General features: G+C 34.9%; 3 protein-coding genes, 2 long non-coding RNA genes, 2 other non-coding genes and 1 pseudogene across 15 annotated transcripts in view; 5 read left to right on the top strand and 3 right to left on the bottom strand.

Annotated features, from left to right (window-relative positions):
* The first annotated feature begins 13284 nt into the window (after nt 1-13284).
* TRNAI-UAU (transfer RNA isoleucine (anticodon UAU)) lies at nt 13285-13358 on the top strand. Its single transcript has one exon. It is a non-coding gene; the product is annotated as a tRNA-Ile (tRNA).
* Nucleotides 13359-13401: 43 nt separating this feature from the next.
* LOC127120252 (vacuolar sorting protein 39) lies at nt 13402-20226 on the top strand. The gene is made up of 12 exons (XM_051050664.1): nt 13402-13915; nt 14165-14376; nt 14520-14651; nt 14740-14883; nt 15101-15213; nt 16288-16684; nt 17013-17336; nt 17991-18212; nt 18454-18696; nt 18856-19296; nt 19460-19558; nt 19714-20226. The coding sequence occupies exons 1-12, from the start codon at nt 13516-13518 to the stop codon at nt 19918-19920; spliced, it is 2934 nt and encodes a 977-aa protein (XP_050906621.1). The 5' UTR covers nt 13402-13515; the 3' UTR covers nt 19921-20226.
* Nucleotides 20227-28713: 8487 nt separating this feature from the next.
* Nucleotides 28714-28785, top strand: TRNAQ-CUG (transfer RNA glutamine (anticodon CUG)). Its single transcript has one exon. It is a non-coding gene; the product is annotated as a tRNA-Gln (tRNA).
* Nucleotides 28786-32594: 3809 nt separating this feature from the next.
* Nucleotides 32595-34776, bottom strand: LOC127120251 (uncharacterized). 5 transcript variants are annotated; one of them, XR_007803163.1, is made up of 5 exons: nt 34637-34776; nt 34163-34349; nt 33797-33929; nt 32955-33207; nt 32641-32844 (listed from the first exon to the last, which is right to left on the bottom strand). It is a non-coding gene; the product is annotated as an uncharacterized LOC127120251 (long non-coding RNA). The 5 variants fall into 5 exon arrangements; XR_007803164.1 differs by lacking the exon at nt 32955-33207 and having other exon boundaries at nt 32595-32844; nt 34637-34771; XR_007803162.1 differs by lacking the exon at nt 32641-32844 and having other exon boundaries at nt 32910-33207; nt 34637-34771.
* On the top strand, nt 34766-47804 carry LOC127120250 (uncharacterized). 5 transcript variants are annotated; one of them, XM_051050663.1, is made up of 18 exons: nt 34766-34930; nt 35216-35315; nt 35457-35625; nt 35785-35883; nt 36421-36565; nt 36656-36782; nt 37711-37804; nt 37909-38049; nt 38956-39056; nt 40394-40507; nt 45384-45616; nt 45763-45821; nt 45914-46099; nt 46184-46307; nt 46415-46473; nt 46716-46858; nt 46933-47100; nt 47185-47804. In XM_051050663.1, exons 3-18 carry the CDS (start codon nt 35583-35585, stop codon nt 47485-47487), a joined length of 2139 nt encoding a protein of 712 aa, XP_050906620.1. In that variant the 5' UTR covers nt 34766-34930; nt 35216-35315; nt 35457-35582; the 3' UTR covers nt 47488-47804. The 5 variants fall into 5 exon arrangements, with proteins under 5 accessions (XP_050906620.1, XP_050906619.1, XP_050906618.1 ...); XM_051050662.1 differs by having other exon boundaries at nt 36415-36565; XM_051050661.1 differs by lacking the exon at nt 35457-35625 and having other exon boundaries at nt 34772-34930; nt 35795-35883.
* A 5696-nt stretch (nt 47805-53500) lies between these two features.
* LOC127123665 (oligopeptide transporter 3-like) lies at nt 53501-56491 on the bottom strand (annotated as a pseudogene).
* Nucleotides 56492-61040: 4549 nt separating this feature from the next.
* LOC127120249 (uncharacterized) lies at nt 61041-69095 on the bottom strand. The gene is made up of 26 exons (XM_051050657.1): nt 68677-69095; nt 68423-68584; nt 67753-67918; nt 67543-67659; nt 67321-67451; nt 67069-67219; nt 66536-66603; nt 66351-66449; nt 66137-66252; nt 65618-65792; nt 65412-65522; nt 65239-65317; nt 64961-65104; nt 64759-64872; nt 64404-64525; nt 64240-64322; nt 64033-64154; nt 63824-63944; nt 63607-63744; nt 63226-63322; nt 62963-63073; nt 62380-62472; nt 62167-62272; nt 61741-61883; nt 61550-61639; nt 61041-61428 (listed from the first exon to the last, which is right to left on the bottom strand). The coding sequence occupies exons 1-26, from the start codon at nt 68812-68814 to the stop codon at nt 61297-61299; spliced, it is 3129 nt and encodes a 1042-aa protein (XP_050906614.1). The 5' UTR covers nt 68815-69095; the 3' UTR covers nt 61041-61296.
* A 2780-nt stretch (nt 69096-71875) lies between these two features.
* LOC127120248 (uncharacterized) overlaps nt 71876-72089 on the top strand; it is a 1778-nt gene continuing 1564 nt past the window's right edge. The window contains exon 1 of the long non-coding RNA XR_007803159.1: nt 71876-72089. This exon is cut by the window's right edge and continues 211 nt beyond it. This is a non-coding gene — a long non-coding RNA (uncharacterized LOC127120248).

Raw genomic sequence — 72089 nt, 5'->3', positions numbered from 1 at the left:
GATGTTGGGTTACAGATTGAGGGATAAAAACCAGAGGTGTGATGGAAGGATGGTTAGTGGATGAAAGACACAACCCGAACTCACGCTCCCGAGGCACCCTGGAAATTTATGCAGTCGAAGAAAAACTATTGTTGGACACAGTGGGATGAAAACTGGATTGAGATAGAAGTATGGTACACCTGAACCAAAAAGAAGCTACATTACACAGAGAGTGCTTTGGAACCTGCAAGTTTACCCACATGGTGAGATTACAAAAACGCCAAATACTAAGAGATCATCATGAGAGTTAATCCAGGTATGACTCTATCGCTCTGGTTTTGCGTACGTTCTACTGACATAGCACTGCATTATGACACACACTGAGGCACATTTTTGTTGTTTAACCTTGAGCCTTTCCAGCCACCCTTGTACGTTTTATCCGTTGTGAACCCCTTTGAGCCTTTAACCATTTTGTTTGTTTGTAAACCGCTTATGTTACCCTATGGCCAGAAAAAGAAAAAAAATATAATAATCTCTTCTACCCTTGCTCGGCATAAATGTTGTGGATTTTGGAAACTGTGTGAATTCTAAGTTTGGGGTGGTAAATCTAATACAATAGGGGCAAGTGTGCGAAAAATCGTTACAAGAAAAGAGAAAAGAAAAATTGGAGGCTCTTTGAATGCTCCGGAAAAAGAAAAAAGAAAAAAAAGAGAAAAGAAAAATAGAACTAATCAAAACGCACTTGTCCCAATTAAACGACTTGATTACATTTGAAATACTCAATCAGTTGAGTAAAGTTAAATAGTCGATGTCAAACCCCTGTATATCAAAATAAGCACAGGTACAAGAAACATAACAGGAGTGCCGAGCCCAAAAACCCCTTGTGTATCCGTTTGTTGTTTATCCCACCTGTCCTAAGCCCCATTACAACCCTAAGTCCTCCTAAAAGTGTGTGAATTATGTTTGTGCAATAGAAGTAGAATTTATTCAAAAACTAAGAGTCGATATTGCATATACTGAGTCTTTAGTGCTAACCCTGAGAGATTGTGTGAGATGTATGAAAAGCTTGCAGGTAAAGAGGTGCTGGACTGTGAGGTGTAGCGGATAGTTCGGATCGGGTGGCCAACGTCTTGACCATGAAGGTAGGAAACTCGGTGCGAATAACATCGGCTGTATAGTGGTGAAAAGGAATTTTGGGGTGACCTCTGTTTGTTGTCTCTTGCATCACTTGAGGACAAGCAATGAGATAAGTTTGGGGTTGTGATCGGTCACCATTTTACTTGATTTTCATCATGTTCTCGGCCAAAATTCATCAATGTGGTAACCTTTTATTTTGAGTTTTAGTGTTTGAATTTTAAGTATTTCATAGTTGAGTAAGTTTTATGCTTATTTTGCTTTTGGTGTTAATTTAAGTTTTTAGATGCGTTTGATGTCGTTTCCATGGTATTGTGCATGTTTCAGAAGTAGTTGAAGAGTCGGAAGTGCCAAGGCAACAATGGAAGAGTGAAAGAAAAAGAAATAAAATATAGAAGGAAATTCCTGGAGCCAAACACGGCCCGTGTCCCCTGACACGGCCCGTGCTGCAAGAAGACCTTCTTCCCATACAAAAACCAGGGGGCTGACACGGCCGACCGTGTTGCTTGGCACGGCCCGTGTCAGCAAGTCTGAAGGAAAATCAAAAATAAAATAATTGAAGAGCCAACACGGCCGGCCGTGTTGCTTGGCACGACCCGTGTTGGCTAGCACGCTGAATTTTTCTGATTTTCTATTTTCACTCATGAAGTGATCCCGAAGGGCAATTTTGACTTTCTGACTTGGCTGTAATGTGTACTACACTATTTAGACCTAATGGAAAGACGAACCAGAGGACGGAAAGAAAGAGAACGAGAGAATCAAGATTTTTGGAGAACGGAGATCATCAAGCGCGGAAGCAATTGAAGATCGAAGCTATCTAATCTCTTGTAATGTCTAATCTTATATTTGTACCTTCTTTGAATACGATAATGAGCTAAACCCCCCAATGCTAGGGGGGTGTCCCTGAATTGCTTTTGTAATGAACCTTTTTCCTACAATGTTATGAATGTCTATGTTTTTATGAAATCAATTTGTTATATCACGAGTGTAATGCTTGCCGTATTGGAAAATTAGGTATTGATTTGGAGGTAAAGGAGGTCTGACAAATCCCTTTATCACTATGTGTATAACAACATCGCTAATTTCTCTTAGGAATGAGGATCTAATAGTGATGATGGGATATTCTTGATATTCATACATGGGATTAATATTCTTTTGAATGGCTAAGGAATTGGGATTTAAAATTGAATGTTAAGGGTTTCTGGCTAAGGAATTAGGGGAAACTACTCTTGAGAACCATATTGAATCATTCGAACATAGATATCATAAAATAAGGATTAAGTTTATTTCAGAGCAATTCATACACCCTTGATCTAGCATGTTTAACTTTTCGGCATTCAAAAATTTCTATTTTGCCTTTATATTTTACAAAGCAAATTCACTCTTCACTTACCAACCCAAGGTTATTTTGTTTAATTGAATCATTATCAACACTGATAGTTCCTACGCAGTCCTCGAGATCGATACTCAGGATAATTCCTTTTATTACTACATCGGTAAAATAGTACACTTGCTATTTTCCCAATCAGTAACCCACTAGGGGAGAAACAACTAGATGTCAACGGACAACTAGGAAAAACTCGACGTTTATCGAAACCAACGGAGAGGTAACCCACTGGGGACCAAGGTCACGACAGGGAGCAGACAGGAAGGAACACCAAGGATACCGGGTTGTAGGCATAAAACAGGTGGCCGACCAAAGCGTGAATTGGTTTGTACTCCAAAGCACTCATCATCCTGAAGAGGGCTAGAAAAGCAATCTTGTTAAAGGATGGACATTCGATTCCACGAGGAATACGAATCTTACTCAGTTGGGGAAACAAACAAAGGGCTCAACCAAAGAGCGCATGAGATATATTATCTATAGCCGTCAAAACGTAGATAATATACTCGCATGGAAGATTATCCATAACCGGGTTGTAGGTTGTTAAAGGATAAATCAACCGAAAACGTGAATTGGTGTGTGTTCCAAAACACTCATCATCCTGAAGAGAGCGAAAGCAAACTTGTTAAAGGATGGACTTTCGATTCCACAAGGAATACGAATCTTACTCGACTGGGAAGGACAAGACTTCGACCAAAGAGCGCATGAGATATATTATCTATAGTCGTCAAAACGTAGATAATATACTCGCATGGAAGATTATCCATAACCGGCTTGTAGGTTGTTAAATGGATAAATCGACCGAAAAGAAAGGCATCAGGATACCAGGACTAGGTAGGTAAGGATGACCGATCACAAGGGTAAACAACAAACATTATCGGCAAACGGTGAATGGAAGAGGAATATCAATACCAAAAACTGGATAATGATAACCAAAAGAGGGGATTACATCTACCGGTTAGTAGGTAGAAAACCACGGAAAAGTAACCGTCATCGACTAGGATGAGCACAAGGGTTGACTCCACAAAGGGGAGAAAAGAGGACTCACATCTACCGGTTAGTAGGTAGAAGACCACAAAGATAGGACTTACAACTACCGGTTAGTAGGCGGAGGCCAACAAATTCCGCTGAGGATAAAATGAATGAGTGCCGGTTAGTGAGCAACTATTCATTTATACCACAGGGAAGCACAAGAGACAGTCCAAGGAAGCCAATTTAGGGTCGATCCAAAAAGGCAAACTGAATCAAGACTCATCCTAATGAGGAAAGAACTCAATAGGGAAAACCCATCCCATTATATGGGTGTAGGGAGGGAACGAAACCAACCGTCATCCACGAGGATATAACTCAGTGGGGAGCGCAAAAGGAAATGACAGACACTTTCTGCTTAAGGGGTCGACTCTATATGGAGAGATCAGACACACCCACATCTGCTAGGGGAGGATCTACTGGGGAGATCTGCTCAACTAAGGAGTCACTTAATGGGAAAACACCAACCTCTCAACCATGTTGGGGAACCCAATTCTGAAATCGATCCAATGGGGATGCTAAACTCTTTCCAACAACCTATTCTCGGATGGTTACCACGGCCTAGGGCTAATGGATATGTTTGCAATGCTGATGCATGAGTTTTTTTTAGCGCAATGCCCCATGATCATGGAAATGCTACGCACTAATGATGCAATATGCTATGCTTATCTAAATGATGAATGCATAAAAACACATCCCCTCCATAGACAACACCGAGGAGCTCCCAGAACTATGCGGAGGATTTCAATTCCACGTCAATTTCCACCCTGCTGGGGAAAGACAAACCTTGCTGGGGATGACCTCCATCGAACTCGAACTGTTTGGGGATTACCCTGCTAGGGGAAAACATCAATGTTTATCTCTACTGGGGACAATTTCACTGAACCTGACCCGCTTGGGGACCCTGCTAGGGGAAAACCATCAACACAAACCCTCTGCTATGGAAATCCACTAGGGGAAAACGCTCCACACCCTGATGGGGAAATGCATAACTCTGTTGGAGAAAGGCCTATACCACTCGGCTGAGGAAGTAATATACTAGGCCACACTGGAAAGACATCCACAACCCTGCCGGGGACAAGCGTTCACGACCACGCTAGGGATACATCCTCAACCCTTAGGAACAAATCTACCCATCAACGCTTCCACTGGGGTATGGCCACCTTCAGGCTTGCTGAGGAGACACCGATCTCAAATCTGCTAGGGAGATAACACTCTCAAACCCACTGGGGGAGATACGACTTATTTGACATGGAACACCCGTCGACTCGTCGAACGCTGGTGTTCGCCATCCCGTCACAGTGTTGACTTTCCACTTTTGAGGACTCTCAGACTCGTCTGGACTTTTCTGATTCATCACCTTGTATTCACGACTCCTACGTACTCCACGGAGATCGAACTCCTGGGATTCATACAAACTTTCCAGTCCTCAGACTTTGAAGAGTCTTCTTGATTATCCCTCCAGGATCGTCGTCGTAAAATTTTTTTATCGTCTTTTCACCGTTCTTCTATCCCTTGCCCCTGGTTGGACTCTGCATGGATCTTTTGTCAAAACGTTACCCATCACAAACTGCAAGTGAATGAAGATATCTAATAGCACCTGCACAAGAGATCGTTAGATAAAAGCGTGCCCCAGGCGTGCCAACATTTCAACACCTAGGTCACTCAAACTTCCGAATAAGATTTCCAGATTTCAATCTTATAAGCATGCATCGGAAGGGACCTCTATGTTTCAAAAATGCAAATATTCTTTATCAAACTAAACGGATGTTTTTGCAATCAAAGCGGTAATGAAAACAAAAAACAAAATTTATTTGACTGAACATGCATTTATTGACTGGAAAAAAGGTGGCTCAAAACCGAGCAACACACAGGAAGCAATCCCTGAAAAGAGGTGATTGCGCACAAAAGGAAAAATCTACCCTAATGGCAATGTGAAACCGTGATCTCATCGGGTTCCAACTCGGTTACACCCCATATGTCCTCAAGACTTTCCGCACTTTCTGTCTTCTGAACAAGACGCTTCCGATCGATCTTTGTCGGAGATTATCCAAGCCATGTCTCAAGCCCAAACGACCATGCTGGACGCAGTTGTTCGTTTCATTCCCTCTTTTGCCTGGACCGCCCTTTCGGGTTTTCAGTCCACCGGGATACCCTTTTTTGCCCCAGTCGCCCTTGTGGGGTTTTCGACTTGCCGGGTGTACAGTTTTTCTCTTTTTATCCTTAACTTTTGCCCGAACCTTTTCTTTTTTCTTTTGGTTCGCCGGGATGCCCATTTTTGCCTGGACCCTTTTATTCTTTTTGTCCAGCGGGTCAATTTTACGAAGTATCTTTTAACTACGTCTGCATTCACAGGGGATGGAAAATCCTCACCACTCATGGTCGTCAGCAACAAGGCTCTGTCAAAGGACGCCTTCTTGACCATGTTGGGGATTCATGATTGTATGTCCACTTGCCCCTACGATCGTCTTGGGGAGGAAGGATCCTTTTCAACAACACGTCTCCCACATGATACGCACGAGGTCGCACTTTTCGGTCAACCACACGCTTCATTTACTGGGTACAACTGCCCCATGACAAGTAACTGCCAGCCTCTTTTCCTTAGTCAGGCTCAACGGGTCATACCGAGTCCTTATCCACTCAGCCTTTTCCAATTTCTCATCCATCAGGACTCTCCACAATGGGATCTAGACTTCAGTAGGTAAAACCACTTCTATCCCACACACGAGTGAGCGCGACGTTGCCCCAGTAGACGTACGCACCAAAGATTGATACCCAGGATACAAGCTTCGTACTCAACCACCATTGTTGGTGCATTCAAATGTTATCCGGGCAACGAAAGGTATGTGGGATCTTTTTGGCGTAACCAAAGCAGCACTAACTCATCCACCTTAACCTCTCCCCATCAGACATCAGAATCCGTTCGGATTCAGGGTCAGGCCCCTCCTCCGGGATCGGTTCCTCACAATCTTTCGATTTGAGCACCTCGAGATGTCCTCATCAGGGAACTCAAACATCCTTGGTTGATAATCCTCAATGGGTTACTGTATATCATGAATCAGTCAGAATTATTTTCCATCTTGCAGCCCGTCCGGTTGATGCTAGCTTCTCAAGCACATACTTGATCAGATCCATCTTAGAAATCCACAAAGTGGTATGAACCAGCATATACTGTCTCAGTCGATGAGCATCCTATGCCAAAGTACAACAAGTTTTCTCGAGCCATGAGTGTATTGTTTCACAGTCGATAAACTTTTTGCTAAGGTAAATTGCATGCCCTTTTCGATAAGACTTGTCATGCTGATCCAGTACGCACCTCATAGACTCCTCGAGGGCTGTCAAGTACCAGATTAACAGTTGTTCCTTCCACGGGAGGCATCAGAATCAGAGGTTCCTGCAACTTATTCTTTTATCTCAATGCCCCTTGGCAATCATTATTCACCTGACCGTTTAATCTCTCTCTTTTTTTTCAACAGCCTTTTTCTTTCGGTTCAGGCGTTTCTTTGTATTGCTTTTTCTCTTTTCTTTTTTCTTTCTTTTCTTTCTTTTCTTTCCTTTTTTCATTTTTTTTAGCAGGATCGACCTCGATTCCTCTTATCCGTTCATAATAAACCTCAGCAGTTTACCGGACAGCACTCCACAAGTGCACTGATTCGGACTCAACCTTAGTCTGAGTTGTCTCAACCCGGTCAAACGACTTGCCCCGGATCCACCAGATACCCTTCTTCTGTTTGGGACTTTGCTATCATGTCATCAACATAGCATTTGATTCCACGATGAGTCATATCATGAAGCAAAGTCACTCTGATACGTGGCACCGGCGTTCCGCTTCTCTAGAGGACAGTCTTCTATCCATGGTAGCTTGCGTATAACGACATTGATATCCGACCCTGGCATATCCTGACACGACCAGGCGAAGGTATCCTCATGCTCTTTCAACAGTGCTTCCAGTGTCCGGTCTTACCGCAATGGAAGCAGGTGCCTTCCTTTGCTATGCCTCCACTAGGCTTTAAAGCAGCAACAATGGGTTTGGGTTTGTCAACTTCTTTGCCTTTCCCTTTATCTCCCTGCTTGGTGGGTCTTTTGTTCTGTCTCTTTCCATTTTCGATCATCAGAATGGACTTCTCTTTTGACTTCAGATTCTGCTTAGCAGTTCTTAACATGGCTAGCAGTTCAGGAAGAGATTTGTCCATATTATTCATATTGAAATTAAGGACAAGTTGACTGAATCTATCTAACAATGATTGTAAGATCAAATCAGTCGCAAGTTCCTTTCCTAGGGGAAAACCCAACCTCTCAAGGTTCTTCACATACCCAATCATCTTGAGCACATGGGGACCTACAGGGGCTCCCTCAGCTAACTTGCCTTGAAAAGAGCTTTTGAAACTTCAAACCTTTCATGCCTTTCCTGCTCTTGATAGAGCATCTTCAGGTGTTCGATCATATGGAACGCTGCCATGTTCTCGTGTTGCTTTTGCAACTCTGAGTTCATAGTAGCTAGCATGAGGCAAGCAGTTTCATTGGAATCATCAACATGCTTCTTATAAGCATCTCTTTCTTCCTTAGGTGCAGAACTAGGAGGTTCCTCTTCAGGAACAAGTTTCTCCAAGACATACAACTTTCTATCATGTTTGAGGATAATCCTCAGATTTCGGTGGCAATCCAGAAAATTTGTCCCAGACAATTTTTCCTTATCAAGGATTGATCGTAAAATTTTGTTAGAGGTGTTTGTTGTCATGGTAATCTACATGAAAATAATGAAAATATAAGTATCAATAACATATTTAATTAGGCCTTTAATTAAATATTCTCCCACTATTTTACTCAAAACAAATGACCCTCACCATTTGATTCGGAAAATCCCGTTGGAAGATTTTCTAGTGGGTCGAGATCCATATTTCACTTTGTTTTAAGTCCGTGTAGGCGGATTACACAAAACTAGATTATTTAGGTAGGAAATCCTTCCAATTATATCTAATACAACTCTCGAATATTTTAGTTGGGTGAATAATTCCTTATTCTAATCCATCACATGGATAATTTCTAACTCTTACTTCTAAACATAAATAATCTTATCATAATTTGTTTAGTTAAGTTTGACCTATTGTTTTAGCAATTGGATATTACAATTATCCCATCGCACCTTACTAATATAGAATATGCACCTCGCGTAGGCGAAACCTACATTATTCGATACTAGTCTTGATGAGTGCTAAAACTTAGAAAGCATAAACTTAATATTTAATTTGAGGGAATTTGCAATTATTCTGATCTCCCCTGCTTATTTATCATATAAATCGTCTCTCACATGCATCAACATACAAAATTAAACAGTTATGGCCCCTAGCGCAATTGTTATCCCGGGCCAATGAGAGAACCAAAGCTAACCTAATAACGATCTAAGCTTCTCCAAGCAAGATCTTCAAGGTTGTCCTCCTTTGATATTCTACTCTTTTCTTTCTTCATAACATTATATTACATAAAAGAAACTCGTTTTACATACGAGTGAGTGAGATGAGAAAATAAGTTACATGAAAAGATTAAAAAAGAGGCATGACACGCATGTCGTATTTTAAAATTCCAAAATAAAATAAAGAAAAACTAAGGCCATAACCGATCACCACAAGACAATAATAATAAACACATTATTATTATTAATTTAAATTCTGTTAATTAAATAAACCAAATTAAATTTCAACGACCGATCACATTACGCAGAGTTAGCCGGGGGTTCCGCTCTCCGGTTAGCGGACGGGGTTAAGGGGGCAGCGCCCCAACGCAAAATTTTAATGATTAATTCATTTTAAATCGACGTCGTTTTTCGCATCAACACTTGATACTTTAAAGCATAACTTTTACACAATCACAACCCTAATCGCACAACTCTTTGACAGCACAACCCTTGTACCGTCATGAACCCTAATGCACCAATTTCAGACTGTCAAACACACCTCGATTGTTAATTTTGTATGATTGATCAACACGTCATTGCTTCACCATACTAATGTCGGATCAAGAAGTAAATGACCATTGATCGATCAAAGGAAAATAACCATTAAGTGTTTGATTGAATGAAACAGAAACAGTATATCATATATACCGTATTTTGCATCAGGATTATTTATATCATAAATATAACTTGATCGATCTCAATTGCGTAACCTATGGATGATCGATGTATCGCTGCTTCACCATACTAACGTCGAATTCCGAAGCATAGTCAACATCATGTTGGTGTAAGCCCTAAAGGCCAATACTTTTGGTACTTGTATCGAATTATTTATTAATAATAAAAGGTTTTTTCTTTATTATGTTTGTTTAATAAAGTCCCTAGAATAGCTAGTCCGCTTAATGTATCAAATGTGACTTAATCATGAGATCACATTAAACATAAGGACATTATTCTTAAAGTATCCGTAGTCGAGATTTATTGTGAAGTAGGATAAATTAAAGCATTAAGACTATTATGTATATAGACTGATGATCACATCTCATGGATCATGGATAAGGAGTTATCAAGTCTTAAACATATGTATGAATATCAATAGTAATATTTATACTGGATTGACCCGCAATGAGAATACTATATAGAATGTTATGCAAAATGTCATAAGTTATTCTCATGGTGATAATTGTGTATACCACCCTTCGACCTGAAACCACTATGGACCCTAGATGTAGAGTCAAGTGCCTTATTGCTGATCAAACATTGTCCGTAACTGGATGACCATAAAGACAGTTGATGGGTACTCCACGAAGCATGCTGAGGGACATGAGTGACCTAGATGGAATTTGTCAATCCTGCGTAATAGGATAAATGTCTATGGGCCCAATATTGAACTGGACAAGGATGATACGGTCTATGCCTTGTGTTTAATATAAACACAAGGGCAAAAGGGTAATTGCACACATAATTATTATCTGACAAATCCTTTTGTGATAATACTTATGTGTAAAATAGTCATCATTTCTCTCAACGAATCCCTAAAATCTAGGTTTTAGTTTTCTTATAAATAACATACTAGTCATCACTTATCTTAATGAATCCCTAATAATCCTAATCAGAGGGAGAAAGTGGTGTGGTTGAGATTCAATTGTAAACATTATTCCTTAATGTGTAGTTGAATCAAGAAGTAGGGTTTTAAACCACTTTTAATTGTCTTTCTCTTTCTTTTACCTTGTGGTTTTCTTATTGATCAAGAAACCAATCATACCCTATTTTCAGGCATCGCTTTCACAATAAATTGGTGTGGTGAGCCTGGAGGAGAAGTGTCGTCAACAAAGTATGAGATTGAGAAATTCATTGGTGTGAATGATTTCAGTTTGTGGCACTTTAATATGCAAGCCCTAGTGGTTTAGCATGGTTTATTAGAAGTGTTGAAAGGATAAGAGAAGATTGATGTTTCCCTAACAGAGAAGGAGAAGACGACAGTGATAGAGAAAACTTACAACACCATCATATTGAACCTTGGTGATAAGGTTTCCCGACATATTTTCGAGGGTTTGTATATGACCAAATCCCTGGTCAACCGTCTCTACCTGAAGCAAGCTTTGAATTCATTCAAGATTAATGAAGAAAAATTCTTGGCTGAGTAGTTGGATATGTTCAACAAGTTAATTCTTGATCCTGAAAATATTGAGGTCAAAATTGATGATGAAGATCAAGCGTTGTTGTTGTGTGCTTTACCATGATCTCATGCTCACTTCAAAGAAACCCTCTTGTATGGAAGAGAGTCCCTAATCTTTGAAGAAGTTCAATCAGCATTGTACTCGAAAGACTTGAATGAAAGAAAAGAGCAAAAAGCACCATCTGTTGGAGAAAGTTTGCATGTTAAAGGAAAGTTCTAAAAGAAAGATGGTAAGTATGAAAGGAAGAATGGTAAAGTTCTACATAATTCTTATGGTGGTAGTGCTCATGCAATTAGGTGTTATCATTGTAAGAATGAGGGACATATAAGAAAGGTGTGCCCTGAACGCCTGAATAATCATGGTGGAAAGGATAATGGTAATGAAGCCATTGTGAAAGATGATTATGAATCATCTGATGTCCTGGTGGTTTCAAGCAACGACTATAGCAAAGAGTGGATTATGGATTTATGTTGTACTTGACACATGATTACAAAAAGAAATGTTTAAGGAGTTATATGATCAAGATGGTGGGTAAATGTTAAAGTGGATTCTAAGATATATAATTAAGTCTCTGAGCAGAGTCTTGTTTTAAGGTAGAGCCCGTGGTGATGATAGAAAAGTAGATATTGAAGGATTTTCGACTCTATTTATGCATGTTAAATGGATTCCAGAAAATCTATTTTTGGATATGTTCTCACTATGTTTGGCACAACAATTAGTTGGAAAGCAACACTTTAGAAGGTTATTTCCTTATCAACCACTGAAGCGGAGTATATCGCCCTCACTGAAGTTGTGAAAGAAGCATTGTGGCTTGAAAGCTTTGCTAAGGAGCTGAAACTTCAAGGTCAAACAATCATTGTTAAATGTGATAATCAAAGTGCAATACACCTGTCGAAAAATTCAGTCTATCACGAGCGAACCAAGCACATCGATGTGATGTTGCATTTCGTCAGAGAGATAATCGGGTGTGAAGAAGTCCAAGTGCTAAAGGTTTCAACTAATGAAAATTATGCTGATATGATCATCAAGACATTGCTAATTTGCAAGTTTTTCCACTGTATGCAGCTAATAGAACTACATGATGATAACTAGTTGATTTCATGGTTCATAGTTTGCTCCAAGGTGTAGATTTGTAGCTTATGGGTTATAAGCTAGTTTTGTAGCAAACTCTATTGAAGTCGAAGAGTTAGTGTAGTTGTCGAAATTATGCTAGGTTATTAGCATGTCGAATTAGGTCAATCTGTTGGGCTAATTATTTAATATATTAATTGAAAACTAGAGTTTAATTTTCTTATAAGTAACATACTAGTCAATTCTCTCAATCAATCCTTGATAATCCTAATCAGATGGAGAAAGTGATGTGGTTGAGATTTATTTGTAAATATTGTTCCCTAATGTGTAATTGAATCAAGAAGTAAAGTCTTAAACCACTTTGAATTGTCTTTCTCTTTCTTCTCTCTTTTCTTTTACCTTGTGGTCTTCTTATTGATAAAAAACCAATCCTACCCTATTTTTAGGCATTACTTTCACAACAACAAACAAACTTGAAATTACGATAATAAAGGTAATGCCTAATCCAATACACCAAAAAATATCATATTATTTGAAAATCAAAGTCAAGTGTAGTTTATATACAACATCCACACATCTTTAATTCATAAAAAAATTATATCCAACATCCACGCTTTTAACTTGTAAACCAATGTATGCAAACAATTTACAAAAATTTTAAAGAAATTGGTGTATTTGAATGGGCAAACAAAATTCAAGTTGTATGAAAAAAATAATATGAAATTAAACAAAAATTTAAAAACAAATAAATAAATCAATATAAACTAAAAATAAATTATGGGAGACAAACCCAATTCAAGATCAAAGAAAACAACAAATATTATTGAAAATTTACAACAGTGTGAGTAAAGGTCTTTGCCAACCACAATTATATATGCATAAATTATTATCCTGTAAATATATGATATTATAATTCATAAAAAAAAAAAATCATTAAGATTAAAAAGTGCATACAATTAATTAGGACAATATATTGCGATTCATCGGTCACAATTGTATGCATTGATCTATATATAAGCATACAATATATACTAAATTTCAGATAAATAAAACAACAAGGTCCCGTAGCTCAGTTGGTTAGAGCGTTGGTCTTATGAGCCGAAGGTCGCGGGTTCGAGCCCCGCCGGGACCATTTTTATCCACAAAACTTTTTTTTTTTTTTTTCATTTTATTTATTTGAATTGAAGTAAACATTTTTCCTTCAACGAGTCTCTGGGTTTCAAAGAGTAAGAACAAGTAAGCTTCAAGTCATGAATGATTGAATTTAAGATCGAAGGAGTGGAAACGAAATGGTGCACAGTGCATACGATTGTTTAGAACTAGTTCCCAATTTCAACGGCAAGATCGAAGCAATCGAATCCTACGGTTCCAAACTTCTACTCGGTTGCTCCGATGGATCTCTCCGAATTTACGCGGCGGAAACTGATTCCTCCGATCGTTCTAAACCCTACGTGCTGGAGAAAAACTATGCTGGTTTCACGAAGAGGCCTGTTGTGGCAATGGAAGTTGTGGAATCGAGAGAGCTGCTTTTATCGCTCTCTGAATCCATCGCATTCCATAGACTCTCGAGTTTGGAAACCATAGCAGTTATCACCAAAGCTAAGGGTGCTAACGTCTTTTGCTGGGATGATCGTAGAGGATTTCTATGTTTCGGGAGGCAAAAGCGCGTTTGCATTTTCAGACACGACGGTAATAATTCCTTCTCTATTGGTTTCTTCGTAGATAGATAGGCGTAGATGAATGTTTTGCTATGATTGCTTGAAATTCAAATTCAAATTCAAATTTAAATCAATGTTGTCAACACTCGGTTTTCTATTTGACAATACTGATTAAAATTGAAATTGAAATTGAAGTTGTAGTTTGAAATTGCAGTTGACATTGATGATGAAATTGAAGTTGTTACTGAAGTTGAAATTGAAACTGAAATTGTTGATGTAGGTGGTAGGGGATTTGTGGAGGTGAAAGAGTTTGGTGTGCCGGATGTAGTGAAGTCCATGAGTTGGTGTGGGGAGAATATATGTTTGGGGTTTAGAAGAGAATATGTGATTTTGAATGCTTCAAACGGTGCTTTGTCTGAGGTTTTTACTTCAGGGAGACTAGCGCCGCCTTTAGTAGTGCCTCTTCCGTCTGGTGAGCTGCTTCTTGGAAAGGTATTATTCTCTTTTGTGAATGTTTATGTATGTATCTGTGTGTGTTAGAGATTTTTTTGTTTTTTTTGTTTTTTTTGTTTTTTTGTTTTCAGTTGTTTTGTAAGGTTAAAGGGAGTAATTTGATATGTTGATGCATTGTTTAGGAGAACATTGGGGTCTTTGTGGATCAAAATGGGAAACTTATTCCTGAAGGCAGGATTTGTTGGTCTGAGGCACCCTTGGAAGTTGTGATTCAGAAGCCATATGCTATTGCTTTGCTGCCTAGATTTGTGGAGGTAACTGACTGTTAGGAAAAAAATCTGGTTTTTTCTTATTGTGAGAGAGTTTGGGATCTATGTTCTTTATATGGCTTTTGTTTTGCAGATAAGGTCTCTTCGGCAACCTTATCCGTTGATACAAACTATTGTTCTTCGCAACGTTCGTCATCTTTGCCAAAGCAGTAGCTCCGTGATACTTGCTTTGGATAATTCTGTTCAAGGCCTCTTCCCTGTTCCTCTTGGAGCACAGGTACTGTAAACACTGTTAAATTATATATGCATTTTGCCACAGCTCTTGTTTTTGGATTCTAATGCAAATGAAAAAGCAGTGAATCATGTGACTTCATTTTACATTACCTACTTATCAAAGTTATGTATTTGTGCATGTCATTGGTTGTTTTGAAATTAGGGATATGGATATTTTGTTACAGACTGTGAAAGTCATGAATTTTGATATATCGTTGCAGATTGTCCAACTAACTGCGTCGGGCAATTTTGAAGAGGCCTTGTCATTGTGCAAGCTCCTTCCACCCGAAGATTCAAGTCTTCGTGCTGCAAAGGAGGGATCAATTCATATGAGGTTATCTGCCATTAAGAATTATTCTTTCTTAAGAAACAGACTAGGCAATTTTCCCCTATTGAATTGAATACCTTTGATTTATTAGTTCATCCTATTTCGGAGGGCCCTACTAGCTTAGTAGCTGGCAGATTAAGTTTGGATTGACTGTTGATGTGGACTATGTAGTATGTACCAATATGATCATGATATTCAATGTAAACCCAAATTAGAAAATCGCATTGCCTGTTATGTTCATTGTAAGTGGTCCTTGTAAAAGATTACCTTTAGCGTGTCTTTAGAGATTAGCGTGAGTTGAGACGCACTTTGTATATCTTGTTAATATACTTATTCTTTACGGTAACCAATTGGTGGATAAAAAAGATAAATTGCTAACTATAAAGTTTTCGAGGATACATCACGTAACTAGAGTGTGGCTGCAATATATAGAAAATCATTGCATTGGAAGAAATATCCCAAACTATATGTTGGGCATAATCATTTTGGTCATTGTTCATAAATTTAAAGAGTGAACAAAAAGTAAAGAGGGTAAATAAATTTATGATAAAATCATAATAGGATTTGAATTATATCTAAATTGAATTCATTACTGTCTTATTTGTTAGCAATTGTTTGAAGTTTCGTAATTTAATTGTATAATTAAGCTCACATATTATTTCATGATAATTGCATCATTAAATAATCATGATCAACGTTTCTGCCCTCTGATTATTGAAATTATACAAACCCAACTTTCTGTAGAGGTGACAATTTGAATTCTATAGAGAAGTTTAAAATATTACCTTTTTCAAGAAATCAAAGGCTATGTTTCGGCTTTATATATTTGAGTAAATAATTAAGATATTGAAATACGAGGCTAAGTGTACAAGCTCGTTTAACTATGTGTTCTAGCCCTATCTGTGTACATGTTTTCCACTAATATGGGTTAAATGATGCCTACAGTAGTGATAATAGTTATTACTGTTTGGTGGAAGATTTTAACTTTTATAAGTTACGCCGAGCTTAACATATTAATCATTGCTTGCTTTTCATTTTTCTGAAAGTGCTGTTGAGTGTGTTCATTTCGTGTTGTTACAGATATGCCCACTATCTTTTTGATAATGGAAGCTATGAGGAGGCTATGGAACATTTTCTGGCAGCTCAAGTAGATATAACCTATGTGCTTTCTCTTTATCCATCCATTGTCCTTCCAAAGACAACTATTGTTCATGAGCCAGAGAAGTTGGACATTGAAAGGGATGCTTCCTATCTCTCCAGTGTTTCAGATGATATGGAATCCTCACCATCTGACGAGAATGCAGCGCTAGAATCCAAAAAAACAAACCATAATATGCTCATGGCTCTCATAAAATATTTACAGAAGAAGAGAGGTTATTTTATTGAGAAGGCTACTTCAGAGGGAACTGAAGAAGTTGTTTTAGATGCTGTTGGGGATAACTTTGCATCCTACAATAGGTTCAGAAAAGCAAACAAGGTGAAACAAGCTATTTCTTATTCATTGATGACAATGATTATGGGTTAAATTTGGTATAACTTGCAACTCACGCCTTTCAGTTGGAGTCTAACTAGGCTAGTGTTATGCCCATGTAAATGTTTATTGACAAATACGCACCAACGCACACATTCACATGGCTAAACACTATCAATTTTCTTGTAGAACATGCAGGATGAATGGTGATTGATGAAGCTGCTGGACACATGACGTCCTTAATTTATTTTGAGTTATCAACATCGTTCAATAATAATAATTTATTACTTATCAGTTGTTAGTGAAGTTATAATTTTGAAATTATTGGTGTCAGGGGCGTGGTAATATATCGATTAGTTCTGGAGCTCGGGAGATGGCTTCAATATTAGATACTGCTCTGCTCCAAGCATTGCTTCTTACTGGACAATCTTCAGCAGCATTAGAATTGCTTAGAGGTGTTAATTACTGTGATATGAAAATATGTGAAGAAATACTTCGAAAAGGCAACCTTAATGTTGCTTTATTAGAACTTTACAAGTGCAAGTCATTGCACCGGCAAGCTCTTGAACTTCTTCACAAGTTGGTGGAAGAGTCAAGATCCAGCCAGTCTGAAATTACACAAAGGTTCATGCCTGAGGACATTGTTGAGTATCTCAAGGTAGCTTTTTTAGAAGCATTTTGTATTTTTCCCGTTAATTTTAAAGGGTTGGCATTGACTAAATTGGATGCTGACTTATAGACTAAAGAACTGATTTGACCGTTTCAACAAAAAATGAAGAACTGATATGGGTGGGTTCTTAGGAGTTAGGAAGCAGTAGTGTCTGAATGTGTGACATCATATAGTCTTGAATTAGATAGTGTAAGTCAATTTATTGGGTGATATTATTATCATTAGGTTCTTGTGTAAATGGAGATAAGCTGTAAGTTTTCTGTATGGTGTGGAAATGGAAAATGTTAGTTGTTATTTTGTTAGAGGGGGGAGTTTAATCCGTGACCTCCGTATCACATGAAGGATTCTTTTGCTTAATTTAGAAGTCTAGATCAGTTGAAATTTGTCATTTAACAAATGATTTTTTTGTTCTGTGGCATCAATTTGATAACCGAAATTGTTTTAGGATTTTCATGTTTGGTTAACTTCGTTCTTTTCCTCTGCATCTAGATATACTGGAAAATGCTGTTTGTGTATTCTCGTAGAGTAATTAGAAAAATGTCTTCAATTTCCATTTTGTATGGATTTAAGTTAAGACTCATAATCTCCAACTCGGTGAAGTTTATGATTCTCAATTTTTGATTTGGTGGGTTTCTGATGCAGCCGCTATGTGGGACAGACCCCATACTTGTTCTGGAATTCTCAATGCTTGTTCTTGAAAGCTGTCCATCCCAAACTATTGAGCTCTTTCTTTCTGGAAACATACCAGCAGATATGGTGAACTCATATTTGAAGCAGCACTCTCCAAACATGCAAGCTAGGTACTTGGAGCTCATGCTTGCAATGAATGAGAATGCCATATCTGGTAATCTGCAAAATGAAATGGTGAGGACCTCTTGCAATCTTATTTTAAGGCTATAATAAATTAATCAGTTTTGTGTTTTCTTTTGGTTGTAGAAAAAGGCTGGGTAATTTCATGACAATAGCTTTTAAAAGTTTTGTAAAAGCTTCTTAGTGATGATTGTACAAGCTCTGCTGCTCTTTTGTCAGCATGTTTTATATATGACTAATAATTAATACTAATAAGAGAGAATTCTGTATTTACGTACATTAATATGCAATGTAGGTAAACATCTACCTATCTGAAGTTCTTGAGTGGCATGCTGACTTAGATGCTCAACAAAATTGGGACGAGAAAACTTTTACCCCAACCAGGAAAAAGTTACTGTCAGCTTTAGAAGGTATATCTGAATACAATCCAGGGGCTCTGCTGAAACGTCTTCCTCAAGATGCTTTATACGAAGAGCGGGCATTGTTATTGGGAAAAATGAACCAACATGAACTGGCGTTATCTCTGTATGTTCATAAGGTATACTGTGTTTTATATGTAGTCATTTTCTGATATTCCAAATGCACTTAAGTTTCTTTCTTTCTTGTACAAGTGTGGTACTGTCATATATATCACGTTTTTTTAAAGTGAGAAATAACACTATGATAGTAATTAATTAAGTGTGCTTTTCATTTGTAGCTTCATGTTCCAGAATTGGCATTATCTTATTGTGATCGGGTGTATGAGTCCACGCATCAGCCATCTGTAAAAAGTTCTAGCAACATATACCTATTGCTAATGCAAATCTATTTGAATCCTCGAAAGACCACTGCTAGCTTTGAAATGAGAATTGCCAATCTATTATCCCCGCAAAGTTCATCGATTTCTAGAGCTAGTGCAACATCTGTAAAAAGCAAAGGAGGCAGAGGAACAAAGAAAATTGCTGAAATTGAGGGTGCAGAGGACACAAAAGTTAGTTTGAGCAGCACGGACAGTAGCAGGAGTGACGATGATATGGATGAAAATGAGGGTGGTTCTACTATCATGCTTGATGAGGTTCTTGATCTGTTGAGCCTCAGGTGGGATAGAATAAATGGAGCTCAGGCCCTTAAACTTTTACCCAGAGAGACTAAGTTACAGGTAACCATTGCTAGTTGCGGCACCATAACTAAAGACCACACTTCAATTGTTTTTACTGGTCTAACTTATGTTCTTAGGATTTTTTTTCTGTTGAGAGAAAGTTTATATTTTGATCAGACATTTTTTTAGTTTATTCAGTCTGTTAAGTATTTGTAATCTGCAGGATTTGCTATCATTTCTTGGGCCTCTTTTGAGAAAGTCTAGTGAAATGTACCGTAACTGTTCAGTGATCAGGAGCTTGAGACAAAGCGAGAACCTTCAGGTAAGCATACCCCGGAATAAAAATCACAATCTTCTAGTACTTGTACGGTTGGACGCACCATGACAGGGCCAACAAGCTGCACACACGTGCATGTTCAGAATTCCAGATCCTTTTATTTTGTTAGCAACTCACACAATTCAATTTGTTTTGCACAGGTGAAAGATGAACTTTATAGTCAGAGGAAAGGAGTTGTGAAGATAACCAGTGATAGCACGTGTTCTCTGTGCCGAAAGAAAATAGGGACTAGTGTTTTTGCTGTCTACCCCAATGGGAGTACTCTCGTGCACTTCGTCTGTTTTAAAGATTCTCAAAATATGAAAGCAGTGACCAAAGGATCTCAATTGAGGAAGCGATCAAATTGAAACTGAAACTGATGGTTCAGCTACCCTGTTTGCCCATGGTGCTTGCTGATTGGTGGATTATGATGACAGTTTCACTGTGTTTTGTCTTCTGAAGCTTTGTTTCTTTCAGTCTAAGGTTGGTTAGTGTGAAAGTGAGATTTGATATGTAAAGAGTGTGATTTGTTTCTCCTTTGTTTTCATGTGATTGTAAATATTGGGTTACAGGGTTGGGCATTTATTTTTAGCATTGAAAGGGAGAAGATTCCCCCTTCTTTTTGCACTGTGTTGTATAATTGTATTATTATTGCAATTTTTCAACCTGTGACATGCAGTATGTTATTACTATGTTTTTTTTGGCAAACAGTGGCTGAAATTCATTTTTTTTAAAACATGAATAAATGAGATGCCGCAGGTTTGAACTTCTCTTACTGATATCTCTCCTCTCTCTCTGATGTCTAGTTATCAGGATTTTAGACATTATTTATATAAATTTAAATGATAGCTACCATTGATTTTAGACATTATTTGTATAATATAAAGGATATAGTAATGTTTATTTTGGAAGAAAAAAATGTAAGAGAAAGGAATTCAATAGATATGAAGTTATAGAAAGGAGAAGTGGAAGTTAAAAAAATCCAAATCTAAAAAATGCATAAAAATAAATATGTTATCTTCTACCATGGGCGATTTTGAAAAAATCTCAAAAAAATTTAGATTCTATTCATCAGAATTTTTCTTGTGACAGTTTTTTTTTAATGATGACCAAGTTTGATTTTTATTTTATTTTTTATCATCTTTTTTCACGTTAGTTTTTTTAAATTTTTTCTGTTGGTTAATATATTCATACAAATATATTTACAGACAACGGTGTAATATTATTCCTCCAAATATTTTAATAATTATTTAAAATGTGATCGAACATTTTAAAGTTGATATTTAATATATAAAAGTACTTAGTTATTTCATATTTAATATTTTAAAAATGATATTGAACATTGTATAATTAGATATTTAATACTTATTTATTTCATATTTAGTATTTAAAATGTGATTTAATTTTTTAAAATGTGTTTAAACATTTTTTTAAAGCATTTTAAGTAATATATATTTCATATTTAATAATATCAAGTTCATATTTAATAATATAATCCTTAAATATTTTAAATAATATCATGTAATAAATATTTTCATAACATATACTTACTTAAAATGTGATTGAATTTTTTAAAATATGTTTAACATTTTAAAATGTGATTGTATTTTTTAAAATCTGAAAAACCATTTTAAAATGTGGATTTTTTCTTAAAAATAACCACTATTTTAAAAAATAATATTAAAATAACATACTTTAAAAAAAATCAATATAATCACTTTTCAAACAAAAAAATCCGGATAAAAAATGTGACATACCAAATGACGCCTCTTTTAGGCAATTGAACTAAGACGCCATGATTAGTGGCTCCTGCTTGCATCTCAAGCCAATACAATTGACGCATGCTTTGGGATGTTGCATTGTGACGCTATTGCATGCGTCACTCCATGTGGCTACTGCTTTTGTTTGACCTCTATAAATACATCATCACCTACCATCATCTTTCACACATCTTCTTACCATCTCCTTCCATATTTCTTCAATCTCCTTCAATTTTTCTTCAAAATGTCTTCATATATGTGTCATTATATTCACAAGAGAAATGCTGATTTAATTTATTCGACAGTAAAGCCTCCGATGAAGATCCGACTGTGGAATATAGAGACGTTCGAACATCCTAACAAGACCTTGATCCTTTGGTTAGATCGAGACATTGCAGAGGGTGAAAAGATTAGAAGAACTCAAAGGTTTGATACCACGTTCAACCAAAATGGATAATTTTGTTTCTGGATGAATGTTAAAACTGACTGAGATGTTCACATGATGATGTATAGTTCTCACAAAATTATTTTGATGGTTGTTATCATATAATTATGTTGTTTAGTTGTTGTATTTGTTTGTGATGTTGTTTAATTGTTGTAGTTGTTTGTGTTGTTGTTTAATTGTTGTAGTTGTTTGTGTTGTTGTTTAATTGTTATTTAAATTATTGTTTAGTTGTTGTTTTAAAGTTATTGTAATTGAATGTTATGATATTTATGAAATGAGAGTTGTTTTTAGTATAAAGAAAAAGAGTTACATTTAAAAACATGTTGTTGTGCTTGGTCCAACACTGGGACAATTTGTACGATTATGTCCGGGCTGACCACACGAACTACATAATCTCACCATTTTGTTCGCCGTATACATTTCAGTTCGAATATGGGTGTTGTTTGGGCGACCATTTTTCTTTCTTCGCATCATTTCATTGTACCATAGTATGTTCCCTTGATATCCAGGTCAATACTCCTCTTTTTCTACCACCGAAAAGCTAATGTTATAAACATTGCATATATTTACGACCTTGTAAACGACGAATAGTAAGTTGGAAGGATCCAGATGCCTTTGAAGACAGAGTTCATTGATTCCACGAGATTTGTTGTCATGTGGCCCCATCGTTGACCGTTGTCGTATGCCCTAGTCCACTTCTCCAATGGAATATTTTCGTTCCACCTTACTGCATCTGCATTTAATAATCTGATGTCTTCGCGATAGTGTTTGAAGGAAGATTTTGTTAATGCATACCCTGCATTGACAACCTTCTTCCGCAACGACTTGTCTTTGATCTCCCGCATAAAATTTTGAGCGATGTGTCTAATACAGTAAACATGCGTCAAAGGAGGATCCTGCCAGCCGTTATCAATGTTTTTATAGGCACTACAATTGATGGATGTTTTTTTTAGATCAAACATAAGTTAGACTGAGGAGCAACGTGTAATCGGAGATTTTTAGGAAAAAAAATCCATCCATCAATAGTCTCCCCTTCAACCAGTGCAAAGACGATTGGAAAAATGTTGATGTTGCCATCTTGTGCCACTGCCATGAGTAGCGTTCCTTTATATTTCCTGTACAACCATGTTCCATCAATTTGTATAATAGGTTTACAGAAAGCAAAACCTTTGATGCATGGTTCATACGCCCAGAGGAGTCGGTGGAATATGCCATTTCCACTAACTATAAATCCCGTCTGGGGTACATGCCGACAATGTTTCCAAATTGACAATAGTCCCTGGAGCATAATGCTTAAGTGCCACTAAGTATTTTGGAAGTTCTTTGTACGACTCCTCCCAATTGTCGAACATTGTCTCAACGACCTTAGTCCTAGTTATTCATGCCTTCATATATGATGAAGTATAATTGTATTGTGCAACGATATATGAGATTATCATACTCACCTTTAACGATGGATTGTCGCTAATGACAGACAAAATTGCATCGCATATTAACTGAGAGCTGAGTTTGAGATGGTCCTGTATCGGGTTGGTGATTATGCAAGTGTGAACTAGACCCATAAAACCTATCACCCAAGAATCACTCCTCTTTCGGTAAGATGCTGACAACCGGAATAGGCATAGCTCATTAAGATAATAGATCTTATACCTCGTTACATTAGTTCGATCAACCCTATAATCAGCTGATAATTCCATGTGACACTTTTTAATGGCTCTGACACTGGCTTCTTTTGTGCTAAATTTGTCTCCTTCTTTTAATGATCCTTGAGTTTGCACATAAGGATTGTGAAATATATTATGAACACCGTCAATCTTGAATCTTCAGCTGATAAAGTTTAACTTGGTTGTCTGCAAAAAACACCGGATTTTTGTAGATGATTTGTCCCACCTGACTACACTGCAATTTCTTTTCTATTATTTGTTTCAAATGTGAAAAATTTGATCGTCTATTTATTATAATCCGAGTAACTTCTGTGTTACGAAAACTAAAACTAGATAACTCACGTTCAAATATTTCACCATCAGTATATGCACTGATCATGTATTATGGCGATGAAGTGATTTTTGTAAGATGCAATGTAAGTTTAGTGTACTGATTGTAAGTTTATTGTGTCTTAGTTCTATCAACATGTCGTTAAATAGGGGTGAAGATGATTTCCAAAAAGCAAGGTATGCACCATAGGATATGGCGCATGCTCTATTGTTTTAACTTAGGCGCCATTAACAATGACTTCTACCTTTGCATGAATGAGTCTATGGTTTAGACTACAAGGAATCTTGTATGCATGACCCTATTACGCAACCTACAACGAATCTTTGCCACGATTCCCTACATGATTCTCTGCCTTAAAAAGACAACATATGCGTCCTCCCCAATGGCGCATGCTCTAAAAAGACAACATATGCGCCATAACAAGACAACATATTCTCTTACAAGATTCCCTTACATGATTCGTTACATGCTTTTATGCCCTAAAAAGACAACACATGCGCCCTCCCCAAGGGCGTATGCCCTAAAAAGATAACATATGCATCGTCCCTAATGGCGCATGCTTTAAAAATCACATGCAAAAAAGTATCACGTGAATGCAACATACACTCAACCTACACTCCCCAATGATGCCTTTCCCATATATAAATACTGATGTATTTCTCAACATTTCCATCAAACACACTCAACCTATCTACCTTGTTTGCAACATACACTCAACCTATCCACTTTGTCAGCAACAAATACTCAAAAACATTCAACAAAATATCTCTACTAACCATGTGTGATGAACATCAAGGAACTATCAATAATATTGCGGAATTTGTGACTTATTATTTATTAATATTGTAGTTTATTACTTATTCTTACTTATTTCTTTGCTATCTTTTGTTAGGACCCAAAGAGATTTTGATGTCGTGTACATGAATATGTACCATACAACCCTTTGATAGAAGCGTATTTACGAGCATGCGGTTTTGGTAATCTACTTAACATAGTCTCATATTCAGTTGATTACAAATTTATTCTTGCTTTGATAGAAAGATGGAGACTCGAGATCCACACATTTCACCTTCTATTCGGTGAATGTACTGTCACACTTGAGGACGTCTACATGTTATTGGATCTACCTATCGATGGTAAGACCGTAAATGGTAGAGTTAACCAAGATAACTCTAAACGCGAGGAATTGTTGGGTGCCCCTTTGTGTGAGGATACAATTACGGGACAAACTTCGAGTCAATCTAGGGGCCAAAGTATTAATTTAAAATATCTTAAACAACATTATTCAAGTATAACATTAAACGAAGAATCAACTGAGTATGAAAAGATAATTAAAGCTCGTTGTTATATTATGATTCTATTTGGTAAATTTTTATTTTCTGAAAGTACTAGTAATACGGTAAATCTTATGTATTTGTGATTGTTATGAAACATATATATATATATATATATATATATATTTATTTATTTATTTATTTTGTGTAAAAATGAAAAAAAAAAAACTTTACGTTTTATCCTTGCGTCTATTTGCTACAAACATGGGGTTGGTCGAGAATGTCGTCACTCACCCCGGTCAATGAGAAGTCATTCACATTCTCCTATGCAATAAAGTAAGTTTATCTTAAATCTTCGAATTTGTTAGATTTTATACTACAACTGACTGTAACAAATATATTTTCAATCTTTTCATTCTAGGTGGTCAGTTCTGGGGATGAACTACAACATGTGTCCTAAACACATTGTAGTAGTCTATCGTAATATTTTAGACCACCTTGAATCAGACGATGTATTAGTACTAAACAACTCTTCTTTTAATTTAAAAAAATTATCAAATTACATATCCTTAATCATGTAAATTTCGTATACAGTTTATCTGGAGGCCGTATCTGGATCTTGACCATCAGGTTAACCACAATGATGTTTAAATTTGGACACCAAAAATATCAATCATTCGGTTCACTACTGTGGAGATGCACCAGAGTGACCGTGTGAAACTGCAGTTCGACATGCAACAACAAATTCTAGAACCTCCGACGTGTTTGGGAGATTGGCATCAACAAAGAGTCGATGGCCAATGAGATTATTACGATTGAAGAGACTTCACTAAAGATATGTGTCGTCATTGAAGGAATCGACGCCAACACATCTTAAACAAACCAATCATACATGGTGCTAGACCAACTCAACATTATATGGCTTGGTTTAGGTCGGTTACAACGCCACTGTTTGTGTATGAGCCAAGGTATTTGATTGATCCATGTCAACGAGCTTCGTCATCATACGCCCAACAACAAATCCCCACCCAACAACCAATCCCACACCATTACCAAACCCAAGAACAATGTCAACCCACCCAACCCAACGAACAACCTCACACCGTCACCATACCATATACACCCAATCTCGCAACCAATTCATGCCACACACCCAAACACAAAACTAAGAACCAAACCCATACCACCAACAATCAAACGCAACCAACACATATGTCTATAATCCCAACAATTCATACAATTCCACCTCATCCCACCATAACCATCCATCAGCGAACACCCAAATATCCCACTGCCACATCACCTAACCATTGTTTGACTTTCATAAACCATAGGAATCATTGCTTCGTTCCGAAAACGATTTAATGTCCCATTTTGGGCAACTATACCGTCCACAAACAACCTAACCACAACGACCCAACTACGACAACATGGGCACCGAACTCAATTACGACAATACCGTTGGCGACAACCCCCAAACTATTAGGGAGAAATGATGACAAATTTGTCAAATACCGTTGGACCTTCCGCAAGACCTTCACACCACGACCATTGTATCATGTCAACACTCAAGTACCCCAAACACCTCAAGGAAATCGTGGGAGACCTCGAAGGCAGACTAACGCACCGAGATGTGGAACATGGGGGCGTTTCGATCAGACTGATCATTAATTTTCTTGTCAGTTGTTGTGTATTTTAGCTTTATAACATAATATTATTAATTATTTTTATTTTTACTTTTTATTTCAATTTTATATAACTATAACTTAAAAAATAAAAAAATATATATAAACAAAGCATGCGACACATGCAATGGAGCATGCTCTTAAAGTCATAATGCATGCACCAATTGGATTGACTTGAGTTGCATGTTAATGTCATGCCTAGTGGCGCCTTAATGCAAGTATCAAATGCATGCGCCATATCAAATGACGCATGCTTTAGAGAGATAATTTTTTTGTTTGAAAAATTATTATATTAGTAATTATTTTAAAAAGTGTGTTATTTTTGGTATTATTTTTGAAAATAGTAGTTATTTTAGAAAAGAATTCTAAAATGGGATTTAATTCAATAAATATTTCTATAACACATATTCTTATTTATTTCATATTTAATACTTTTAAAACTTATTTATTTTATTTTTAATAAGTGACTGAATACTTGTTTAATAAAAAATACTTATTATTTTTTAAATGTGATTTAATTTTTTAAAATATGTTTAAAATTTTTAAAATTGGTTTAAGTATTTTAAAATGCCATAAAAAATATTTAGACACATTTAAAAAATATTGAATATGAAAAAAATAAGTATTTTTTTAAGTAAGTATTAAATATCAAAATTTAAAATGTTCAATCACATTTTAAATAATTATTAAATAGTTTATTAAATGTTAAATAATATTTTTTAAAATAATTATTTAATAAGTATTATGTCATAAATATTATTTAATATAAAATAAAAAAATAATTGAAATAAAAGTGTAAAAGAGAAATGTGCATTTTCATAAAATTTTGTGTCCGTTTACCCATTCAACTCACTCTGTCCCGCTTTAAGTCCGTCAAAAAAGGGGTGTGTTAGACCGCCAGCCTGCGAGCCTAGTTATCAAACACTCAAAATATTTATTTTGATGAGTTGAAGATTAATCCTTAAACTATAGTCTTGGAATTCTTATTAATGATTCTATTTTATACATTTATTTGTGAATATATACAATATTTTTTAAAGTAAAATTTGTTTAAAAGATGCTTTATAAAAAACTATTTTAAAAAAATAAATAAATAATTTAATTAAAATGTAAAAATAATATGTTAATCTATTAAAAAAAATGTCACCTTTGACGGGACAAACTAGATTTTTAAACCCAATTTTATTTGACCGATTTGTCCATCCACCTCTTTTTTGGCGGACTTAAGGCGGGGTAGAGTGGATGACTCGTTTTCCCCCCTTTAGTTGAATTCATCCCACCCTAATTTTTTTACTCGACAAATCAAAGTTTTAGGTCCCCACCCTCTATTATGTCTGTGTATCTTTTTTTCTGTGTTTTTACAAGACATGAGCATTTGCCATTCCTATAATAATAATAGATTTTTTTTATTATACAATAATAATAGAGTTTAAATTCTATGCACCGACAATGTAAAAAGAGTTTATAGTATCAAATTAGTTATGCCTGCTTAATTTTATTAATGTTTGACTTTTATTTTAATTATCTGTTAAAAAAATATCTATCAATGATTGTGATATGTTGATCGTGTAAAAAAATTTACACTGACATGCATAACAATTAACGTTATTATAATAATAATAATAAAAAAAATAAAAAAAAATAATAATAATAATAATAATAATAATAATAATAATAATAATAATAAGATGGATAAATAAATATTACCATTGTTTTGAGTGAAAATAATTAGATAAAAGAAAGAATATATATTTTTAATCTCAACAAAGTTACAAGCTTTTTAAATTTAGTTTTCAAAAAAATTATTCATTTTCTATTTATATTTAATAGAAAAATAAAATTATTTATTCTTTTATAACCAAACTTAACTGCTTGTGAATTCATACTTCTTTTTTAAAATGATTTACATTATTTTAAAAGGACCGGCAACATAATTTTACGGGCTTTCAAAATTAAAGTATCTTGGAATAATAAATACTGAACCGAAGAATCATTCATCATCGGTTCCATGGTCTAGCGGTTAGGACATTAGACTCTGAATCTAGTAACCCGAGTTCAATTCTCGGTGGGACCTTAAGCTTTTTATTTTTTTATTTTATGATTTTCATGCTACTATTTGTTTGTGAACCTTAAGCTTTTTATTTTTTTATTTTATGATTTTCATGCTACTATTTGTTTGTGAACCTTAAGCTTTTTATTTTTTTATTTTATGATTTTCATGCTACTATTTGTTTGTGAACCTTAAGCTTTTTATTTTTTTATTTTATGATTTTCATGCTACTATTTGTTTGTGAACCTTAAGCTTTTTATTTTTTTATTTTATGATTTTCATGCTACTATTTGTTTGTGAATACGGTCATTTTGCCTATATTTATATTGGATGCAACTTTAACAAATTATAGTTCCTACATCTTTATATTAAAAACAACGGATTTAGTTTTTTTTTTAAACAATCGTCATCTTCTAAGTTTAAATACTCTTCTAATTTCAAAAGTAATCCTATCCTATTTTTTTATTTATTTTTAAATTCAGTATTCTAAGTCATTTTTATTATGTATTTTCAATTACTTACTCTTACTATAATTGTGTTTATGGAAATTATTTCCCTCTCCTTACTTTGTTTAATTTTAAGTATTATGAGAGCAATAGGATTCTAAAATTCAATTTATTTGTCCTCACTATGAAAGCAATGACTATGGTTTGTTTTAGAGGTATGTTGAATAAATCAATAAATGTGTGGGATGAACTTTATAGATGTGTTTTTCATGCATTTCATAGTGTCTTGAAACGTTTCACTGTCTTCTTTTGACACGTGTGACTCATCGCAAGTGTACGACCATACAAAATAGTAAAAGACTATCGAACCACAAAGACCAATAGATTGAGTACCGAACTCCGTTCTATCGATATATATCTAGAGAGATCAAATATTGAAATTTTGTAAAGACAACTAAAGTAAAAAGCACTTATAGAAAAACAACTTAATTGAAAATGTTGATTCTTAGTATTGGCAGCAATTTTGGTAAAACAAAGAGTGTTCACAAGATGTTATGTGTGATGTCTTAACATAAGATATCCTATGTACCTGCTGGAGTTCAAGAACATGTTCATGCAGGATTGTTTCAGAATGTCATACACAAGGTCATGGCATCTGATATGGATGTACCTGCTGGAAGTTATAAAAGGAATTATTGAATTATGCAGGATTTTTCCACGATGTCAGACCCGATGTCATGACATCCTGTACACAAAATATTCAGTATGAATGTCTGGTGTTTTGTGATTGCACAATTAATGGCAATCTATGTATGATTGAAGATCTGATTAGCTGGCGCATTCAATCATGGATTACAACCTGATTTACTTATTTTCCAAGGAGATCTAACCAGCTGTTATAAAAAGATTTGATTGGAAAATAGATTTAGGGTTTTCAAGAAGTCCAAGCCCAGCTGAAAGCTTCTATAAAAAGGGACTTAGAAAACCTGTTTTACTACACAACCAATATTGAGCGAAATATAGAAAGAGAGTCAGGGTTTGTGTCTGTTTAGTCGTGAGACTTGTAAGCCATTCAAGTCATCTTTTGATGATTGAATTGGACTGATTTGTGGTTGTAATTTGTCACTCTAAAGCTGTTAAGCAAGAGTGTGTGTCTACTTGAGCAAAGCTGTGAAGCAAGATCAAGTGTGTGTCTTCTTGATCAAAGCCGTGAAGCAAGATCAAGAGTGTGTCTTCTTGATTGAAACCGTGAAGTAATATCAAGAGCGTGTTATTGAAAAGTGTTTTCTTTTCTCAATGGATTGTTGTTTAAGATCACAGGTGTGATTGTAGGGAAGTGAGTGGGTTCTCATATCTAAGAGTGCTTAGGTAGAAATTGCACGGGTAGAGATTAGGTGAGAAAGACTGTAACTTGTTGAAGTGTACGGAGAGTCTTTGAACTGATTCTATTTTAGTGAATTTCCTTCCTGACTTGGTAGCCCCCAGATGTAGGTGAGTTGGACCGAACTGGGTTAACAATTGCTTGTGTATTTTGCATTACTATTCTCTATCTTTATTCTGTTTGCATTACTCAGATATTAGTGTTGTGACATTACCTTCGACATCTCATATATGATACCAGAATTTCAGAAAATCACTAAAATCAGAATGGAGACAAACAGAAATTATGGTCGTGGTTCTTACTCTGACACATTCGTACGATCTGAGTCGTTTCTATTACGAGAGTTTTGATACAATTTATAAAAAATAGATAAATGTGGACAACATTGCTACCGCTTTACTTGTTTTTGTTCCTCTTTCGACTCAAATACTTATTAAAACTTGAAAATAACAAAAACACACTACCAAGGCATAAAATATGAAAAACGAAAGCAAATCAGACAAAAAACAGGAAAATACTAAGGTAAAATAACTAGTAAAAATGGTACGAAAATACTTATCAGCATGTGCTGATGTGACAAATTAGAGAATGGTGTGGCTTATAGTGCACTCGAGTGAACTCGATTTTGTGTTTTACTAGAGGAAATATAGTTGTTGATCTCGTAACTTCTATCCTTCACTAATATGGGTCGTTCAACCGTGTTCGCCTATAAATATGAGGAGTTAGGAGTTGAAAAACTTTTTGCAATCCTTGGCACATAAGTTCGTTCATATTCTCTTTATTAATAAACAACTTCATCTCCTTATCCTTAAGAGCATTTACCAGAGCGCTAGTAGTTCGCTGATAAAGTCTTTGCCTTTCTCTGTTACTACGTTCCCTCAACCTCGTATTTACGAGATACCCTTTTCAACTCAAGATTTTAGTTTCAACTTTTCCTATTTTCTAGCCAAGATGAGTGATGTTACTGTTCACTTAATGAGTGGTTCTAAATGCGATATTTCACCTATAGTAGGAATGAGGGTATCCCCTGATTCTCGTCTTCCTCCCATTGCTCATGATCACATGGGCCCAGAAGTTATATCCCTATTTGACTATTCATTTGAATGAGCTTCTTCATTCGATTCATTTGAATCCTTTTTATCAGATGACGACGAATAAGGGAATCGTACAGAGTTCCCCATGCCCCTCACGCTCTGACTAAGGAAGAAATAAAAGATATCAAGTGGGTGAGGGAACATGCTGACAATTTTATTTAGTTTTTTCTGAGAACCAATAACTGTGAACCTAGTGATGTTGTGGTGAATGCCCACTTGGAGATTTGGGGCAGGTCAAATGTACTGTCTTGGATCACACATGGCAAACATTATAAAACCGACCATATAGTCAGGATATGTGCGAAGCTGGTGGAGCCGACTGATGTGGTTAAGTATGGATCGATAGATGGAAGGAAGGTGGGTACCTTGTCTGTTTTAAGTACTGAAGCAACGATAGAAATATGTTGATCGGGAGCAATTGAGCTGCCCCAAAAGAATATCACTAGAATACCTAAGTCAAAGAGCGAAACAGGTGAGTGATAAATATGTATGTGCGTGCGTCTAGTATTTTCATTAGTCTTTTATTTCCTTAAACGGATCATGTATTTTTACTTTTGTTTTGTTTAATGTCATCATTTATTGCATTATACCTTGTCATTTATCTCAACTTAACTTCATTTAAAGTTTTTTCCTACGCCATTATCATTCACGCCACGACTTCATTCAATTCACACGTTACACAAATCATTTGCACAAATTGCTTTGAAATTTTTTTGAATTAAACTCATAGACTTTCTAAACTCGTTATTGTTTAAAAAACATCGTAAACACACTAAGACTCATTTAAAAAATAAATTAATAACCTCGAATGAAGTTAACTATTGGAGATGCTCTCAACCATTAAAACAAATAAGAAAGTATCGAGACTTAAAAACTATTGTAACAGCTGTACAATCATCATATTATTATACTATAAGGATAATTTATAACATGTAGTACTTTTGTTGAAAACCGAAACTTACCTTATATAGTTTTAATTTCACCATCTCTTCAATCGAGTGTATTTACTATATATAATATTGACCTTATGAGCTTTCTAGTTTCTTGTGATCCCCCAGTCTTCCACCTATTGCTTCTTCATTCATTCACTCACTTCTTTCTTATAGTCAATCATTCTTTCTATTTTAGTTACAACTTGCCAAAGGTTCACCTCTTATCCACACTGAAAATATATATATTGAAAAAAACTCAAATCTTGCATTAAAAAGAGACAAGACCAAAAAAGAGTTTATAAAGAGTCAAACACTTTCTTCCCATCTAAAGTCCTCTTACAATTTTTTGTTGCAATGACATCCAAAACATCCAACATGCTTTCTTCTCCTAACTCAAGTCTACAATGGACAACCAAGAAGAACAAACTGTTTGAAAATGCATTGGCAATATATGACAAGGAAACTTCTGACCGTTGGTACAATATAGCCATGTTTGTCGGAGGGACAACTGAAGTGGAAATCAAGAAGCAATATGAGATACTTCAAGAAGACATCAAAAATATCGAGTCAGGCAAAGTTCCCCTGCCTGCTTACTGGATGTAGCAAAGTAAACATCAGCAGTGAGTAGTTACCAATCTTTTTCATGACGACAGTTTATTAAGTAAAAACAAAATCACTAGATAATATTTTCTGTTTGTTTCCTAACTGTGTTCTTTTTTGTTACAAATTAAAGGGCAGGCTAAGGAGCTTGAAACTTTATTGAACGCCATTTTTCTGAAAAGGCATTTAACAGTTAGGAGCATTGACCAGTAACTTTTATCTTGTAATGTAACTCTTTTTCTTATCGGTCTGTAAATAACTTCTCTATGCATATCAGTCGAGAGCACACCTCTTTTTATGTAAGTAGAGATAAAAAAGCTCGGACAAACATTGTTGCAACTTTCTATTATGACAAGAGGACTGAAGTTCTACAATCGAATGAGAAATTTAGCGAGGAATAAGTTTACAATGCTAAGAACTACAGACAGTCAGATACAAATTTCGTGATAATAACACGCAACTGTAAATTACCACTTGAATGTTACACATTAAGTGGTATAAAGTAACAATTGTATTTGTATGCATTAATGACAATATAGTAAACCATGTGTTCCAAAGTATTAGTATATCTTATAAACTTACACAATGCTCCTGTAATCTACTGATGATTCAGACAAGCGTTCTATTTTGTTGTAGATGAATGAAGTTGTACTGAGTTTTCACCTTCGTTTATGCTTTCAACGTTTTTGCCAAAAACCTTTGATGCATTAAATATCTGTTTCAAACAAAATATAATAGGTCACTTGTGAGCATCAGAGGCTTATTTGAACAAATTACTATAGTCCAGTGGAATTTGAACAAATTGCTATTGTTTGAACATAGGCGTTTTAGTACAAAATACTGTCATAGTCAGATAGCAGGTAATGTATAGCAGTGTAGTATAGGGAAATTTGAACAAACTGTTATTTTCTGGGATTGACAACACCGAGTCACAGTAGAAATATATACCTTTTGAATTGTGTTTCTCAAGCATCTCCTGTGTTCATCAACAGATGCATGAATAAATTCATGAAAGTGATCTCTTAATTTAGACACAAAACTCCCATTCCCAGACTTGTTTCTTTGGCAGAATGAGACATTTTGTGCTGGCTTGACTTGTAGTTTTTCATCAATCTGCTTGCTGTTTGAACCCATTCTTAACAAGATAACAACAAAAACAACAAGTGTTAGCTTCTTGGTTAGAATTAGATGCTACACCAAAGGTGTAAATATGAAGTCCTTCAAAGTTCAAACAGACATTTTCACAAACACTTTTCATGCATGTCTCATTTCCAAACTTCAAAGTTCAAATTTACCTATGAATTTTGCATTTAGCATAAACAAATGTTGAGAAATATAACACTCAATTTCTCCTATTGACTACAAGAAAAAAGAATCGTAAAAATCGGAGGAAAAAAATTAAGAGGGATAGTGATAACTTACTTTGGGTGTGTGATACACGCGCGCAAGAAAAATAGCAGTTGATGGGAATTTTATGTTACATATCACAAATTAATGGGTCGGGTCGGGACATTTTGGGTCGGGTCGAATTTAAATGCAAACCCACCCACATCTTGCAAGCCACAGCCACCAAAAAAACCTCAAAAAATTCCACACAGCCGTTGACACAGAGAGAGAGAGAGAGAGAGAGAGAGATGGCTCTGGCTCTGTCTCTGAGGTATCGTCGTGTTAAAGAAATTTCAAGGTGGTTTCTACAACCACTTCTCTACTACTCAGGTCTATTCTCAATGCTTCAAACCACTCACTCTTACGTTTTTTTAGATATTCTACTCATCTTTTATGCTGCTGTTAAACTGTTTGATCAAATGCCGAGGAGGAATATCATGTCATGTAACATCATGATCAAGGCCTGTCTTGAAACGGGCAACACTGAGAATGCCACAATGCTGTTTGATGAAATGACGGCTTTTTATATATTCTACTTATTTTTTCGCAACTTGGACAATGTTTAATTTGATTCAATTTCCTCAACCAATTTTCATTTCTTTTTCTTTTTTCTAGGTGGTTGTTATCAGCAATATGGAAAAGGTTTAAGCTCAGTGCCATTTTCTCCTCAACCAATTGCTAATGGGACTTTACTGAGAGGGTTTCATCAACATAGGTAATTGCTTCTTTTTGAAGTTTCAGCTTTTTCATTTATTTGGTGTGGTGGTGATTGTTTAGTTCTTTCATAGTTTCTGTGGTTGGACAACTTTTCCAAGCAAAATGAATCATAGGAAAAGCATGTTTTTTTATGTTTCAGGGATTAACAATGACAGGAATTTATTTAGGGACTAATCTGAAAAAATATATATTTTACTCCGTTGTCCATGGCGGAGATCCAAAATCCCACCATACTGGACGCTTTGTGGCACCGTTGTAGCAGATTATGGCGGGAAAACCCGCAATGTCGGCTGATATTTACCATTGCGGTGAGCCCAAAAACCAAACCATGTATATCCGCCATAGTGTCGAAATTGCGGATATTTGATAACACTGATATTATAAGGATGAAAAAGTTACATAAGGTCATAATCCATGCTGTTCATTATTTTCTTGCTGTGTTAGTTTTCCTGACTTCTGATTGACAGTCATATTCAGGTTCTCAACATTGGCTGATCTATCACATGAACATGCTCCTGAAGTTGATCTTTTGTCTTTCATAAAATCTTCTTTGGATGAACTTGAAGGTATTTGTTTTCTTATCTATTTGATTTTGGTTATATGATCTTGAATACAGCTTCACTTTATTTTACTTTATTTTTAAATCCCAAGCATGTCACGATGCTGTCTTTGAAATGTTGGTTCTGTGTGAGGAATTTATTCTCGTGAAGTGATAGAAATAACTTGCAATTTTTTTAAATCTTCTTTCATAGAGTTGTCAAATGGCAGCTATAGCATAGCAAAATCTGAACCACCGATATTGTTCCATGATATGCAGTTTAGTACAAAGTGTACAAATATTGGTGCTATAGGGATGTAGTGTAGCAGAATTTGAACAAACCGCTATTTTTCACAATTTGTAATTGGTAACACGTTTTCAATTGAATGAGATAATTATTTGCTCAGTTACACTTCTCTGTTTTGAATTGTATGCGACATTTTTTGTGTTACATTTAACATGGGTCCAATTATAAGACACATTGGTTACTGCATTTGGGATTTAATTAATTGAACAATACATCATCATCGTCTATTAAATATTCCTTTTCTATTTGGAGTTTCAGGCACCCATCATTATTGGTTAAACAGATCTGTTAAAAATAAACAATTTTTTGGTATTGATGGAATTCATGGAACTTTTTTGGTTCTTGCTGCAAGCAATTTCGAATGTGGCATTATGTTTCAAAAGTTGAAGGCGATTCAGGAAAGGTATATGAAGGTTATTATTTCCATTCCTCCTAAACATGATACAATTAGTGATGGACTTTTCATAATGATAGTAAAATATTTTGGTTGCAGGTTTCCTCATATCACTGTTATGGGCTTTAAGCTAAGTAATTCTTCTGATCGTGAGAACCTAATACAATTACTGCTGACAGAAAATGCCACATTCCCTATTTTGTTGTCTCATGGGACATTTCCTCAGGTGTGGTAAAGTTCATTGTTAAGGTTTTGAAAGATATGACTTTTGATTTGATCCATGTTTCCAATCCCGCCTAGTAGTTGTTTTTGCATCTTTTGAAATGCATAAATGTGTTTGCATGTAGAGACTAATATATCTACCATAAAGAATGTTCTTTGTTTAGTTTGCTAAAATTTCCCCGCCCCTGCTATATATGACAAAAGCCAAAGCACAAAATAAAGGGAAAAAAAAGACCAAATCACTGATTATTGATGATTGATAAAATGCCTTTGCAATAGCAGGATAGTGAGAATACAACTTCATTACACAAAAAAAGAGTGACCTATATGTTAAGAGAAGTTATTACACAAAGTTCTTGGACCAAATTTATCAAAGGCGACTTTGAGATGTTTGAGAAGTATAAGATGAAATGATTCTGAATATGCTTCTGGGATTAGATCACTTAGCATAATGCCAATTTATATAAAACAAGATTACAAGTATAACAAATTCTAGATACAATTTATTAGAGGAATAATTAGTGCTAAATCAATTTCCAAAAGTTCATTTATTGTATTCTATCTTACAATGAATCTTAGCTAAGTAGACCATTCATTGACATTTATTATATCATATTTCCAGCAATGCTCTCGATCATTTATAATAGAGTTGGTATCTGGCGTTAGAGCCTCTATGATGAGTTGGCAACGAGTTCGATCCTTGTGTAATGTTTCATGCTCCAAGTCAAAAAGTTCCTTATTAAAGAGCATGTTAGATTTAAAAGCATTTTTGAACCTTTTGCTTAAAATTGAAATAACTTAAGTTTCTACTTGGACAGTTGGTTGTGTCCTTAACAGCTTTCTTGTACTGAGTAACTGTCTATCTGTTTACAAACATATATTTGGTTTTATTGCCTATGTTTTACTTACAATAATTCTTTTGATATGAATAGATAAAGAATGGGGCATGCTACATATTATTTGAAAATTTTAAGAGCCCAATGACTTGTTATGCGAAGGACGTCAGTCTTGAAATTCTATATCAAGGTAATGGCACATTTCAACATTGTATAGAGAATGTGTCACTCGTCTGATTTTCATGTTTTTTTTGTATGGATTTACACTGGTTTTGACTTTGGCATCACATGTAGCTATTCAAGGGTTACAGAAGCAACCAAGTGATGATTCTAAGTTGCTCAATGTCTTGAGATCTACATCTTGGAAGCAAGATATTATCACTAAGGATCAGTATATTTGTTCACCTCTACAGAATTTACTTCTATTTTACCCAGGTAACTAAGAGGTCAATTAACAATTTTTATCTGTTTGTTCCACCCCCAAATAGAAATGCAGACATATGAATGTCGAGTGTCTATCTCTATTTGACCCATTGATGTGGATTGAATAGCAGTCATGAGATACTAGACCACATTGCCACTCTCTCTGTATTGTTTTCTTGTAAAATTTTGAATTTGTTTGGTAATTTCAACCACTCTCTCTGTATTGTTTTTCCTTGTAAAGTTTTGATTTTTTTTTTGGTTATTTCAAACTTAAATCGCATTTTTTCCTTCAACTTATAGCCGTTTTTTTTTCTTGTGGACGTTTTGGCCATTTCACCCTAAAATCCTGAATGATGACAAAATTGGGCCCTCCTTTCTTGTCTTTCTTCTCCTCTGATCTCCCCTCCCCATATTTTGCGGCTTTTTGAAAGTCCTTTTTGTAACTTTTTTGGCAGCCATCCTCACCTTGGATATAGTGTTTCCATAAAAAGAATCACTTGTATTTATTTTGAATGCTTTGGATAATTGGATATGTCTTAATTGTTGTGTACTCTTTCTTGTATTGTTTCCCCAAACTCTAACGTAGCAGTCATACTGATACCCGAAATTTGCATTGACTACATAGATATAAATATATGTATGTGTAGACTGTTTAATACTTTAAACACCTAGTTTTCCTCTAATCATCTCTGATTCTGTTCAATTTTTTTTGCCTGGACCATTCATTCTTTCCTAACGTGGATATTCAAGTTAGTAGTCTATTAGATATCAAATATCATTTGGGTTAGGACATTGAGAAATTAAATTGCAAGATATATAATAGATAATCATTATAATGTCTGAGAAATAATTTATACTTCATGTCTCTGGTTTTTTTAACTAATTTGATATTTCTATATCATTTGTCCTATTTTACAGGCTGCGTCTCTGCAGATGAAAGCGCTAACCGCCTCTTCATTTCTGATTGCAATCATCATAGGATTATTGTATGCGATGGCGATGCGAAGATTATCGACTGTGTAAGTATACTAATTAATTATTTCCGATTCTTTATAATGATAGATTATAGTTATTGTAAAAATAACATAAAATTTGAAGGCTTAACTAATTCTTGTTAAGTTAGTTAAACTTGTACAGGTTGGGTAGAAAGGAAAATGTTATTAACAGTCATTATTCAATCTATATGAAATGAAAAGCAACTTTCTGTTTCATGGCATAATATTTATCATTCTTTCTTTCATCTTTGAAGAATTCTAATATTGTATTGGAGAATCTGTTAAGACATCAGGTCAAATACATCCTCACAGAAATAGTTCATATTTGGCCCCAAGACTTCACAAAGCAAGAGATAGGATGAAACTCAAATTATACACAATCATCTCTAACCAATTTACTAATGCTAACTTTTCGGTAATAGAAGGAACATGAGGATGATTGTTTTTGAAAAGTTTTCTATTGAGATTGATTAGGGAGACTTTTTTTGTAGAGCCTTAGGCATTTGTGGACAAACGATGGTTATTGCCAACAAAAATATGATCAGTCTCTTCAATGGAGTTCATGTTATGAATGTTTTGGGCATTATTTGTCACACGGTGAGATGCACCGCTGTCAGTAATTGAATAATCCAGTTTTAAGAAGCTTTCACTATCCACCAAAACCAACACAGGTTATAGCTTTCTACCGGGTCTCAGTCTTGTTTAGAAGCCTATTGTCTTGCATTTGTTTTATTGGCAAATGTTAGTCAGTAATGGTTATTTTAGTTTCCAGTATTCCAACCTTGGACCTTTAGCTTAAAACTTCTAAGGCATCCCTTAGCTCACCTTAGAAGCCAATCGTCTTGCATTCACATCCCTTTGGCTATGTGTTTGATTAAAGGAGCAAGGAAGTATGTATTCCTATCCCAACTTCGTGCTCCACACTAGATGGTGTTGCATCGAGCCCTTCATCTTCTCCAATTAGCTCTGTCAGTTAGGGGTTATTTTAGTTTCCAACGCTCCGACCTTGGATCTCTAGCTTAAAACTCCTTTGGTGTCCCTTAGCTCAATGTCCTGTCCGATTTTAATTACCTTGCTTATAAGTGTGTTCCCCCTATATCGGAAGTAACCATTTTGTAATGTTTTTGTTTCATTCTGTTTAACTGCTTTGCTGCTGGCCTTTTGTTTACTAACATTTAATTGAAGACATATTTTGAAGTGTCCTTTCTTTTACAATTCGCTGTTGGACATTTTTTACCTTATATGCATTTGATTATTTAATATGATAAAAGACATGAACCTTTTTCTTTTTTAATTGTTGGTATCTAAATAAAATAATGAAACTAACACGTTACATTTATACTTTCGTGTCTCTTCTTCAGATTGGCTCTACCCCAGGATTTGAGGATGGTGATTTTGAATCTGCTAAATTAAGACGTCCGGCTGGTTCATATTACAATGCTAGTGAGGATTGCTTATATTTTTTGGATTCAGAGGTATGCATTTGGATTTATACAATAATTATCATCAAACATACAGTTTAATCTATTTGATTATAATTTGCATATATGAATGCATTGCAATCTTATTTTTTGAATAGTTCTCCATATCTCTTCTCTTTTTCTGAATATTTTGAGACATGCTATTTTAATGATAATGTTTGACTTCTCAATTTATGACGGAAGATGAGTTCATGAATCTAAAAAAGTACATGAAAGAGCGGGCAGCAAAGGCTAATAACAACTTTGTAATGTGAACAAAAAGGAAACAGAAAAAGTTGTACTTAATCTAAAGCTTAAATGAGTTTTTATGTTTTAGTCCTTATAATTCATCTACTGTGTTGTTTTGGTCCTTGTAAGTTGTCTATTTTCGTCCCTGCTGTTAGAATTCCTCAATTAAGTGATGTAGTGCCTGACAGAAGTCCACGTATGCGATCTCATTTTTTAGTCCAAGTAGCACGCCACCTAACTCCTAACCCAAATCCTCTCTTTCCCTACCTCACCCCCTTCATATTCCGCTTCCGGCCTCTGCCTCCCCCTCTCCCCTTCCCCACACCCCCCTCTTCCCCTTTTGTTTTCTGTAATTAATGTCTAGACTCTTTGGAATTCACAATAAGTCCTCACCCACACATGCAAGTCATACTCATTCGATACCAATACTCCCCATCTAAACATTCACCTTGTCCACAAGATGAACAATTTGTAGTTGTAAACAGAACTCCACCAGGGTTCCACTATCAAAGGGCTTCAACTTCACTTCAACTTCTTCAATGTTCTCTTGGCAAGCAGCCATCACCATCATGTAAGTTCCATTAGGATCAAAGAATAAACTTTGTACTCTTATCTTCAATAGTAACTCAAGCTTAACAGAGTATTCCAAATAACCAGCAATCATGCATCTCCTATGGTTCCAATAAAAGCCCTCAACCTTTCTCGTGCAACAAGCTCATTATCAGCATTTTGTCACTTTCAGCTCATTGGCATAGTTGCTCAGCAACGTAAAGTATCAGTTCCATCTTCAGCACATCCTCAGCACCACTTTGAGACCATTCAAAAAGATTCCATTGAGATATCCGTGCTCTGTTATATGCAGGTCTGTTGCTTATATCTCAAACTGTTCCTTGTATTCACACTGTTTCTTCTTGCCACATTTCCAGCTACATCTTATATGTGTTCTGAATCAGCAATGGTTGGCTTCTCGGTCTTCTCCACCAGTCCTTGCTTGTTTCTGATCATAAGTATACTCATTACATTTGATTGCAACACTGCGCCTTACTCCTGAAGATGCCCTCTGCAGCTTATGAATCTTTCTCAAGATTTCTTGCACCATAGTCTATTTAGTCCTAACAATAGCAAGCTTCCATAACCGTCACTCTGCTGCCTTTTCCTTCAATGGCCTCAATCTTTGCAATCTTTTCTCAGTCACTCAGTGTACTGTTCTCAATCAAACCATGTAATGCTCTCTGCGGAAAAGTGATTGTTTTATTCACTTGATATCATAAAACTGATTACATAAGAAGTATTTATATATAGGACATGAAATTTAATTTTGTACAATCAAATAATGCTAAAATTAATTCATGCTATCCTATCCTAAAGAAGGAAATGAAACCAAAACTTTAATCTTAATTATTACCTACTAATAGCTGTATCTATCATGCCTAGATTGAATATGATATTTTCATATGTATTTCTTGGGGGAGCTTTAGTTAGGATGTCTGCTGTTTGATTGCACAATGATACATGATCAATACTTATAGTACCATTGTCAATCTTCTCCTTTATGAAATGTTGGTCAATTTCCACGTGTTTTGTTCTATCATGGTGAACTTGGTTCTTTGCAATGCTGATGGCAACTTTGTTGTCACAATATAACCTTATGGTGCAATTGGTTTGAAGTCCAATTTCATCCGGTATCTTCTTCGGTCAGATTCCTTCACAAATGCCTTGTGCCATGGTCATGAATTCAGCTTCTGCAATACTTCTAGCTACCACAGACTGTTTCTTGCTTCTCCAAGTAACCATGTTTCCCCACACAAAAGAGCAATAGGCAGTAGTTGACTTTCTGTCTGATATACAACCAGCCCAATCTGAGTCGGTGTATACTTCAACATCCCTATTTGAATTTTTCCTAGAATGAAGATCTCTACCTGGTGTATCCTTAAGGTATTGTAGAATCTTGTTCACAACTTTCATGTGAGCTTCAGTAGAACTTGTCATGTAGCAACTTGCCATGCTCACGGCAAATCCAATATAAGACCAAGTATGAGTTAAGTAGATTAATTTCTCGACTAAACTTTCGTATGTATCTCTGTTAGCTTGAGGACTTTCTTCGGAGCTGCATCTGCTTACCGATTCCATAGGAGTGTTGGCAGCCTTAGACCCAAGCATTCAAGTTTCTTGGAGTAAGTCTAGGGTGTATTTCCTTTAAGACACATATATTCCCTCCTTTGTACGAGCTAGTTCCATACCTAAGAAATACTTAAGTTGTCCTAAGTCTTTCCCTTCAAACACTCTAGCCAAGAGTTCTTTTAAGTGTTTAATTTGCTCATGATCACCTGTGATAACAATATCATCAACATACACAATGAATAAAGTTACCTTCCCTTCCAATGAGTGTTTGACAAACATAGTGTGATCTGATTGGCCTTGTATGAATCCATCTTTTTTGACAACTCGAGTTAGTCTTTCAAACCATGCTTTAGGGGATTGCTTGAGACCATACAAGGATTTTTGAAGCTTGTACACCTTGTTTAAGATGCTGGATGATTTAAGTCGCAGGGGAATTTGCATTTATACTTCTTTTTCAAACTCACCATTTAAGAAGGCATTTTTAATGTCTAGTTGATGTAGTGGCCAATCCAAGTTTGCAGCTACTGATAATATGACTCGTACTGAGTTAAGTTTGGCCACTGGAGCGAATGTCTCTTCATAGTCTATGCCATATGATTGGGTGAAACCCTTTGCCACCAATCGAGCCTTATATCGGTTTATGCTCCCATCAGCATTGTATTTGGTTGAGAATATCCACTTACATCCAACTTGTTTCTTCCCTTCTGGTAAAGGGGTAATTTCCCAAGTGTTATTTTTAACCAATGCTTTAACCTCTTCTGTTACAGTTGCTGCCCACTCGGACTGTTGAAGTGCTTCTTGAATATTTTTTGGAATATTTGTGTTGTCAAGTGCTGCTACAAATGCCCTGTATTTTTGTGATAATTTTCCATTTAACACAAATCTTTCAATGGGATGTTAAGTGCAAGTTCTCTTCCCTTTTCTTAATGCAATAGGAACAACATCATTGTTTTTAAACTCGTATGAACAAGTTCAGAGTTAGAAGCAATTTTACCGGAGGAGATTCCATTTTCTAGAGTCATTCATGGTTTTGCATCGAAGTAGTGTTTGACTCTACCATCTGTTCGTTTTTCTTCCTCCTAGTGTAAACTTTACAGCCAGCTTCTTGTGCAGTACTGACGACATGTGCAGCTTCAGTGACAGGCTGGGATGGTTTTGTGGTTCAGTTAGTGTGAAATTGTCTGGTTCGACTGGTGCAGAATTTTTTGGTTGTGCTGATGTAGAATTTTCTGGTCTGAAAATTGGAATTCTGCTGTTCTGTTCAGGAATAAGGTGTTCTCCCTCTGAGTTCCAACTTTGAAGTAAAATGGTTGTTTTTCAAAGAAGGTAACATTCATAGTGTGGTAAAATTTTCTTGTTGTTGGAGAGTAACACTTATATCCTTAGGTGAGTAGCCAAGAAAAACACATTTGATGGATTTTGGGTCAAGTTTGCTGCGATGAGAGGGTTGAGATTGTGAACAAAGGCTGAACACCCAAATATTTTAAATGGAATTGAGTTGATAATTTTGGAGGTTGGGAAAAAGGGTTGTAGAGTGGATTAAGGTGTGCCAAAGTTGAGGATACGGGAAGGCATCTTATTTATGAGATAGGTGAATATAATTTTTTATATTTGTGGCTTGGGAGAATACTTGTTAAATATTGTTAATATCTCCCATCATGTGATCTGAGGCTCCTAAATCTGTGATCCATGATTTTGGTTTTGCTTTACTAGTGTGTAAAGCATGTAAAAAATTACCTTTTCGTGTTACGGTAGTTGTACCACTTTTTCCTGCAGTAAGAATAGTTTGGTGGAGCATTTTCTGCAGTGTGTCCATTTCTTCTTTGCTGAAAGGACAATTCCATTCCACCTCTTCATAGGTATCTGATTGCTGCCTCTCCAATTGAAGGTAGTTTTGGCCCATTCAACTTGTGACTAGTGACGAGAAGTGCAGCCCCATCTATTAAGCTGGCAAAATTTGTATCAATCTCTGTGGATGTGCCTTCTGTTTTCTCTTCTTCCATGGCTGGGTCGATGAAAGTGATTAGGGGAGGTTCAGATCTAATTCTGATACCATGCGGAAAAGTGATTGTTTTATTCACTTTATATCATAAAACTGATTACATGAGTATATATAGGATAGGGAATTTAATTTTATACAATCAAATAATGCTGAAAATTAATTCACTATAAATGCTATCCTATCCTAAAGCAGGAAATAAAACCAAAACTTTAATCCAAATTATTACCTACTAATAGCTGTACAATCAGAATCCTAAAGATCCATTTTTTACTTCGTAATCAACACTCTCTATACGAAGGAGCTCTAATACAAGTTGATAGAAACCAGGGGAAGGACTTTGAACTTGTAGTTTTTACTAGATTTTACAAAGGAGTGTGTGGGCCATAATGGACACTACTTTTATTTGATTTGAGATTCCTCTTTTATTTTCTGGATTTATTTAGAAAATTTATACACCTTTCTTTGTTTCTTGATAGATTTCTCCCTTATCATGGATTTTATTCTCTTGCTTTTTATAAGAACCATGCTATTAGGAGGGCAGACATGAAAGCACGTTTAGTGCAAACTCTTTATCCGACAAGCACAGTTAAAAAAGGAGGCATATGGAACAGGATCATGAGTAAGCTTGGTCTAGAAAGCAGTGTGGAGACCAATGATGAGGAAAAACCTGAAGTATTTGATTCTAAATCATTATATTTCCCATGGCATCTATTGAAATCAGATGACGACACTCTCTATATTATAGACCGCCGGTGAGTGATTCAGTGCTTTTAACATTTTTTGGTACATATTTACGCCTCATCCTCCTTCCCCTACTTGGTATAGATCATATTTCTCAATGTACATGGTTCAAGTTGCAATCATCTGTCCCTTTGATACATATCATCTGTAATTCCAGGTTTCAAACTTTATGGACCATGGATTTAGGTTCAGGAAAAGTAGACGGAGTTTTTGAAGGTTTGATTTGTATTAGTTGAATGATCACATAAAAAATATCTTGTATCCGGCTATAGCTAATGAAATTTCTCACATTTATTATTTAAAAGCAGGTTCTCCTAATATTGTTGAGAAATGCGGTCAGCTGATCAGACAAAATTTATCCATCTTAGATAAAATTCCCTCTGACCAGTTTCAACAGAAAACTAATAATGTGTGTGTGCTTGATGGCCTCCCACATTCTGTTCTTTTATCTTCGTCGACAGCCTTGCAGAATCACATGTTCATTTGTGATAAGGGTAATCCTTTTCTCCGTGCTTCAATGTTTTCTTGTGTAGATTCAATTTTAGAAATTATTCTCTCATACTTTTTTGTCTCACTAGTTCGACAGAGGATTCTGAAGATCGATATTGAATCCGGGGTCTCTTTGGACTTCCAGTTATCTAATTTAGGGTTACTTGGATTTCCTTATTGGTTGAATTCCCCTCCGGAAATGTTTTATGCAGGGTAAGTTTGTGGGTTCTTTTATTCCCAAACTCTTCATTTTTGTTTGTATACATTATATGTTGAATATGTTTCCTAAGAAACATACTAACTTTTCAATCACATTACAGTGGAAATGGACTTTCAGATACCGCAATTGATCATCTGGAACATTTTGATTTGCTACCAGGTCAGTTTATTACATTCTAAAATTGGGTATTTTTTAGTTTAAACATTCTGGAAATGCTTTGCGTGGGTATGTCTCACTGGACTTGTTTATATATCGAGGACTATCGGCTGCATGCACTGTCCTGAAATCTTTTAGATTCTCTGTTTTCTACTTAATCATCAACAACAGTGCACTTAATTGCGAACTATTACTTCTGAAGTAGTATTTGTTTTGAACTAGAACTTCCGTGTCATTTGTTACAGGCAAGATTGACATACAGTTGAGTGTGGATGTTCCTCCGGAGTTTGAGCTTGTAGAGCCATTACAAGAATCCTGTATATGGCGCCAAGCAAGAGGTTCAGCTACTGAAATCTCTGGAATGGATGATCCACAATCCATAGAGAAGGTCCTTTTGCAAATGGAAACTTTCTTTCATTTAGTCTGGTTATTCGTTTTCACTCACTCCCAAACTTGGTGCAGGTTGGGGTTGCACAACAGTGGTACGCAGACTTGGACTATCTTGCAACTCTAAAACCCAAACCTGAAATGACTGAAGATGATAATAACCCGGCTGAAAATATCGTTGTGGAAGAAGATGGGAAAATTTGCATTACTAGTACTGTCCTCACTAGCCCCGGAACAAGCGAGGTGTGCTCTCGATGATGGTCTTTGTTTTGTTCTTTAGGTATAAAGAGTGTTGATACTAAATACCATATTGTTAATTTGATGCAGGTTGTTATTTTTGCTGTACTGTATTGTAAACTTAGAAAAATTCCAAACTCAAATGGTGGTAACCAAGAGAAATATGCAGCAAGGATTCTTGATTTTTTGAGCTCTAAGAGATCTGGTAAAAGAGAGAGAGATTCATGGAATACATTTCTATTGCAATCTAAAGGAGATTTAAGAGATCTTATTTTCACAAAACTGGTACACGTCAGAGTAAGATTAAATTGTTTTGATCATCTTAAGACTGATAATGAAAAGGATTTCATCTTAACAGATTCCTCAATTAAAGTGAATGTGTTGCTCAAGTGACAGTTAGATTTTAGGAACACGTTAGTGTCCTGTGTTTTATTCTTTTGAATGTATAATCAAAGTTGGTATTTAGCAACTTTTTGCACCATTGTTTCAAGAGTAGTAGCTTAAAAATAGTTCTTGTGAAAGATCTTTTGTTTGTTTTGAATAAAATTGATTTTTCTTCTGGAATTTCTGTACCAAGGATATTTATTTGTATAAGAACTTGAGTGTCTTGTGAAACGAAATCTGAAATGGTCTCTGTAGTATTTGGAAACAAGTTGTAATATTTGGACATATACTGATATACAGCGTTATTCATCCTATCCATTTATTGATTTTGACCTTTTCCTCTAAGAGGAGTTAAACTATTTTTTGTATCCTTTATTGACGGAAGTTATCTTAAATAACATGCGTGACATATAGAAGAGCTGTGTAAAAGGAAAGAAATGCAGAAGCTGCTTGGATTAATGGTTAGGGCAGTGAGCCTGTCCAAATGTAGAAAACAGATGTGATTAATGTAGGTCTTCACAAATCACTATATAACAGTTGAAAAGTAACCAAAATCTTTATATCCATTCTGTCTAACCAAATTTAAGACCAAATAACATAGGTTGTGATACAAGGGTGCTGCTTTCAAATAAATAAAAAACCAATTCATAAAAGTGGTTTCAGAGGAGTGCATGAAAGTGAAATTTAATAATATTTTCAATTTGAATGTTCCTTGGAAACACATTGTAAAATTATGGACAAATCATAATGTATCTAAATATATTCATATAAATGAAATCAAGTTAAGACATAGAATGTAATATTCTGAGTTACACGTTTATAATAATAATTTATAGCATTAAAATTTTGGTACGAGATACATAGATACATTTAAGCCTAAGATAATTAAATGAAAATTTTCGAATACATCAAATTCCAAATACAATCAACATAACAGAAATATCATCCACAGGATCTTCATCCATGAATTTAACTCGAGCACTTATTAGAAAAATATAAAAGCAAAATATAATGAGATATTAATCTCAATAAATTTATGGTCTAAACCACTAAACTCCTCACTACCCTTCTACCTGGTTTATGGTACAACTTGTATAATCTATTAAAGCAACTATGTGAAAAAGAGTAATTCACTGTAATCAGCTGCGGAGTTGTAATCGATTACACCATATTGAAAAAAAATAGATTTGAATTTCTAATGGGATGCTACAAACTATATAGATTTGAATTTATAACAAACTAAATCTATATCTTTTTGTTGGAGATATTCAAGGAGCAAATTAAATATCTAATAGATTGTGCAAAGATTTTGGACGAAAATAACTGCATATCTACAAGGAAAAATTCCAGAGTTATTTTGATATATAAGGAGCTCAAACCAATATTATTTCATCTTGTTTAGATTGAACTTGATCATTGGGGTATAATGGTTGTTTTCCCCTATCATTGGTTTTGTGACAAAGAAGAAAGTGTGTAGGTTTTCATGTTTAGGGGGAGACTCTAAGCAGAAAGTCAGCGGGTTGTGTTAGGAAGAGGCATTGGACAACATAGGGTTTGTTATTATTTGTAAGACTAATTGTAATAAAACTAATAAGTGTTTTGACGTAGGTGTAATTTCACTGAACTGGATAAACAATTGATTGTGTTGATTATTATTTTTCTGCTTCATCATCTAGAAAGTTTTATTGTAGTGGTTCTGAAGTATCTTGTCGAACCTGGTGTCGGAGCATCGTGTTCGACATTTGTCCTATGAGGAATAGAATTTCAATTGACATCAGAGCAGGCACCCTAGCCTATTGAGTGAGCTCCAGGGAAGATAAGTTGTGCTCAAATGGAGACAATGGAAGATGGAAGATCAGTTAACAAATCACCTATTTTGTATGGCATAAATTATGATTATTGGAAGGTGATGATGGTTGATTTTCTTAAATCCTTAGGAAGCAAAGCACGGAAAGGCATGTTAAAAGGATGGAAACATCTAATAGTTACTGTTGAAAATGGCACAACCAGTCTGAAATCAGAAGGAGGTTGGACTGATGTTGAAGATGAGGAAACTCTTAAAAACTCTAAGATTTTGAAAGTTATTTTTAATGGTGTGGACAAAAACATGTTTAGGTTGATCAACGCATGTTCAGAAGCTAAAGAAGCTTGAAATATTATAAAAAATGCTCATGAAGGCACATCCAAAATTTGTATGTCAAGGTTGCAGCTTGTTACCACCAAGTTTGAGAATCTGGGAATGAATGAAAAAGACTCTATTTGTGAGTTCCACGTCAGATTGTGTGATATTGTCAACACCTTGTTAACCTTAGGTGAAAATATGTTTGAATAAAAATTTGTCATGAAAATTCTCAGATCATTGCATAAAAGGTTTGATATGAAAATAACTACTTTTGAAGAAGCTCAGAACCTAAGCAGTGTAAAAGTTTATGAACTCATTAGTTCCCATCAAACCTTTGAGATCTGAAAATAAGAACAAAAGCATAGCTTTTGTATCCAACACTTAAGAGAATGAAGATCAATGTGGAGAAAGCTTTTCAGAGGTTATAGCCCTTGTTGGAAGAAAATTCAATGATGATTTGAAAAAGTTGAAAAAAAATGGAGGATAAATGTCTCATGCAAGAGGTCAGACATTAGTCCACTGAACAAGAGTAAAGATGTTTTCAAAGATAACAAAGAAAAAAGAGCTAAGTGTTATGAATGTGAAGGATTTAGCCACATTATGCCTGAATGCCCCATTTTTCTAAAGAAACAAAAAAAGAATTGGCAACCACTCGGTCGGAGTCTAATGATGAAACAACTAATGAAGTGATGGATTTTACTGAGAAATATGACTCTTGCAGTGAGTCTAGTGATGAAGAGATGTCAGCAGAAGATCTTACTGAAACTTATAAAGGGTTTCTCACTGAATGGAAGGAATATTGATTGAGAGAAGAGAAGCAAAAGAAGATCATAAGTGCTCTACTCCTAGAAAAAGATAAGTTTGGTTCAACCATTGCAGGACTGGAAGAAGAAGTCACATTGTTAAAATCCAACTTGACAACTTGACAAAATATATTTGTATATTGAACAATGATTCTGATATGTTAGATGAGATATTAGAGATTGGGGAGAAGAAGACTATTGAGTTTGACTATAGTTCCATGAACAAAAAGGTCAAATTCCCCACTAAGAAGATTTGGTTTTAAATGTTGGACCACATGTCTCAGCATCGTGCTCGACATGTGTACCCTCAACACAGGGGTATTAAGAACTCTACAAAGAGATGTCACCATAGTGGTAGATGTGGTCATATAAGACTTTTTTGCTATAATCTTTATGGATCTCCTCAGTATTATAGTCATCCAAAGTCCAAGAAAAGAAAGCGTAGAAAGCTTAAGCTAAGAAAGTGTCGAAACTCAAGGAACCTGTCAAATGTCTCTTAGCTCATGTTCCTCTTAGAGTTTCTTCTATAAATGATTGTCATTTTGATAGTGGTTATTCACAACATATGACTGGTGAAAGGAGCTATATTGGAGTTAAAGCCTTATTCTAATATGTATGTCACATTTGGTGATGGAACTAGAGGAAGAATAAAGGGGATGGGCAAGCGTGTGAGTTCAGATTTACCATGTCTTGATGATGTGTTGCTAGTAGAAGGATTAACTGCTACAACAAGTTAGAATTTATTGTCTCTAGCAAGGATCAAGTTGTGTTAATGAAGGACTCAAGATTCAAACACAACTGTTATATGTGGATTTGTCAGCCCTAATCCAAGGTTAAGAGCATGAAGGACATCATATCTAAAGATGATATCAAGGGGTTAGCAAAACTCATGATTGAAGAAGAATTATCACTTATGAGATTTAAGAGATTCGTGCAAGAAGTTGTCACTAAAGGGAAGTTTGATGGTCAAACTAGAGGTCCTCCCAACATTGAACAATCAGTAGTGGTTTAGAAGAAGGAGTTGGAGGAGAAGAGAAATTTTGGCATTCCTTCTCATATGTCTGAAATTCTAATTAATCAAAATCATGATAGTGAGTTTGGTGAATCAGGAATTGGTATTTCTCATAGTATCTTAGAGTTCAGTCTCAAAAAATATGTTTCAGATATTATTCTCCATAACATTTCATTTGTTGAAAAAACTCTTATTTTAAGATCGATGGAGACATTATAGATTGACCATTTTATTTTTGCATGCATTGAAAGATAGACATTGTATATGATATGATAATGATTGATAGGATGAATTTGAGAATGGATGTTTGTTTGTGATTGACATATTATTTGTATATTTTACAATTTCATATCTTATTTATGATAAAATTTTAATCATAAATCAACATATGTTTTTTTCTTGTATTTTTCTCAATCATTTTAGGTCATGCTGGTATGAGTTCGCAACGAAAGCTTGATGTTCCACTTTCTACTCCAAATGCAGCAGAAAATGGAGACGCAAATTATCTATGATGAGAATCTTGGCAATTGTCTTTCATATTTTTTATCTTTCAATAAGTGAAATAATATATTTAATTTCACGTATTTGATTATATAATATGCTTTTGTTGTATTCTTGTTTACTTACTATTTATATTTGCTTTAGAGTGGAAAATTCATAAAATGTATGCACAACCAAACCCCATAGATAGTCAAACAAAGCGAAACATTGAAAAAGAAAAATGAGCTCTATTCAGCTAACCACTTGCATGGCCAGCATGAACTAAGTCCTATTATTTTGAGAGGCCAGATTTTTATCATTTTCATTACATTACCTATTTTGAGAGGCCAGCATTAACTACTTTATTTACATAAAATTTTCATTTTTTTGACATTATTAATCAAAATAATAATTTATCTTCCCGTCAATTTTCTTCTTCAAAATTATTCAATTTGATCATCTCATTTAGCACGAAACATATTCATGCAGAAAATACACTAATTCAAGGATACCTGATTAATTCAATCTACTACTCCGGCCTTAATTATAAATTAAAAATAATAATTTTTATGTTTATTAAAAATAATAATTAAATATATTAGTTTTTTTTTTCATATAAAAGAGATAACAAAATTACTAACATACTCTTAAATAAATTGTTATCCATTGAAAATACTCCCTCCATTTTTTATATATAAATTTTAACTTTTAGATTTCATTGAATAATTGATGTATCTTCTTTCTGTCCTAAAAAATTGTAATAGTTGACAATTTTACACGGATTAAAAAAATGTAATAAATGAAATAGAGAACGGTGATTTTACTGAATTATCCAGATCAATCAATGGTGTATTCACTACAACAAACAAGACCTTAGACAGCGCTTTTTTTAGCCTTAGACAGCGCTTTAAAGCGCTGTCTAAACCTCCGCTGCTAAAGGTTTAGACAGCGCTTTTTTAAATCTTAAAAGCGATGTCTAAGCCCCCCCCTAGACAGCGCTTTGGCCAAAAGCGCTTTATAAGACCCTCTTATTTTAAATTTTTTAGGTATACCTTAGACAGCGCTTTTGAAAAGCGCTGTCTAAGCCCCACCCCCTTAGACAGCGCTTTGGCCAAAAGCGCTTTCTAAGACCCTCCCAATTTTTTGCTACATCCAGGCAACGATGCATTAACTCTTGCTCTTTTGACATTGTACTCGACCGGTACAATGCGTTGCTTATGAACAACGACCTAACATTCACATTATTTTGTAGTTGATCCATGTCATAGAAATTCGAGAAAAATTTACGTTAGTGTCGTCTGCCTAACACAACTCTCTCATTTTATTCGAACTTGGGACCGACTATGCATAGTAAAATAACATAGACAAAATTAAAAAGAAAATAACAAACAATAAAAATAAAAATAATATTTTTTTGAATTTTTTTAATTCCTTAGACAAAATTGGAATAATTCACATGGTCAAGCAAGAAGCATATACACAATAATTGCTAAGCAATTGGTTATTAGGTAGTCCTTTCACCTATACTCCAAGCCTAATTTGTTTCCCACCCCAGAAGACAAAAACAGATACAAAAGAGAAAGTTTAGTCCAGGAGGCTTCTCTATTAGAATACAGGACAACCATCCACCACAATTCCTGGTGCAGTAGGGCAAGTAGCCAATGGGCAATGATCCAATTCAGTTCCCCACCATCTCAGACTATGGCCTGCATTTTGCAGAGCAAAGAAAATCAAAACAGCCATAAGAGCCGTGCCTGCATCAAGTGCCACCGATAGAACATAATTGTATTTCTGCCACCAACGTTTGTGGAAGCGAAACACAAAGAAGTTGAAGAACATTCCGGTCAATAGCCAGGTTGCAATGTTGGTTGGAGTTGCAGGTGGCATTTTCAGATGCATCGAGGAGGAATTTTCATGTAGTGCCCGAGTTTGATATCTGACAAGAAATAATGATTGATAAACAATGAAGTTGAACTACATAAATAATGATTGATAAGAAAAAAAAAAGCTTAAACTAGGAGATTTTGAGATGAAAAAGACCTGTGCTATATACATGCATCGAGGAGGAATTTTCATGTAGTGCCCGAGTTTGATATCTGACAAGAAAGATAGCGCATGGGCGGTGGTGATTCTCCCATAAATCTTAAAGAGCAAATTTGCAATTGGTGTTCCATGAAGGACATACCCAATCATGAACTGTGCTATAATGTCATATCCAAGTTGCTGCAAGGTAACCAACCACACTCATGTTAAAATCATAAACTCCTCCATGCATCAAAATAGTATGTTAAAATCGAGATTCGATAGAAAAGAAAAGTACTATACTAGAGATGGAAGAAATACCTGGTTGGTAGTTGCTTGGATGACACCAATTGGGAGGTTTACAACAGAAGCTAAGGCGAAAGCCAAGAGCATACCCCACCATGGAAGTTGCACATCCACTTTCCATACCAAAGACATTATTATGGATAGTGCCATGCTCCCAAATAATACAATGAGGAACCACCATTCTGGTACTGTATTATAAGCCTTCATGAGTCTACCATGCACATCCAATTTTACATTACTCATCGCTGTTCTGCTTTGTCTCAATATTTTTCTGCGAGCGAACATGAAACTATGTCAGTGAGGGTCACGATAAGTCGATAAGAAATAAATCTATTATACAGGCTTTGAGAACAGCCTACCTGCCCTTAAACAATGCTACATGAGTGAGGGTTGACGTAAACCTAGCGAAACCTGCTCCAATAGATAATGCGTAGAGAGGACTGAGGTATAACTTGCTATATTTGTTGTATGCATCTATGTTAAGATCATATTCTTCATTTAAAATCTTAGTAGTGTCATACTTTTGTCCATCGTGAGTGAACAACTGATTAGAGAATATAGGAAACTTTCTAGCATCGAAAGTGTTAAACTTCCAGTAACATATAGGTAGAATTATATAGACAAACATGATAAATCCAACTCCCATATTAACAATGGAAGTCCATGGTGCAACAAGAGGGCTGCCACGATAAGCTGAAATCCCAGCCCAATCAAATGTGAAGGCGCCGACTCCAAGTCCTCGGTAACCTGATCCAACTTGATGTGCTGTTACGTTATTCGGCCACACCTAGCAAACCCATGAGAAGAATGTTAATACTGTGAAAAGATATCCAGGGAATGCATAATACAGGAAGCTTAGAGCCATTCCAATGAGGAAAAACTGCATCCTTGTAAGTCCTTTTGATTTTTCATTTTTTTCATGGAGAGCCCTGTAGCATAAGGTTTATGATGTAATCAAAACTAGTACTAGAGTATAAAATAGTAGTAACAAACTAGCAAGTTTTCATCTTAAGGTATCCGTGTCAACATGTCAGTGTGACTTAATATAGAAGTAAGGGTAAAAGAATGAACCTAAAGAGAGAGACTTGTGCGAGGTTTGCTGGCCACCACATTTCAATTGGGTTCACCAGATACCTCCTCAGAATCCCAGCCCATCCAAACCCTATTAACTGCAAACTCAATTTACAACTATATAAAGCAAATTTATCACAGAATATTTTAACCATGGAAAGATATATATTCAACTCATCTTCTACACTTTTTTCATGATAAGATAATCGTAATAATAACCTGTGCGCTTATGACGATGAGGAGAGCGAGAAGAAAACTGAGAGATTCTTTATAATAAGCTTTCATAATAGTAATGGCACCAATGAAGTAAACATCACCACCACCGCCGGAGGAGGAAACACCATAGTTAGCGAAGATAGCGATGATAACATGCTCCTTCATGTTAAACGGTCCAGGATTTAGAGTAAAACGCCATCCAACAAAACTGTACTCCTTCGTCGGAAGAGTTGTGGCCATGAACTTTCCGATTGGGAGAACAGCGATTTGCATGAGAATGGCTGAGATAGTGAGAGGCTGAGTTCGCTGTTAGGGTTCGCTGGAGGGGTTTAATCGCAGGAGGGAAAACAAAAAGAACTGAGAACGAAAATAGAAGTCTGAAATTTAATTTTAATTAGACCTTAGACAGCACTTTTGTGGAAAGCGCTTTCTAAGATATGCCTTAGACAGCGCTTTCCAAAAGCGCTTTCTAAACCCCCACCTTAGACAGCGCTTTTGGTTTTAATTTTTTTTTTAATTGAAAGACTTTAAATAGCGCTTTCTCAAAAGCGCTGACTAAGGTCTATATTTAAAAGCGCTTTCTAAAAGCGCTGTCTAAGGGGGGGTCTTAGACAGCGCTTTCTAAAAGCGCTGTCTAAGACCCCCCCTTAGACAGCGCTTTCATTATTTTTTTAGAACATTTTTCGTGTTTTATTTTTATTTTAACCTTAGACAACGCTTTCTTTTAAAAGCGTTGTCTAAGATGCGCTGTTAAAAAACCTTTTTGGCGTAGTGATTTGAATTAACATTAACACAAAGTGATAAAATAATAAATTAATTGTATTATTTAGAGGGTAAAATTAATTGTATTATTACTTACGTGCCACGTGAAAATTCTAAAATGTCTCCAGATTTCAGAGATGCATCTTTGGACGCATCAAATTCTGATTTAACCTTAAAATATTTCGGAGATGCATCTTCAAACGTTTTACGGAGATCCATCTTCGGAGGTATTAGAGCTTAAATCGCGTCAGAACCCTCTTCTTCCGTATTTCTAAAAAAACTCAAAAGTTTATCAAACTAAAAACAAATTTCATCAATCAAATCCAAAATCAAACAACCAAACTCAAAGGATCTTCAATCAACATCAAGGACATCAAAGACATCATCCAACACTGAAACAAAATCCAAATTTATAGTTTTTAATGTTTATGATAAGTTTTTTGAGATTTTGTGTAAATGAGTAAAAAATGATGATTTAGGTAATAAATGAGTAGGAAATGCAAGAATTTTAGTTTATACATAATGTAAAACATGTTTGTTTGTTGAAAATCACGATCAAACCATTTATTTTGAGGTTCGCATGTCAACATTGTCGTCATTGATGACCTGAAAAGTTGCAGAAATTTTCAGAGATGTATCTCAAAAAAAAATTATTGAATTCATATTACCCGAAGATGCATATCTGTAAATTATCAATATGTTTTTTTCTTGCTTGTATTTTTGCTTGTACTAATTGTCTGGTTTAATTACAGGCATTATAGATAAACATGATAGACTGAGACATGGGAGGATTGCATAACATGCATCAGTACGACGGAGAAGAGTCAGGTTTCAGAGTCTCTTGTTCACTCTGGTCATTCAGAGATATCTACTTCTATGGATCATGTTTCTCCATCTTCTTTTTCTTCCCGTAGGAGACAGGTTTCACCTATCGATCCATCACTCTCTTCATCCTCCTACAGGCATCGGGTTTCACTTATTCATACGCCAAAGATACCCGAGTCACCGGTGGTATCCGAGGCACCAGTGCCAACTCCGATAGATGATGCTTCTGAGTCAATGTCACCTCCGAATACTGATCTTGTTGAGTCAGTGCCACCTCCTAATGGAGAGGCTGATGAGGATGCTAAGCTAGAGTCATTTGAAGGAGGCCAGGTAGAGTTATCATGCCTCTATACCTAGACCATACTGCTAGACGTATCTGAGACGGCGAGGTAATATTAGTTGGATTCATTCTTTTTAATTTATGTTTATTAATATATTACAAGTTTCTAGCATTAATTTTTTTCTTCTGCAGGATCGTGATCCACTGAAGATTATTAACCACGGGCGAAAAATTATTATCCAGTCTCAGCTGAATGAGGAGTGATTTCAGGCAACTTTGTCCCTATCTGAGATGAAGGACTTATGCATGACCGGTTATATTACGGTCAACCACGGGATGCTTAATGCATTCGTGGAGAGATGGCACATCGAGACCTCGTCATTTCATCTCCCGCTTGATGTGATGTTTATCACACTCGACGATGTGTCTTTTTTGCTACATGTTTCTATTAGGGGGGAAACTTCTAGATCGTGGGAGGATTAGCAATGATGAGGCACTCGAGTTGATGGTAGAGTATTTGGGAGTTGACTTAGAGATTACGATGTCGGAGATGGAGAGAACCAGGGGGCTCATGCTAGATTTGAATTTCTGGAGAGAGAGAGAGAGAGAGAGAGAGAGAGAGAGAAGGTATATACATATGAGCTCGTTATAGTACATCAGGCTAGAGGTGATGACGAGCAGGTGGGGCTCTACAGAGCGTATCTGCTAAATTTGGTTGGCACTGTAATTTTTGTGGATGAGAGGGCCACTTATACAGATGTCTATCTACGATAGTTCGAGGAATTCGGGAGGATCTATGAGTATAACTGGGGGATGCTTGTTTGGTCTACTTGTACTCTAAGTTATTATAGTGTTGTAGATGGAAGGTGTAGCAGGTCACATGCAGCATTACACTACTAGCAGTGATATTTATTGGTCTTTTTATGTTTCTGTGTCATTTTCATGTTGAGGATGTATTGCCTAGATTTCATTGCATGGTGGAGATTGTGCATGTAGGCATTGACAGAGGTATCTTTCCTAATGGGTTTGATGTGAGGCAGATCTTAGATGTCATCGTGACGGAGGCACGAGAGACATTGATGTACCAGAGACAACGCTGGAGGACATGGAATATTGAAGTATGGGGAGCCATAGGAGCCAGAGATGTAATCTGACATACACAGTAGTGTAGTAGTATATAGTTAGTGTACTTTATATTTATTACTACCTCCGTTTTTTATTATATGTCGCTTTGGAAAAATATTTTGTACCACAATATAAGTCGTTTTATGATACCAATGAATCATTAATGTTATTTTTCCTATTATACCCTTAAATATTTATTATTCTCTCTCCTTTCAATTATGTTAAGTTGTCTTTCCAATACCATTAATGAAGGATAATTTTGTAAAATCCTTCATAATTTATCTTTTTCATACCATAATTATTACATTTCTTAATACGTGTGAAAAGTCAAAAACGACTTATAATAAAAAACGGAGGGAGTATGAATTATATTTTATTTTCACTTCATGTTACTTTATATATGTCATTTTGGATTGGAGCATCGGGATTGCATATCAATTGTATGATTTAAATTTTGTCATAAACATGATACATAATATTTATAAATCTTCATCTGAATAAAGATAAACAGATCATAACTTGCATTGTTCTGATATGTTACAGATATATATATATATATATATATATATATATATATATATATATATATATATATATATATATCTCCGAAAAATAAACAGAAATACATCTTCGAAACAATTAACGTGTAAAATATTTTTCAGAGTAAATCTCTCTATAATTTATGTTTTAAATGCTACAGAGATGCATCTCCAAATCAATTAACGTTTTAATTTAAGACAAACTGCGTCCAGAAATGCATCTCTAGAATTTGAAGAACATTTTGGGATTTTCAGAGGATATTTTCCACCCATAAGGACTGTTTTCCTTCCATGCCCCACTTCTGGAAAAAAAGTTTCACAAATGTCCCACTTTAAAAAAAATCCCAAAACCATTTGAAGAGAGAACCCGGTCATTAAATGGTCAAGGGTACCCTACGTTTTTTTTTACGTGGGGCATCGATCAATGAAAGGAGGGGGATATTAATAACTTAAAACGAAAAAAATTAAAATATATTAACCCATCGGCATCAATGAAAGGAGGAGGATATTAATAATTTAAAACGAAAAAAAAAATTAAAGTATATTGACCCCTCGGTCATTCAATGATCGGGCTTCTTTTTTGTTGAATCTCGCTTCATGCCCCCGGCCAAATAATGGACGGGCATGTTCAGAAAATGGGGCAGTTGGATAATTTCTTTTCAGTTTAAGATATTTGAGGATTTAAAAAACTCCCTCCATAAGTAAGAGTGTAAGTGGATCAGAAAAAACCAGTCAAACCGACAATCCAAATCAAACCAAATCGAAATAAAACCAGTTGTTTTTGATTCAGTTCTAAAACTAAATCGAACCAATGAAAACTAATGTGGTTTGTTTCAGTTCTCGGTATTAGTTTTTAGGAACCAATGAATCGAACCAATTGATATAATTATGCTCTAAATATTTTTATTTCAACTATTGTATCAATCCAATCATTCTCCATCTTTGTTTATACTTCCTTCCTTTCAGCAAAACACACATCTAGAACCAAACTCCAAAACATAAAAAATTCCTTTCTGCAAAACACACATCTAGAACCAAATAGAAACCATAAGTCAAACTTGCTTTCATTGAATTGTTGCTCTCACTACTCACCACACGCATTTCTCTCTCTACCGTCGTTCTAACATGTTATGGTTGTCTTCTTTGTGTTTTAATTCTTAGTTAATTTTTTTTATTTTTTTTCTGTTTCTTCTTCTTCAACAAAATTGCTTCTAATCTTGTTAAAAAAATAGTTGTAATGCATGTTTAAGGTATGAAACATATTAATTGATGTGTGCTTTTTTGTGTTCTATTTGTTAAGTTTTCAAATCCCTTTTCAACTTTCTAATTTCAAATATCAACTTTTATGATAGAGAATTTATTTCATGATAATTTATTTGAAAAATAAAGCATGAAATAAATTATATGTAATATATTATATTAAAAAATAATAATATAAAATACGCCAAAGAAATATCAAAGTGAAGAATAAATTGATGAATATAGTGCTTAAAAATAAACATTGTAAATCGATCAACCGAGCCAAACCAACCAATTAATTTGATTCAGATCTATTTTTGAAAATGTTAAAAATCAAACCAAACCAAATTGATAAAGATATCATCGATTTGAACCTTTTTTTATACCAAAATACGATCCAAACCGAACCGATTACACCCCTACCTATAAGATAAGAAATTCCTAAATATTTTAAAACAAACGTTTTTTAAATGCGACACTTATTTGGAAAACTTATTTTGAGAAAGAGGGAATATATAATACAGTCTAAATACATTATTAATTGAATCAATCTAAAAATCAAAATTTATTTATAAAAGAGGTCTAAATTTGTTCACATTTATTTATATTTAAAATCAAAAAAATTGGAAGATTTTTTTTATAAATAAAACCGGAGGCAGTACCTTAAGAAAAATTGGCAGGCTCCAACTTTCAGCATTTTCCATCAATATTTAATAATTAAAAAAAATAATCAACCTATCCCTATTAGAGTTGGAAAAACTTGTGAAACAAATAAGTTTATTATACACTATATCAGTTTTACAATACATAAGAATGTGGAACTCTTCATTCTATTCGGGCTGCCAAACTCTGAATGTGGGAGAGGAGAATACATGTGCACCAATCTAACACAAACTCTTGTGCTATACCAGATCGATCCTACATTCAACTGTGTTCTCCATGCTGTGACCAAAATTGCTTTTCTAATTAAACAAATTGACTAGAGACAGAATTTTCTCACTTATACATAAATGGCATTAGTTTGCAAGCCTTGGTGGCTTGATAAAGTATATACTCCTCACAAACCCTTTTCCAACTTCACCTACAGCTTTTAGCACCTTCCGAGGGTCATATCCTCCTTCCTCAACCACTTCCTCTTGTTTCCGCTTCTTTGAAAAAGAAAGAAAAAGTAGTGATCAGAAGATCCATTAGCTTTGATTTGTATAGTAAGAATTCATAATATAGTTTGCACCAAATCAACGACCAACAATATAAGCACAAATTTTATACCTTGGAAGGACATGATTTCCCCCATGTTAGACCGATGGCATCGCCTCCTAGAGAATCATGCCATAACTTGAATGTGGTGGAAAACTCTTTCTACAAGTGATAAGTGAGGAAATCAAGATTAGTAAAGAGAAAGCCGTCAGAGGGAAACAACAACACTATGTTCAAAACCAAACCATTTTCATTGTACTTACCTCTAAATCTTTGATAAAGCACCTTGATGGATCGAAGTCAACCAGCAACTTCTTTTTAAGTTCTTCTGGCCTACCCTTCAAATCTTTAGGCAACAAAAAGGGTTGGAAGCACTTGCTAGCATGTCCTTTAGCAACTTGAGTTCCTGGAACATTTCAAATGAGAATATCATTTGATAAGTTAATCTTGTGAAGGCGAAGAAGATAAAGTGAGGGAAAAGGACAAATATATTTGTTAGCATACTGTAACTGAGACCAATGTCATTCTTGTCTTATATGTTTGGTAGATCTAGAATATGATTGGTTCATGAAATTGTAAATTGTCTTGCTACAAATAATTATCACTGTCAACTAATGATATCCCCCTCACTCTTGAACCATTTTATATACTGTACAATTCTGTAAACTACCAGCTATTAAGAACTATACCGTGGCCAACTTCTGATGAGAAGAGAAGCCTTTGAGGATACGCAAGTTTGTCCTTGTGGAGAATAATGATTGCATCATAATTGTTCAAAGGAGTCCGTAAAAGGCACTGTCGCAAGATTTGAATAAAGCATTAGCCTCTCACAAGAAATCTTATTATAATCTACCACTGAAAGTTGAAACAAGTTAAAAATTAAAAAAATGTGTTCAACTTACCTCCCATCTATTTGGACCAATCTCCTCCTGAAATGTGAGTTTCCTCAACAAATTTGCACTGCTTTGGGCATATGCCGCTAATCTTTTAAGTTCCTGTTAACAATGGACATACAACACCTCATTATCAATTAGCATGCAATCACTAGATTAATTAAACAGTATTGAAATGTTTACTTAAAGGTTCAAAACAATAGTATGTTAGCATGCTGAACTTTTACAGAACCCCAACTGTGGTGGATATTGTTACTAGCAATTTATTGTTACTTAAAGACAGACTAGCACTAGCATGCTGAACTATTATAGAATACCGACTGTTGTGAATATTATTATCATTAGCAATTTATTGTTAGCACCCAAGCAACTCATTGATACTTAAAGACAGTCTAGCACCCAACCCAAGCAATCTTATACATTGTAGATCTTATATATCGTAGATTACTAAAAACAGAGTGAGGACAGACATTACAATTAACAAAAACAAAGAGGAACTTAATCAAGAAACTTTAGGCTTAATGACATAAACATATACAAAACTCATTTTATATCCAATTTAAAGAAAATTTATCTTCAACTCGGGACTAACCAGTGCACTAGGTGATAATCCAGTCCAGGCCTCAGATGCTTTATCATAAACTGTAGCCAAGAACATCACCGGCCCTACATTTTGACCTTTTCTTTGTAGCAAAAAGTTATCCTGAAAACCCATAGTTACCATCAAGAACATATATTTTTTAAGACCAACATTATCAACAAGTAATTACTCTTTTTTTCATACTGAAAAGAAGCAAAGCCTTGGAAAATAACAGACTATAAAGTCAACAAGTTTTTTCTTAATTATGTACTTACATTTATTTCTTTTACATCACTTTGGCTCAAGTCATTATTTATGTCAACAACCAAGGGAGAAAAAGTCCAATCATAGTCTGAGAGCAACTGCAGGAATCTGTCGATGAAACAAAAGTGTTAAAATATGTACAAATCAATAACCATAATTAGAAATTTGGATGTTCAGTTTCGGCCTCTTCAGGCAATTGTCCATCCTAACTTCATATACCCAATTGTGAAACCCCTTAACAAGGGAAAGATTATGTTAACTGTGGTAATGAGCTTTATGACAATCCACCAAGAAAATTAGGTTTAAAGAGAACACTTACTCCTGCCTGGTAAGATATTCAATATTTCTCATCATCTTCTGAGTAAATAAGTAACAAAAAATAGGAAACACACCTTAAAAATCCAGTGATCCGTGAGCAGGGAGCATCAAATGGCAAAGGATTGAGAAAGAGATATGCAACCAATAGCTCAATGGCCTCCTCTACCAAACAAGCAGAAAATAGATGTGAAGCAGCCCAACGTTTTGCTAGTCTAGACAAAGAAAAAAACCTGAGTTACAGATCATAAATGGAATTTTATATGTAAACATAGAAATTTTCAAAATGTTCACCTAACTACTGGTCCATAAATTGGGTAAAGACTTTGTAATCCATTTATCATGCTAGCATGTTGACTACGAATGAAAAGCGTCTTGTCTGCAGAATGTACCAGTATCTTTTTATCATTCCCAACTGCATATTAAAATGGTTTGATAAGTAAAACTCAGAAATGGCATTTCCATTTAAATAATCATAACCTTATAATAAGTGTAAGTCATACTTTCTTTGAGTAAACTAAGGGCCCTCTCATGCAATAGTTTAAGACGAAATGCATATCCTGACATTAATACATCCACATCATCCTGAGTTGCAGTGCATGTCATCCCCCACTTCTTTTGAAGACTGCCATAATAACATAATCCTGTCATATTAAACACTGAAAAAGAAGAACATAATACTGAAGCAAATAAAATACACAAGTCTTCACCTTTCTCCAATTTGAATAAGGAAACTAGATTTTATTTTTTCAATTGCAGTTTCATCCATTGGCCAGTTCCCAGAACCTTCCAGCTGTAAAGAGCAAAAAAAGTGTTTGTAAAGTTCCTGTGCATAGGTCAATTCATTGAGCAGCACTGGAGCGTAAAATCATACCTGAATCATAATTTCTAGTGGTTGAATGCAAGATGGAACCAACTTATTCAGTCTGAGAGATTCAATCTTTTCATTAGCTAGTAGATGAGGTTCGGGAGGGAAGACTGATGTAAACCTAAATGCTGTAAATGATAATGAACATGTAACAATGATTTGGATTAGGTCAAGCTTCAAGAAATTCAACATGTAGAACTTAAACACCCTCATTTCTTTTCTTTGGCAAAAAGTTATCAGTTTTGGTTTAAAATATAACACACTCCAAGCATTGACACAAATGACTTTAAAAATAACACAAGAAAATCTTTGAAGATTGCATATTTGAATAAATAAATGTTTGTTCAGGTGAAGAAATTACCAGAGTCTAAAGGTTGTACACTAGACACCTTCAAAGGAAGGTTTTCAATAAGACGCAAACGTTTTGATAGAACATCAAATGCCTCGAGCAAACTTCCAGAGTATGATATAGGATCTGTGGGTTAATCATTTCAAAAGAACAGAAGATGTTAATAACAGAAGCATAAGAGGTCAAAAAATAAGTGAATAGATAAGATTGTTACCAGCAGCACCATGAGCCAAAGAAAAATCAAGTTGATCCACAACTACTACAATATTGTCCTTGGGTAGAGATAGATGCAGACTAAGGACGTGCTTGGCTATATTTTTCAAAATCAGATGCCTTTCCCATTTCTGACATTCCCACACTATTTTAGAAAGAAAAAAAAAAGTGTTACCATGTTATTCATCAAGATAATTTAACTTGGCCAGTAAGATAAGAAAGCTATGTTAGTCATACTTGATCAACTAAATACATGAATTGCAACAGTAGATGCCTCACCTGTGCTTTCTGCAATTCTACTGTCTTTAAATCTTCTAAGCTCTGCTTTTTCTCCCCAAAACTTTCGAAATTCAAGACCCTGTTTGAAATCATGAGTAAGGACTGCAGTGCATTCAAAGCAACACAAACTTGAACACAAGGAAAAACAGAAGGAACATGAAAAAAGAATGTACCTCTTCTTTACTCTCGGCATTTGGACCAATATCAACCATCCTATATGCTTTCTCCAAATTACTGACTGAAATTCCTATGAACAAGGGCTCTTTATCAAGTATTGACAAGCCCTGAGGTTGTGAATTCAATCAGAGACAGAATAGAAAAAGGAAAAACATGAAGCATATTTTAAATGAGATGCTGAAATTCATTCTTGAAACCATACATCATCCACACGCCACTGACATTCTGCATTTCTCCATATAACTCGAATGAATTTTGCTCTATCACCCAACCCTTTAGTTAATATAGCATGTATTTTCTCCTCGTACAATCTCCAGCATTCATCATCCGAACAAATTCCTGATGCATATAGCTCTTTGTTTCCTTTGAAGTTTATTCTATAAGAGTAAAACATGTAATACAATAAGCTTGCAGCTTTTACAGCTTGAAGCAAACCATTATGAAAATGAATCAACAGAATAACCCAGTTATACAGCATCTGAATCAATATGGTATTTATCACCAAGAAAAGCAAGGGGAGGAAGAAAAAAAGGCAACTCTCCTTAGTGTTATAACGTAACACAAAAATAAACGTGTATGATATAAGTTACGTGAACTTGTTTACTTACACCATTATAGCTTTCATGCTTTTCATATGCATGTTACTTTTCATACACCTTCCTATTCAAATATCCCAACAGGATTATCAATTACAAACACATGCTAGATTAAAAAACATTACCTCATACAGTAATCATATTTAACAGCATAGTCAATCTTGGTCATAAAAACTTCCTCAAATCCACCACCTCTACACTTTTCCATGCATTTAAGTGTCATAGCAGCCTCGTCTTGAAGCTGAATATATACATTGAATAATCAAAATGAGTATGTGGTGTGATATAGTATCAAAAAGGAAAAGAAAAGGCAAAGTTGGTGTGCTGGCCAAAATATACCTGGGTAAAACCAATCCTAGACATTCGAAAAGCCAAATTGAATGCCCCCGATGGGTGACATATCACAATTGGAAATGACCCTTTTAGTTGCATCCTTTCCTATCATAAATGGAACATGAACGTTTACACACACTGTACACAAAAGAGAATTACAAAAGTAGACAAAAAAAGTCAAAGATCTAGACCTCTTTAGTAATATTTCCCTGGCCTTCCTTTGGAAAGTAGAGACCTCGGCTCCATGTCTCTGAAGTGGCTGCAAAACCAATCACAATAATAAATATATATATTTAATATCTAAGCTTTTTAAGCCCCCACTTCCAGCCTTAGCCAATTTTATGACGGTAGCAAATTCCCTACAAATTCACTGAGAAACTAACTATACATGGCAGCAAAGATCTATTTATGTAATGCTTTCGTGGAATTCAAATATACTAATTCACAGAAACAACAATAGTGAATTGAGAATATCAAAATATGGCAAGCAAACACTGTATAGTCATCAAAATAAATCAGTATAGAGTGAGAGATGATAAATGTTTTTACAGCATTTTCATTTTAAAATAAATAAAGTGCATGAAATGTGTAGCACATTGAAAAATGGCACTCATAATTCTCCAATGTAAACAGGTTCACTTTCATAACAGATCAATCATGGTGTCATAACATCGTGAGGAGTACTAAATAAAATGAGTCTGTAAAGGAGAGTCTATATGCATACCAAGGAAGTTCAAAGTAATGCGAATTATTTCAATGGCCTTCATTGACTTCTTAATTTGTTCCCTAGAAGCAAGATGTGCCAGTATGATGGATATCAAAAATCCATTCAGGCAATCATGAGCATATATTGAACTTCTCTGTCGAGCCCATACCTAAAACCGGGAAGAGCAGCATTGAATTCAGTGTTTCCATGTAAACATTTTATTCTTATTACTTAATGCACAAATGCCCATAAGAAATTCAAATATCAAACCTTCAGTAGGATTAAAGCTTCTCTTAGTTCCTTCCATCCAAGAAAAAGTTTGTTCATTAATTCTGTTTCCTCTATAAACATATCTTCCAAGATACTAGAATTATACTTCAGTGTGGCTTGAACAGAACTCCCTTCAGAACATTAACAATCAATCATCAATCCATTGTATAAGAAGAAGCAAAAATCTCAAAGAAATCGAATTTAGGTGTTAAAGGTACAAACCATTGTTTGAATTATGAATGTTATTACGTGTCATGTTTAACTTTGGTATGCTAAAGATTGACATGGCCGATGGAATAATTCTCACAAAAAAACCATCAACATCAACAAGCTTTGCAGCTGCAGAAAATTCCTCCATTAGTCATCCCAATATTATTTTATAAACAAAAAGCATTGAAACTTAAATCCTAAGCTAACAATCAATGTACAAACCCGGATACACAATCAGTAAAGGCTTTCGAGCTTCGTTCTGCAAGGTAGACCATTCAACCCTACCAATAGATGGAGATTTCTCCAAATACTTTTTCAGCAAGCAGAGATAAAGACACCTTTTGGCATGGTATCTATAGTTCAAATAATCCTTCTCATGGAAGCACTCCTATCATGATAGAATATATAGAGTTATAAACATATATAATATCAAAGCATGCACTCAACACCAATAAACGAAATGATTTACTCCTTCTGTTTCAAAATGAATGTCGTTTAGCAAATAAATTTGGTTTCAAAATGACTCTCATTCTCATTTTTCAATGTAGAAATAATTACTATTTTCCAATTGGGTTCTTTAATTATTACTCTCTACACTACTTTCAACACATTAATAAGGTTAATTTAGTAAAAGCATAATATCTTATGAGAATATTATTGCATTCCTTAATCTGGGCAAAAACCTATAAACATTCATTTTGAAACCAAGGGAGTAATTCATATGCATCAAGTTTTTCAGCTGACAAATAATCATAATCATTAAATCATTGCAATCTTCTGACTTTTACACTGGCATGGCATTCAAATTAAACCCTAAACTAATTTAAACATCAACTAACATACATTATACACATAGACTATATAAAAGTAATCTGCTTCATATGAATAATACCTTTGGTAACCTTATAATAAGATCCACGTTTAATTCAGGCCTTGCAACACTTTGTATGGAGTAACTACCACCAAACTTAAAAACCGAAGGCTTCTTAAATTTGAACTCCACCTTATCAGCACCAATGTCCCTAACAAAACTCGGTGCCAAATCCGCAGTAACCTGCAAATTCAACCAACGAGCATTGAGCACAATCAGTATCGAATGTTTCAAAAGCAAAAGTAAATAGTGAAAAAAATTGAGAGAATAATAACCTTATAGTTTTTAGGGATTTTGTCGATGGAAGATTTGATGGAGGAGACAGTGTCGTCTACAAGTTTAGAAAACTGAGGAGAGTAATCTACTTGAACTTCTTTCAATAGTTCGCTCACTTTAAACTCCATTGAATCCATGAAAGCTTTGAAGAATGTATGAAAAACAGGTTTGGGGGGTTTAGGGGTTTAAGAAAGAGATGTCAGGTGACGAAACTGTCTGTGACAGAGTGGCCGGACGGAGCGCGGGAAGACTGGAACCAGGGAAGACGCACGGAGAATGGTGTTTGCGAGAAGTGAATAGCAGGGAAAGAGGGTGGCCGGAAGAGAGTGGCGCGGCGGAAGGAGAAGTGTATGGTGGCGGAGGAGTTGCACGAGAGAGAAGAGTAAAACTAAACTTAGGTCTTTTAGGTAGATAAAATATATATAAATATAAATAAAAGTTTGTTACAAATTTTTAGTAAAGCTGTTTTATTTTGTTTTGATTTGATTTTATCTTTCTTTAACCAATCAAATGGTTGTATTTAATTATGGTTTTAATTTGAATCAAATCAAAACAAATTTCTTCTAAATCTAATTTAAATTTAATTTAGTTATTAAATCAATATCAGCAAATTAGTACCCAAAATAATAATACCAGCAAATCAAATTTTAGTTGATAAAATAAAAACAACTATAATATCAAATTTTAATGTAGTTTATTTTTCTAATTTAAAAAATATATATATATATTTTATATATTTTATATATTTATCTAAGCAAATTCAATTTTGTTTAAATTAAAATTTAATTAAATATTATCAATTATTAAATCAATCCTAACAAAATCAATATAAAATAATCTATATTGTAATTAAATTTAAAACAAAATGTTGTTAATGACTTCAAAAACATCTAAAATGCACCTAGTATTCTATAGTTATAGGTCATTCACTTCAATATTTGTCAAAAAATGGTCTAGAGATGCATATGCGGAATCACCCTAGAAAAATTACAGAGTTGCATCTCTGGATTAATCTCCAATAACACTTTGTGCTTCACAAGTGAATCGTCCATCCCAAATATTTTTAGGGCTTACTCCTTGTCGTACCACGAAAAATATAGTGTCGCCACTGAACTTTATTTATTTCAAAAGAAATGGAAAATATCGATAAAACCCTTAAGAGAAAAGAAAATGGTCGGCGCAACCAAATTCGAGTTCGGGAGTCGATTATGTAAGGGAGAGGTATTAGCACATCTCATATATATTGTACTCAACAGGAACCGTTTTGATTGTTTTTTGCGCGTATAGATGTTATTATCTAAAAGTTACTTACGAAGGGGGAAAACTAAGTTTTAAATTAGTGTGTTCGCCAAGGATTCAGACCCTCGTGCCTACCTAATCTCATAGTGCAATGAGAAAATTAGAGTTTCGTAGTTCGTGGTAGAAAATAGGGATGTGTTGGTTGTTTTTATTGGACGGTGTTAACGTTCGCGTTCTATCAGTTAGATGTTGCTTGTATGCTCGCGCACGGGAGACTTAAGCGTTGTTTGTATTGCAATAGAACAAAAATAACATGTCATTTGTGAAGAGGTTTAAATTCCCTATGGGCGGAAAATTGTATTTGATTGGTTGTGATTGATTTTAGAGTGGGAGACAAGTATCAGACCACAAGTTAAGTACGGTCGATAATCCGAGTACTTGGTAGCTGAAAGGACAAGTGCATTTTGACCTTTCTTTTTCATCCAAAAAGTTTTTTGTTTATGAAATTTGTGAGACGAGTTTAATCGTTTGTACTTAGAGGGAGGCAAGCATCAATCCACAAATTAAATATGACCGACAATCAGAATACTCGGGAGCTGAAAGAACAATTGCATTCTGACCTCTCTTTTTCGCCCTATGAGGATTGAATTATACTCGTTTAATGTTAAATATTTTTTAATAGAAGACAAATACTGGGTCACAGGCTAAGCACGACCGACAATCCAAGTATTTGAGAAATGGTGTGTACAAATACGTATACTCATCATTTTCATCCGATTTATTGTAAAAATATTTTGAAAATGACTTGATGTTGGATCAAGTGTTTGAAGTGATTGTGTGAATTAAATGGAAGAGGTACTTGACGTTGGATCAAGTACTCTCGTTACACTCTATTAAATTTGATTTGGAAAAATACTTGACATTTGATCAAGTTTATTTTTGTTATTTTGAAAAATGTTCTTTTTATATTGCTTTTGGTTATTTATAAGCTAATGGACTAATGAGGAAAAGAATAAAATTATTACATATTTATGAAAATGGGGTACATTTTGTCTAAATGGAGGATAATCATATACCATACAAAATTAAATCATGCACATAAAAATCATTCGAGAGGCAAAATAAATCATTCAAACAACAAATCTATAACCATCATTCATGCATGCAATCATAAGTAAAGGCAAATGACTTAATATCCAATTAATTCCAATAGAAGATTAAATGATGAAACAACTAAGTACAAGTTTAATGAAAACCTAAAAATAGGATTTATCATAATTAAACTAATCATTTTAATGTGTATTTTTTAGGTATTTTTATGGAATAAAATGCACTAATTTCTAAATAAATCTAATTCAAAAATTAAAGGAAAAATAAATCAAAGAACTAGATCCAAATCCTAATTAACACCCAATAGTAGTTATTATTATTATTATTATTATTATTATTATTATTATTATTATTATTATTTATTATTATTATTATTAGATTAATTGAAATACACTGCCAGTGTAAAAGGGTTTTACACCATCAGTTAATTATAGACGTTGGATATTAAAAGAAGTTTGACTTTTATTTTAAAAATCTATAAAGTAATACAAACGGGTGATGGTGATGAACCGACGATATAAAACTTTTTACCCTGACAGTGTATAGTAATTAATCTCATTATTATTATTATTATTATTATTATTATTATTATTATTATTATTATTATTATTATTATTATTATTATTATTCAAAAGTTTTTCAATTAAGAAGGTGTATTAACGAATTAAACAACAATTAATCCTAATTAAATCTAAGTACTAATTTTCTAAGTACTAACTTTAATTTTCTAAGTGTTTTTTGTTAACAAAATAAAATGCATTAAAAAAGTATTTAAAAAATACAGTAAAATGGATTAGAAAAAAAGTATTAAAAATAAGAAAACAAATAAAAAGAAGGGGTAAGGAGTTCAGAACAATTCACTCCTTCCATTTGTTTCAAACATGTTTTGAGAGCCTCGCCTGGGCAAAAGCTTCGACATGCCGGAAATCACTTATGGCGGCGGAGGTCCAAACCCATCAAATTGTTCGTCGTAACTCCCTCATTCACAATCCATCAACATTTTTCTTTAATTCCTAATCACTGATTCGAACCGAGGCAACATAACTATGAACCCTATGTATCA

The sequence above is a fragment of the Lathyrus oleraceus genome, chromosome 2 (genome assembly GCF_024323335.1).
Source record: "Lathyrus oleraceus cultivar Zhongwan6 chromosome 2, CAAS_Psat_ZW6_1.0, whole genome shotgun sequence".
NCBI lineage: Eukaryota > Viridiplantae > Streptophyta > Magnoliopsida > Fabales > Fabaceae > Lathyrus > Lathyrus oleraceus.
The sequence above is the reverse complement of the archived record's forward strand: the minus strand, read 5'-3'. Positions and strand labels throughout refer to the sequence as shown.

Bases quoted from the DNA above. Each gene is read 5' to 3' on its own strand.
- LOC127120252 (XM_051050664.1), top strand. From the start codon at position 13,516: ATGGTGCACAGTGCATACGATTGTTTAGAACTAGTTCCCAATTTCAAC. The intron at 19,297-19,459 runs GTAACCATTGCT...TGTAATCTGCAG, and splicing joins CCAGAGAGACTAAGTTACAG to GATTTGCTATCATTTCTTGG. The intron at 19,559-19,713 runs GTAAGCATACCC...TGTTTTGCACAG, and splicing joins GACAAAGCGAGAACCTTCAG to GTGAAAGATGAACTTTATAG.
- LOC127120250 (XM_051050658.1), top strand. From the start codon at position 34,849: ATGGCTCTGGCTCTGTCTCTGAGGTATCGTCGTGTTAAAGAAATTTCA. The intron at 45,822-45,913 runs GTTTGATTTGTA...ATTTAAAAGCAG, and splicing joins AGTAGACGGAGTTTTTGAAG to GTTCTCCTAATATTGTTGAG. The intron at 46,100-46,183 runs GTAATCCTTTTC...TTGTCTCACTAG, and splicing joins CATGTTCATTTGTGATAAGG to TTCGACAGAGGATTCTGAAG.
- LOC127120249 (XM_051050657.1), bottom strand. From the start codon at position 68,814: ATGGATTCAATGGAGTTTAAAGTGAGCGAACTATTGAAAGAAGTTCAA. The intron at 67,452-67,542 runs GTTTGTACCTTT...AATGTTCTGAAG, and splicing joins CATTCATAATTCAAACAATG to GGAGTTCTGTTCAAGCCACA. The intron at 67,220-67,320 runs GTTTGATATTTG...TCCCGGTTTTAG, and splicing joins AAGCTTTAATCCTACTGAAG to GTATGGGCTCGACAGAGAAG.